Below are 72,089 nucleotides of genomic sequence, written 5' to 3'. Positions count from 1 at the left end.
AGTAACCTTAACATTCCAAATGACCTGAGCTCTGCCCAAGATGGGCAGCAGTTCTCCTTTTCTAGCCCTACAACGTTGAATAACCAAACGCCTATCCCTCTTAATCCCTCGCCAAGCTTGGTAGGGAATACTCCCACCATGATTCTGTCTAACCAGGACATTCAAACCATGGCTCTCCAGCTACAGACTACTGCTCACTGGTTGGGGCAGATAATGCAACAGAGGGGCCTTAGCACCCCAGTAAATACACTCCCAGTAGTGGAGGAACCTAGAACCAATGAGCCCCGACCTACCTCTGATCGCCTCCAAACTAACAGCCACGATGCCGGGGAAGAGGAAGAACCGGAGGCCCGAATCCATGGGAGAAGGGCAAGAGAGTTGATAGAAAATGAGGAGGCGGACAACTATTCTGCCGAAACAACCAGGGAAACGGGAACTGAAACAGAGGAGGAGGAATACAGCTTGGGCAAAGGGTCCAGCCCGGAAGACGAGAAAATGAACCAAAAGCTGAAAAGGTTGAAAGAGCAGCTCTTAGCCGAGCTAGGTAAGAAAGATCAGAGCCAAACCTCCTTGCCCACCTCTTCTCCTTTCTCAAAAATAGTGCAGCAGGAGACCGTTCCCAAGAAGTTTATGATGCCGGTAATGGCGGCCTATAATGAAGCTGGTAACCCGAGAGAGCATGTCATGAACTATAAGACCTTCATGGAGTTGCAAACCCTGTCAGATGCCTTAATGTGTAAGGTGTTCCCAACAACGCTCTCGGGACCAGCGCGGGCGTGGTTCAACAGCTTGGAGGTTAGAAGCATCAAAAGTTTTGGAGATCTTGCCACCCGCTTCATCAGCTGGTTCATAGCCGGGGTGCCAGCAGATAGGAAGACGAGCTATCTAGAAACAGTGAAACAGAAAGAAGGTGAATCACTCAGAGAGTATGTCGCCCGTTTTAATACGGAGGCCCTGCAGATTCCCGAACTAGATGAAGGAAGGGCGGTGGAGGCCATGCAAAAGGGAACAACCTCTGCCGAGTTCTTTGGTTCTTTGAGCAGGAAACCTCCGACCTCACTGGCTGAGTTGATGAAGAGGGCGGAGAAGTATATAAGGCAGGATGACGCCTTAGTGACGAGTAGATTTGCCAAAGGGATGGCAGGAAAAGAGAAAGCCCCGGAGGAAAGGAGGCCGGAGAGACACGAGAAGAAACATGGAAAGAGGCCTGAGCCGTACAAACAGACCTGGGAGAGAAGGGATCAAAGGCCTCCTCCACCTCCTCGGGCTCTTGAACCAAGAGTGCTCCCTCATTGGGTTCCCGAGAAACCAACCCCCCTCAACGCTTCCAGAGCCGAAGTACTCATGGCAGTCCAGGATAAGGAGTTCCTCCAGTGGCCCAAACCCATGAAGTCGGAAGCAGATCAAAGAAATCCTGACAAGTATTGTCAGTACCACCGGAGCCATGGGCACGATACGAACAACTGTTTGCAGTTAATCGCGGAGATTGAGAGGCTGATAAAAAGGGGGCACCTCAAAAATTTTGTGAAGAAACCAGAGGGACAGAGGCCTCACCCTGGTCCGACAACTCAGACGCCTAGGAGAATAGGAGCTGGACCAGTGAATGACGGGTCCAGTGGGACCATCCACATGATTGTTGGAGGAACGGGAGGACGGATGAGCCATCGAGGAAAGAAGAGAAACCGGGAAGGAGAGACCAGCAATAGTGAAGTCATGCAAATCGTTGACCACTCTCCCATGATCATCACTTTCTCCTCAGAAGATGCTCAGGGTATTCAGATGCCCCATGATGACGCGCTTGTCGTTGAAGCCGTCATTCATAATTATCGGGTAAAGAAGGTCTTAGTGGATGATGGGAGTAAAGTCAACTTGCTGTCATACCGAGTGTTTCAGCAGATGGGAATCCCAGAGGAACAGCTGGTTCGGGACCAGTCACCAATCAAGGGGATCGGAGGAGCACCGGTACTTGTAGAAGGAAAGGTGAAGCTGGCTCTTACCTTGGGCGAAGCACCCAGAGCTCGCACCCATCATGAGGTGTTTTTGGTGGTCAAACTCCCACTGAGCTACAATGCGATTTTGGGGAGACCGGCGTTGTTCGACTTTGAAGCTGTCACTAGTATCAGGTATTTGGCACTCAAGTTCCCAACGGAAGAAGGAGTGGGAATGGTCCGGGGCAGCCAGGAAGAAGCAAGGGCGGTATACTTGGCCACAGTGGTTGGCAAATCCTGTGTTAGTCAAAAAAGCCAATGGCAAATACAGAATGTGTATAGATTTTACCGACCTAAATAAGGCCTGCCCTAAAGATTGTTACCCCCTGCCTGATATTAATAAAATGGTCGACTCAACGGCCGGTTTTGATTATATGTCTTCTTTGGATGCTATGTCCGGTTATCATCAAATCCCAATGGAAAGGTTGGATGAGGAAAAGACCTCATTTATAACTGAAGATGGAACTTATTGTTATAGGGCTATGCCCTTTGGATTGAGAAATGCCGGGGCAACATATCAGAGGTTGATGAATAAAATCTTCAAACACCAGATCGGTAGAAACCTAGAAATGTATGTGGACGATATGGTGGTCAAAAGTTCCACTTTCCAACAACACATAGCAGATTTGAGGGAGATATTCGGGGTGTTAGATCAATACAGAATGAAGTTGAATCCAGCAAAATGTGCCTTCTTCATTAGGGGAGGAAAATTTTTGGGGTACATGGTGAGTGGTAAAGGCATTGAGCCTAACCCAGAGAAAGTGGAAGCCATACTAAATATGCCGGAACCGACCTGTGTAAGAGATGTTCAGAGACTAACCGGGAGAGTAGTAGCGCTTAACCGATTCATGTCGAGGTCGGCAGAAAAGTGCTTGCCATTCTTCAAAAAGTTGAGAAAAGTACCGAATTTCGAATGGACAGAAGATTGCCAAAAGGCCTTCATAGAGCTTAAGAAGTATCTTAGCTCACCTCACATGCTCAGCAGTCCCATAAAAGGAGAAGAACTTCTGATATATCTGGCGACCTCAGAACAAGCAGTCAGCGCAGTGCTAGTAAGGGTGGAAGAAGAAGAGCAGAAACCTGTTTTCTACGTTAGCAAGGTACTCAGAGACACTGAGGTCAGATATTCGAACATTGAAAAATTGGCTTACGCCTTATTACTAGCAGTCCGGAAATTCAGAGTTTATCTAGAAGGCCACCAAGGAGTCGTGATGACAGACCAACCCTTAAAGAAGATTCTACATAGGCCGGAAACTTCAGGGCGGATGTTGGCATGGTCTGTAGAAATTAGCCCTTACTGTCTAGAGTACTGACCTCGAACAGCCATAAAATCCCAAGCTCTGGCTGACTTCATAGCGGAGTGCGCATTCAATGAGGAAAAAGGAGGATCATCCTCAGAGATATCAAGAAAGGAGGAAGAGAGAGAGCCCCCCTCAAGAATTTAGCTGGAAGCTGTATGTAGACGGAGCATCAGGTGCTGAGGGTAGTGGCGCTGGGATAATGCTTAAAGGGCCAGAAGGTTTTAAAGTATGTTATGCCTTGCGTCTAGAATTTACGGCTTCTAAAAATATGGCCGAATATGAAGCCCTGGTAAATGGAATGTTGGTAGCTTCGGAGGTCGGGGTAACAGACCTCGAGGTGAATAGCGACTCTCAGTTGGTGATCAACCAGGTGACGGGAGTATATCAGGCTAGAGACCCCATCATGCAGAACTATCTTGATAAAGTAAAAACTATAGAAGCCGAGCTCACGGTTCGGGGAGTTATCGTCAGATTTCAAAGAATACCTCGGGATGAAAATGAGGAAGCAGACCTGCTTAGTCGATTGACCAAAGAGGAGTTAGAACAGCTTCCCGACGAAGTATATATACAGCATGTCCGCACACCTGCTTTTAAAAAGACAAACACGGTACTACAGGTAGAACAGAGCCCAACTTGGATGACCCCATACCTGAGATACTTGGAGGAGGGTGAGCTCCCCGAAGATAAAGATGAAGCCAGAAAGATAGCAGCTCATGCTGCCAACTACCAAGCAATAAGGGGAACCTTATACAGAAAAGGGAAGTCCAGCCCATGGCTCCGGTGTGTGAGTCCGGAAGAAGCTGCAAAGGTAATGGAGGAAATACATAGAGGCCTATGTGGGGCTCACGAGGGAGCAGGGACATTAGCCAACAAAATATTCAGGCAAGGGTACTACTGGCCCACTGTTAAAAAAGAAGCAGAAGAGTTTGTCCGGAGGTGCGACGTATGTCAGCGATTTGCTAATGCCATCAGAACCCCCGCCACTCCTCAAGCAAGCATATCCAGTCCATGGCCTTTCTCACAATGGGGAATCGACATCCTGGGACCTTTCCCCAAGACTACGGGGCAAAGGAAATTCGTGGTGGTAGCCGTGGAATACTTCTCGAAATGGCCAGAAGCAGAAGCAATAGCCACAATCACAGCTCGCAAGATGATAGATTTCGTATGGGGACATATCATCTGCAGATTCGGCATACCTAGAGTACTTATCTCAGACAACGGCAGACAATTTGACTGTAGCATTTTCAGATCCTTCACGACGAACATGGGCATATGGCATAAGTTCTCCTCCGTGGCTCATCCTCAGACTAATGGCCAAACAGAAGTCACTAATAGAGCTATCCTTCAAGGATTAAAGAAACGGCTGGATGGCGCAAAGGAGAATTGGGCAGAAGAACTCAATAGCATACTATGGGCACTCCGAACCACTCCCAGAGCACCCACTAAAGAAACACCGTTTGCACTTGCCTATGGTACAGAAGCCGTAGTCCCAGTTGAATTGCAGATCCCCACTCATCGAGTCCAATTCGTTAGTGAGAATACTAATGAGGATAAGTTAAGAAGCAACTTGGATGCTCTTGAGGAAGTCAGGGAAGAAGCCCAAGTCCGAACTGCCGCTTATCAACAACGAGCGGCGAGATATTACAACCAAAAGGTCAGAGAAAGAAGCTTAAAAGTGGGAGATCTGACCTTAAGAAACCTGGAAGCTACAGGAAAAAGAGCGGCCGCGGGCAAGTTAGCACCGACCTGGGAAGGTCCTTTCAAGGTGACAAAAGTGGTCAAGCCAGGGGTATACCGAATCGAAGATATGCAAGGAAACCCCGAGCCCCACGCTTGGAACATCCAGCACCTAAAGAGGTATTTCCCTTGAAATATTTGTAAAGAAAAACATTGTATTTTGACGAATATGAGTAAATAAAGTTGTCTACACAATATGATTGTCTTTATGAATAATATTCTTCCATGAAAAAGAAAGAACAGAGCTCAGAAAGATCCCTTGAAAAAACAAGACCTCAGTTAGGTCCAAAACCAGCTGAGATGACGAAGCGACAGTAAATGAGCCCGAATCTTGTGCAAAACCTCAAAGAGGTACAAAAAACTGCCGGCGGGCCCCGAGGTCACCCCGGAACGGCCGGTGAGGATCATAAAGATGCCTCCCGGAGCATGAAGACCGGGATCCCCTAGAACTCCCGGGAAAATCAAAACAAAAAACTGCCGGCGGGGCCCCGAGGTCACCCCGGAACGGCCGGTGAGAATCACAAAGATGCCTCCCGGAGCATGAAGACCGGGATCCCCTAGAACTCCCGGGTAAACAAAGAAGACCGGGATCCCCTAGAACTCCCGGGAAAATCAAAACAAAAAACTGCCGGCGGGGCCCCGAGGTCACCCCGGAACGGCCGGTGAGGATCACAAAGATGCCTCCCGGAGCATGAAGACCGGGATCCCCTAGAACTCCCGGGTAAATAAAGAAGACCGGGATCCCCTAGAACTCCCGGGAAAATCAAAACAAAAAACTGCCGGCGGGCCCCGAGGTCACCCCGGAACGGCCGGTGAGGATCATAAAGATGCCTCCCGGAGCATGAAGACCGGGATCCCCTAGAACTCCCGGGTAAACAAAGAAGACCGGGATCCCCTAGAACTCCTGGGAAAATCAAAACAAAAAACTGCCGGCGGGGCCCCGAGGTCACCCTGGAACGGCCGGTGAGGATCATAAAGATGCCTCCCGAAGCATGAAGACCGGGATCCCCTAGAACTCCCGGGAAAATCAAAACAAAAAACTGCCGGCAGGGCCCCAAGGTCACCCCGGAACAAAACAGTCAGGATCTCGTAAGATCTCCTGAAAACAAGAAATGGTCGGTGAAGGACTTAAGAGCTTCCCGAAATGAAAATTCTCCATATCATATGCAGGGACAACCTAACACACAGTTCCGACCTCACAAAAAGAGAGGAGCCCAGAGCTACCAAGGCAAAATCAGGTTCCGACCTCCTGAAGAGGTTCGGGGCACAATAGCCAAGAAGCGCCGACCTCGAAACAGACGCTAACGCTAAAAGTTTGGCTATCGGGCAAAATGCCGAGCTCCCAGCTCGGATAGACCTATATTAAGCTCAAGGTCGAGCTCCCAGCTCGGATAGACTTGCATCCTCAAAAGGCCAAGGTATGAAGGCCAAAACAAAAGGCCGGGCTCCCTCTTTCAAAAGGCTCATAAACAAAGAAACCTGTAAGAGGATAAATGAAGGAGAAAAGGACCATACTCCAAAATCAGTTTATCGGGAACAGACATCCAAATTCACAACCAAGAAGGAAAGGCTAAAAGCAAAAAAACAGACATGCTAGTCGCCATTAAAAGGTATGAGATTTGATCTCTCAGACTATTAGCTAAGAGCTGAGCATGCAACTCAAGAGCAATCCAGAGCTTATGAATAAGAATACATAGTGTACAAATATGAGAAAAAAGATATTAGAGTACTTTGAGGAAAAAGAAAACTGATATTTCATTACAAATAACTATTACAAATTATCCTTCTGACGAAGTGGAGGGATAAATAGTCCTTAAAGGACTTACATCAGTAAGAACACCCTCGCCTACATTATTTCCACTTGCAGTCACATCTGAAGGAAGCTCGGAATCCCTTGGACCAGAGCCCTCAACGTTTACAACAGGAGCTATCTCTGACTCAAGGTGGAGATCCTCCTTCTCAGAGTTAGGGTCATCCTTCCCTGACTCAAGGACTTCCACGTCCTCCCTCTCTAGCTCGGACTCTTCCGAAGAAGACTCAGCTGGCCGGCATATGTCCCTCCGACAATCTCCTCGGGGCATAGGAAAATCATCCTCCCCATACAACACTGGCTCGCCATCTGAGTCCGCTTCATACTTGCGAAGCTCGGCCAAAGGAGTATCAGGAGCGTGTCTGGCTTCTCTTAAACCGCGATTATAGCCGGTCACATACATACGGAAGGCTTTCTTAAGAATAGCCGCTTTCATTTCACTAGAAGCCTTAAATTCATCAAGATGTGCTTCACAGGCCTCAGCTACAAATTCCTTAAGCTCAGAAGAGTCCTTATAGTCCTGGAGGTGGGCCTCACAGGCCTGCTCGATCTTCCTTTTCAGCTCATCAGACTCCTGATATTCCGCTATGCATTGCTCACGCACCAGCTGAGATTTGTCTTCAAAATGCTTTACTACCTTAAGCAGGGCTGAACACTTACGCTCCAAGGTCCTGACTTCATGGTTGAGCTGCTGGTGGCGAAGGTTGAACTCTTCAGCCGATGAAGCCAGGTCTCTGATACGATCAGAGCTCGTACTCAACTCATGCTCAAGGACCTCCATCCGAGCTAGGGCCTTTTCCTTCTGAGCTTTCACTTCATTGAGATGAGCCTCAAGTCCTTCAAAATCAGCCTTTAAACCATCACATTGACGCTGGACCTCAGCTTTCTGGCTCACAGCCTCATTTCTCTCTTGAAGAGCCTGTGTCATAGAGGACAGTTGCTTCAAAACTTCTTCACAACGAACCTCCATCGCAGCTGCCCTCTCATCAGACACTTTGAGAACCTTACGAGTCCGAGACAACTCTGCTTCTAAAGACTCGGTATGCTTTGCTGTCTCAGCCGCCTTCTTATCAGCCTTTTTAAGGGCCTCTAGCGCAGAGTGCAAATTCACCTGGAGGGACTGGATTTGCTCCCGAGCAGCTACCAGATTACCCCTCGCATCACTGGTTGCAGACAGATTTTCCTCCAGACGCGCCTCTTGAATCCGGCGGTCTATGGACTCCTGGAGGGAGCGATCACGAGCATCCACCTCCATAAAGAGGCCTGTCACCTAAAAAGGCAGAATAACTGTCAAGAAAAGGAAACAAAGCAAACTGAAAAGCAGTGAAAAAAGTAATTTACCATCAGAAGCATTTCCCTGATCGTGGATCCGAGCTCCTCACGAGAGCGAGATCGGAAGGATGATTGCTCCTTGGTAGAACTGGCTAAGAGACCAGTCAGGGCAAGAAGACGAGGATCTGAAGCCTCTGTGATTCTGCCGAATATTCACTCCTTGAGAAATTCGGCGACAGCACTGGTCGGAGACTCGGAGGTAATGTCCGACGTGTTCAGAGCGTTGTCAGAAGAAGACAACGGAGGCTCGGCAACAACACTTTTCCCCTTCCCAATGGAAGGAAGGGCTGGAGAAGCTCCTGCGGCAGCCCTGGACTTCTTCCGAGTAGGAGATGGGGCAGATGTTCTAGGAGAGGCTGAGCGCTTGTCCCCGGTCTTTGATGGAATGCCCTCAGAACCCTCAGGTTCAGTCCTCACAGGGGCAGAGACATCCTGGGTAGAAACCTCTGGAATTGGGTCCTCTATAAGGACGATCTCCAGCCCTGTCCCAGAGGCCTCCTTGTCTTTAGTCACAGGGGACTTAGATTTTTCCCCTGACACCCCTCCAGGAGAACGGGCAATACCCTGCTCCACTTGTTCAGCACCTTGGGTCTGCTCCACAATAGCTAAGGAGGCTTCCCTCACGACCTCCGAGGAGGCTGGGGCAGACCTAGACCCTTCAGCAGGCCTAAGAGTTGAGCTCGACCCACCACGGCTAGATGGCTTGGTGCTGCGGGAGCTCGGCTTCGAAGCTCTAGAAGAAGCTTTGGCGGGAGGTCGGCTAACCTTCTTGAAGGAAGCAGCTTGAACCATCTCCGCAGCAATCTCAGTCACTGAACGCCCATCCCCAAATGCGTCAAAAATCGCATGCATATTGTCCCGAGATAGGACAAAGTTCTTGGGAAACTTGATGTCATCCATCTTTACCTCAGAAGCTACAAAAAACGCGAAAGTACAAAGAGTCAACATATCTTCTGATATTACGGGCAAAGAAGAAACAGAATAATTGGACAAGGCACTATACCCGTGTCCCGGATATCCCTAAGATTGGACACGAACATACACTTTTCGACGTCATACTTCTTCTCAACAGAAGTCAGTCGAAGCAGCCCCACCTGCTCAATAAGACTCAATTGGGGCAGCTCGTTGCAACCCGGAAAGATCTCCCCCCAACTCAGATCCACCTCCCACGTTCTGGCGGACCCTAATTTTAACTCCGCCACAAGGAAGTTCTCCACCCATCCCTTTATGGAGTCCTTATACCCCGTGAAAAGAGATAACCCCCTACGGGGGGAAAAGTAATAGAAGTTTTGAACCGCCTTAACCAGGCGGAAAAAAGTAACGAACAGACAGGCCGTGGGTGTAAAACCCCAACCCAGGCAGATAGACTCAAAACAGGACATGAACAAAATGGAGTTTGGGGATAACATCCGAGGAGTGACCCCGAAATATTCAAAGACCTCAATAAAGAAAGGGGTAAAAGGAAACGGTAGACCGAATTCTCTCTGCTTCAAGAAAAACACTATACGACGACCCTCTTGGGGATCCACCAAACCCGAAGGGGGAGGGTAAGGAAGGACTATCCTTTCATTTGGAAGAGGCGCTCGAATCAGATACAGAGGAGTATCTAAGAGCCTCCGGGAAATGTACTTAGTTATGTTGGAAGGAGTAATATGCGACTCAATGTCAACAACATCAGGAAGCTCTGAAAGGGCCATGGAAGAACAAGGAAGCGTACCTGAAAATGCAATAAGGTGAAAAAAGCAGAAGGAGTTGCAGGGAGACAGAGAGCAGAAAAGAGCTAGTTTCTTCAAAAGATAGAAGGAATTCGAAATGAAAGGCAATAATGAGATGAAACGTTGATCTGAACAGTTTTGTCTTGGAGCGGCGCGATCATTAATTACTCTCGAAGTTTACCCTCTCAACGGTTATCTAATAACCAGCGAGAAGGTAAAGGGGCAAAAGGATGATCGCTGGGCTTCTCCACATCCATCAAGGGCCAAGTCCACAATGACAGCCCATCTACATAAGCCCATTTGCCATCTACATAATACAAGCCCAACTCGTCAATCACAGTAACTCAACTTGCCAGATTCACCACTTCACCACTTCCACGGTAAATACCAAGGAAATAGAGGGGCAAGTCATGAAAAGACTCAAAAGTATAAACAGGTGGGAGCATGATAAAAGTTAGACCTGCTTCTCACTTAAAAAGTTATAAGATTTGATTCGATTGTTATTGAACAAATGCTACGAGATCGGAGGCAACAAGGGCACCTCGGAAACATACAGAGCTAAGGGCTCAGAGTTCAACTTATGAAATAACAGTAGAGCTCACAGGTCAGCATTCTAGCTCGGAAAAAGTAAACCGAAATAGAGCTCACAGGTCGGTTAGTCCAGTTCGGAAAACGTAACTTAAGAGCTTAGCTGACTAAAGAGATTCAAAGCTCAACCCATCGAGTAAAGACAGAGCTCACAGGTCTGTAAGTCCAGCTCGGAAAGAGTAACGCAAAAGCTCAGTTGGCTAAGTGGATCCGGAGTTCAGATCATTGATCAAAAGCAAAAGCTCACGAATACGGTCAGTTCAGCTAGGAAAAAACAAAATTTAGTTGGCTAAGGCTATGAAGAAAGCAGTATCAGTACTCCATCCACGACAAAGAAAAGAACAAGCTCAAGTATGAACGAAAAACAAGAATTTCATTAAAAGAAAAGTACATTACAGAATGGAAGACTATCCTTAAAGGATTTACATGTCCGGGCCTACAGAATGGAAGACTATCCTTAAAGGATTTACATGTCCAGATACTTCACCATCTTCGATTACATCGTCATCACCTACCTCACTACTCTAATCTTCAGCTCGGAGCAACTCTCGCAGCTCAGAATGTGAGTTTGGCAGAAAAGGCCAAGATCTGTCTCGCTATTATAGGGGAATTGAACAAGTTGATTCCCATAAGTATTTCTCACTGTTCCCCTATAATAGGTCGACAACCTGATTGCCCAGATGTGATTCACGATACATAAGGACAGGATATAATATCCGAGCTTGTCCGTATGTACCATGAAAACACGGGCTTTCTAGTTACGGCTCCAAGGAGATCGCTGAGCATACATTCGAAGGTATCGCCAGAAGCTTGACTGAGTGCAACAGATCTCAGCCTCGCATAATACTGGTACTTCACACCAAAGGGAACAATAAGTTGAGCATTTTCACCACTTCCATTTATATCAAAAGCAGATAACAGGGGCATCGGGGAAATTTCCTTGTCTCTCCCGAAGAAAGGTAAAATTAGAGCAAACCCCTCAACACCCCAGAACCTCTTCGGAATCCGGACAACAAGCAAAGGAGGAGGCCGGCCAGACGACCTGGGTGAAATAGTTCCAGCGACTTGCCGAATGGTCTCAACCGTCGACCTCCCTACCAAAAGGACCTCCAAAACAACGCTCAGACTCCTTAGAGGTAACCTCAAATTTTCAAAAATTTTGAGCTGACCCATTTTTATCTCAGGTACTGCAAAAAGTTTCAAAACAGAGACAAGTCAGAACAATTTTCTATCAAGATGATAAAGGCAAGATTAAAGCAAATCTATGGAGTAACAAAGCAATGCAAACTCAAGCTCACCTCCAGCCATTTGAAGAAGGCGTCAAATGGATCATTCGCAGATAAAACAGGACAATCTCGTCGGAAGAAGGAAGCAGACAGAAAACTGGAAACGGAAGAATCCCTTACTCTAACAGAGGGTCCAAGAATGAAGAAAAGCTGGCGTTGATATATACCCGGAAGTCTGAGGCCCTAGCACAAGATAGAGTTATATTAGACTCTAAGCTAGCAATGACAGATGTTCATGGGAAAGGAAAGAAAGGACATGTCCAGATAATGACGACAAGAAAGCAAAGGTAACAGAGGATACGGAGAATAGAGAAAAGCCAGAAAGGGGAAAAAGCAGATAAGATTCAAAAACTGCGCAACGACAGAAAGATGAAAGGATGTTATGAAGGCATCTGAACACGAACAGACGCGGTCATAATGGTTCTTGATATTCCCCCCCTCGGCAGTTGAAAGCAATAACTACCGAGAAGGTGAAGGGGCAATTGATGACCACTGGATTTCTTTACCCCGGTCCTGGGCCTTGACCACAGCCAAAGGCCCAACTCATTCATCCTTCAAGGCCGGGCTCGATCAAGCTTCCTCACTCAGGTCGGTCCAGCCCACGCGAAGCAGGTCCTCTCCTCTTGGGCCCAGTGTCCGGCCCAACTCTCGGCCCAGCCCAGTATCCAGAGCCCTACTCAGACAGCCTGGCAGATCCGCTCGAACGTACGCACGAGGAGAATCAGAGGCCGTTACGCATGGAGCAAGCGGCTGATACCCTCGTACACCCGAATCTGTATGTCAGAGACGCGTGTCCCAATCACGGAGAGGCCTTTACACGTCACCAGTAAGCAAAGCGAAATGGATAAAAGGGGAGCTCCCTCCCCAGGTAGCATAAGTTTTTTTAAGATTATTTTTCAATATCGAAACCCTTGTAAAACCCTATTCTATTGGATCTCAGATCATCATTTACTTATAACGAAATCTTGTGAAACATTTAGATTAATTCTGCATAATAGCACATCTTCATTGGTAGAATATCCTGCAGATCTTAAAGTCGTAGTTTACAAAGTGATTAAATATTGAAGGTATGGCTAACTTATGGTAAGTTGTAGATGTTGCATTCTAATATATATAAGTCAGATGGAATCTTAAATAATAATTAAACCAACAGTATCCTGATAGATTTCATCTTAAAATTGACCGTTGGATGGATTTAATCTCAATCTCCACCTTCGGATAGCATGCATCTCTATTCCCACATTTTTCAATAAAGTCAGATGAAATCTTCAACAATGATTAAACCAGCAGTATCCTGATAGATCTTAAAATTGACCATTGGATTGATTTCATCTCAATTTATACACCTTCGGATAGTATGCATCCCTATCCCCACATTTTTCAATAAAGTCAGATAGAATCTTTAATAATAATTACACCAACAGTATCCCGATAGATTTAATTTTAAAATTGATCATTGGATGGATTTCATCTCAATCTCCACCTTCGGATGGTATGCATACCTATCCCTACGTTTTTCAATAAAGTCAGAATCTTAAACAATAATTAAACCAATAGTATTATGATATATTTCATTTTAAAATCGACCATTGGATGGATTTAATCTCAATCTCTATCTTTGGATGGTATGCATTCCTATCCCAATATTTTTCAATAAAATCATATGAAATTTTAAACAATAATTAAACCAACAGTATCTTGATAGATTTCATGTTAAAATCGACCATTAGATGGATTTTATCTCAATCTCCACTTTCGGATAGTATGCATCTCTATCCCCACATTTTCCTATTAAATAATGTATTTTTCTAAGATATAAATATAACTCATATTTTCTAGTTCCTCTTAAATTCGAGTAAAAAAAATCTACAAATTATTACTTAAAATAGATTTCTATGTTGGAGGTACATCAAATAATGATGCTGAAAATTCATTATCATATTCTTTAGATATTGATAATTATATTTCAGATGATAATGAGTTTGAAGTGGAAGCACAAATAGTTAATCAACAAATTCTTAGAAATAAGATGGTTTTGCAGCAAATACAATATCAACACTGAGTTTCTAGAGGTGGCTCTATTCTAGACCATCTAGTAATCAATCGAGATCGTGAAGCGGATGATTGTAATTCATTTCTGGATTATTTTTCAGATAATTCATGCTTCAATGATGTAATATTTCGTCGATGATATAAAATATCTCGAAATTTATTTCTTCATATTATCGATACAATAAAAGCGCATGATACATACTTTGAACAACAAAGAGATGCAGTAGATAAAATTGGATTATCTACTCTTCAAAAAATCACAGTTGTGTTTCAAATGTTAGCGTATGGTTTGCCGACGGATGCTACTGACGAATATGTGAAAATTGAAGAGTCCACTGCAATTGAAAGTCTAAAGAGATTTTGTTGAGCTACCGTTGAGGTGTTTGGTGAGCAGTATTTAAGATTACCAATTGCTGAGGATGTTGCAAGGCTTCTTTATATTGGTGAGCAACGTGGCTTTCCAAGAATATTAGGTAGTCTCCATTGCATGCATTGGAAATGGAAAAATTGTCCTGCTGCATGGGCTAGCCAATATACAAGTCGTAGTGGATTGCCAATAATCATTTTAGAAACGATAGTTGATTATGACCTTTGGATATGATATGCATATTTTGGAATGTGCTCTAATAATGATATTAATGTTTTGGAGCCATCGCATTTATTTTCCTACCTTGCTAAAAGTATTGCTCCTCCAGTTCATTATGTTATTCAAGGAAAAGAATATAATACGGGTTATTATTTAGCTGATGGTATATATCCAAAGTGGTAAACTATTGTGCAAACTATTCGTGAACCACAAACAAGGAAGAACGCGTATTTTGCAATGAAACAAGAATCATATCGAAAAGATGTTGAACGTGCTTTTGGAGTGTTGCAGTCACGTTTTGCAATAGTTGCAGGGCCATCACGTTTTTTTAAAAAAGAAGTATTGCATGATATATTAACTACATATATTATCATGCATAATATGATAATCGAAGATAAACGTGACCTTAATGCACCTATTGAAGACAGTAGAGAATTTTCAGCTCCAATTGTTGAAATAATTGTCAATGAAACTATTCGATTTGAATAATTTTTAGCTTGACATAAAAAAATTAAGGATAAAAATGCCCATTTTGCACTTTGTAATGCATTAATAGAGCATTTGTGGGAGTAATATATGAATTCAAATGATCATCTAAATTAGTTTGTATTTTTTTATTGATAATTTAATATGTATGAGTCTATTTTATTTTTAATTTGCTAATTAATGTTTAATTAATGTTTAATTAATGTATGTTTATAATTAATATTTAATTAATGTATTTTTATAATTAATATTTAATTAATGCATTTTTATAATAAATGTATTTTTATTTATCTCTAATATAATTGAATATATGAATATCGAATGAAAATGTAAAATATATAAATATATGGGTTAAATATATAAAAACATATGAACTTTTTTAGTGAAAGGATAAATAAAGTTAAATTAAAACAAATAATATAATATTAAGGAGAGGGAAGAATATAAATAGAATATTATTTTTTATGTTAAAAATGATGCAGAAGGTTGAAGATGATATTGTGCTATTTTGATGTTTTACACTAAAATAGTGTAAAAAATGGTGCGTAGCGTTGGAAATGACCTTAGAAAAAAGATGGATATTTTTTGTCATTAACTCTATTTTTTATAAAAAAAAATAATTTAATATTTTAAATTTCTCTATCTAGATAATCATTAATATATATTATAGTTATTATATGATATAAGCATTTAAGTGAGAAAAATCTCACTAACAAGACTTCTTAATTTGGGTATGAGATGGAGAATTGGGGATGGTGTATCTATCAGGGTTTATAGAGACATGTGGTTATCCCAAAAAGAAAATTTTTATGTTCATAATTTAGCAATTCAACATTTAGAAAATTTTACCGTTAGTTGTCTCATTAATGAAAATGACTCTACTTGGAATATTAATCTTTTTTGTGAGACGTTGATCCCCACTGATGTTAACTAAGTTACCAGCAATCCTTTTGGACTCTTCCATAAACGAGATTATATGGTCTAGCACCCTAATTAAAATGGTAAGTAATAAATTAAATTTGGTTACCACTTAAATATTCAAAACAATCCTAACTTCTCTTTGAATATAGTTCTAGTTTGTTGGAAGAGATTGTGGAGATTGCATATCCCTTTTAAATTTAAAATTTTTTTTGGCACACTTTGAGAGGTTTTTTTTTATCTATTAGGAATAACTTGAGAAAGAAAGGTATAGAGGTGGCGACATAATGATATAATTGTAGGGAGAATGAGACTATTCTTCATATCTTTACTCAGTGTTCTTTTGCAAGGAATTATTAGTAATTTCTAGGCGTGGATTTCACCTATATACATAATTTTTTGTCTATGTCTGAGTACTTTACTCATTTTCTTGCATCAATAGATATTTCCGTTGTGGAGAAAATTTATGTTGTTTTGTAGAATATATGGAATAAAGGAAATGATAAGATATGGAAGGGTAGAGTTGCTTCTTTATAGAACACCATGCATTCAGGTCTAAAAGTGCTAACAGATAGAATGGTAGAGTTGTTTCTCTATAGGATACCGTGCATTCAGGTTTAAAAGTGCTAATAGATTAGCAACATGTGCGTATTACTTTTGAATATAATGTTGTTCTTAATCAACAGATTCGGTTCGACCTCTTTATAAAAAGAAAAAGTGATATCAGGATTTATGAGTTATCAAGAATAATTCTGGACAATTTTATTGTAGAGTGACTGATTTTAAAGAAAAAAATTCTTTCCATCCCCCGACCAGCTAAAGAGCATAGGTTTATAAATGTAGATGTTGAAATTGATGCTAAGGGTAGTAGATGTTTTCTGATTTTGGAAGATTTTTTTGGATTGTAGGGCTCTCATGTTCACGTTACGCCATATATTATATTCGTCTTGAGATTCGTCTTGAAATATAGTTTATTTCTCTCAATTGTATTTGTGATTTTTTTATTTTTGTTTTATGTGACGACTGATATTATAATTTAATTTTGATATAATATATATTTGAATTTAAAATAAAATCTCAATATATATGTATATTGAAATATTTAATTAAATTTTATATACATAATTATTTATATATAAATATATATATATATATATATATATATATATATATATATATATATAATTTATAGGAATGTTTATAATTATTTATTAATAATATTAATAAGTATAGAATAACTAATTTAATTATAATCTATATTTATGTAAATAAATGAAAATTAAATTAAAAAGTTTATGAATATTCAAGTTAAAATGATTTTAAAATTGCTATTTATTAAATAAATATCACTATAAATCAAATAAATTGTTAAATAAGTATAAATAAAATTATATTCTAAAATAAGGATCCTGAAGAAACTTTCGTACTAGAGTATAAATAGCAGAAAATTTTAATTATATTTAACATAATAATAAAATAAATTATATTAATAATGAATTTTTCTGTTATAATTTTAAAATCTAAACTATAAAAATAAATATCAAAATATATCATAAAAATTAAAATACACGTCAAAGAAAATATCAATCTCAGAAAACAAGAGAGAATCAAACGTAAACAAGAGCTAAAGATGACTTACTTCAAATTTAAACCAAGAGCTAAGAATGCAATTTGTCAATTTTAAATAATCAAAACTCTCTTTTTTCAAAATTAATAGATTAGCCGATTGTTTCAGAAATGTTTTTGAGGATATTAAATCTTAAACAATTTTCTAAACGATTTTCAAAATTCAAACTTTTGTTACTAATTTTAGATTTGAGTAAGTTTTATCCCAAATGAAATTAACTAACTACTTCCAAAGTAACTCAGCTAATTCATCAAAGAAACAAATATTTTCAAAAATAGCTAATTATTTTCAGCACTAAATCAAAATTGGGCAATTTCTTTCAAAAACTTGTATAAAAAGACTTGTATAAAAAGACAAATTCACTCATCTTTTCTTTTAAAAAGGTAGTTATTAGTACCTAAACATCTTACAAACAGTGTGAAATGAATGAGAAGTTATATGAACTTAAAAAGAAAATATGTATTTAGATGATGAACTTATACCGTAAAATAATAATGGTCTATATAAAATTTACATGTTTTATATTACAAATTTATATAAATCCGATTTAACTAATTCACTTCTATTTATCATGTTTAAATAAATAAAATAATAATAAAAAAATAAATAATTTTTATTTATATTTTTTACAACAATACATTATATCGTTTGTTTGAATTGAGTTGTTATAAATTACAAACTGTATAAGTATTCGGTCTCTAATTATATCTATACAAAATATTGATGAGTGCTGACTCTTTATATTTCTTAACTAAAGTCCCCCTTTAACAACATATGCTCTCATAATTTTAAGATTTTAGTATAATAATATTTAAATAGATTTAATGTATTGTTAAATAATATTTTTAATTTTTAAATTAGTTAATTAATTATATTTATTATCAACGCATTCAAAAATAATAGTTGAAAAGTTAAATTATATAAAATTTTATTGCATATAAATAAATAAATAAACCTCAAAGTGGATATACCTCAGGCCGACCTTCCAGGTGTTAGTTCCACTTCACAAGAAGTGTCTAAAGCAGATGATGCTAAGCCGTAAGGTAGGTACACATCAGACCGATCTACCGGGTGTTAGTCCCGCTTCATGTGAAGCTTCTAAGGTATTTGATGAACAAACCGCAAGGCGGGTATGGACCAGGCCAAAGATGTAACGACCCGAAAATCGGACCGCTACCGGCGCTAGGATCCAGATCGGCTTAAGGCCGCCGGGACCCGTAGCAAGTCTGACATATAACCTGTAAACCTGTATAATCCCATACATGATCCACAACATACATAAAAATTAAAACTTTTCTTTACATGAACATCAACCAAACTCAACCTGTGCATAAACATTAACATAACATTGATCCCTCTGTGGGATCTCATCAGTGCCCCCAAGGGGTGACATAACATACGTTGAGTTGGTTTACATAAACATCGTAAAAATCTCTAAGATCATGTGTTAAAGGGATAGCACAATCTATGGTCAAGCACACACTAACATCCATAAACCTCATTACATAACTATACTGTACTTTTACATTACAATTTGATCATGTCCATTGCTAGCTATTACATAAGCATGACTTCTTTACTCTATCCGGACTCCCGCACTATACTGTACCTGCAAGCCTGGGGGTAAAGGGAGAGGGGTGAGCTAAAAGCCCAGTGAGCTGAACTATAAAACATATTAACACTATGCTCTATGAAATGCATCATAACACAGACAATTCACATAAGGGTTGGGTGAACTTGTCACCAATTAGTCCAAGCTAACATTGTGCCAGGCCGTAGCATGGGGTCCTGGTCTTCCTGTCATAACATACATTACTTACCATTTCCCCAGGGCCTCCTCTGGGCTCCTGGTCTTCGAGTCCCATAACCGTGCCAGGCCGTAGAATGGGGTCCTGGTCTTTCCTTACGTAGTGCCAGGCCGTAGAATGGGGTCCTGGTCTTCCTGTCATGGACTAATTGGGTCATCCAACATTCACCCACATCAACAACAATAGATGCAATGCGGCATATTCATGAAGCTAATGCAATCATCCTATAGTATAATCATGATGCATGAAACATGATAAAACATTTAATTTAAAAGATTAAGTTTAGTTCCACTCACCTCTGGCTGACTCTGACAACACCGAAGCAGCTGAACTTACTGCTGGGGTCCTCGGTTCCTCGGGTCCGAACCTACACAGGTGGACTCAAATGAGGGACCAAACATACCTGAACATAACTATAAACTACTCCCCAAAAACCCCCTAAAACATCATGAACCAACCATGCAAAAACATGCAAAGAAGGCCTGGACAGGGCACTTTCGGCGGCAGGTTCGGCGGCCGAAAGTCCCTCCAGAGCCGAAAGTCAGGCAGGTTTGGCGGCACCTTCGGCGGCCGAAACTCCCAGACAGAGACGAAACTCATGCATGTTCGGCGGCACCTTCGGCGGCCGAAACTGCCAGACAGAGACGAAAGTCTCCTTTCGGGGGCAAGCTTCGGCAGCCGAAAGGCTGCCTCCCCAGCCATGTTCGGCGGCCGAAAGTTCCTTCGGCTGCCGAACCTGGTTTCTGCCAAAGGGCAGAAACTTGGCTCCCAATGCACATTTCGCCTCCAAACTTATCAAACATGCATCAAACCTATTCTACAACACACAAACGCAAGCATACATATTCCTAGGGGTCTCAAACCATCATAAACCTATCTACAACACATCAAGCAACTCACATTGTTCATGAACATACATTATACCCATAAACATAACCATAACCTAAACATGCATTCTAACCCATAGATCTTGCATAAAACTTATTCAAAACATAAAACGAGCTTAAGATCGGCTCTTACCTCTTGAAGATCGAGAGAGACGACCCAAAAACTCGAAGTTGGGAGAGATTTGGTTCTTGAACCTCCAAGCTCCAAAACTTTGCTCAAAAGCTTAAATCTTCAAAACCAAGTTAAAACAAGTGAAAATCTTGAAAGATTTAGAGGAAGAACATCAAAAATGGGTGAGGGACGGCGGAGAGCTCACCTTGGCCGAAAATGGGGAAAAGCTCGCCCGTTTTCGGCTAAGGGACCCTTTTATAGTGGCTGGCCAGACCACGTTCGGGGGCCGAATGTGCCTCCGCACGCATGCATGTTCGGCGGCCGAACCTGAGTTTTCCTCCAAAGTTATTTTCATGCAAAAACTCATTTTCTTTCATGCTTAAAACATAAAACACATTAAAACATTTTTATAAAACATGATTCTACCCTTCTAGAGGTCTCCGACATTCGAGATTCCACCGGACGGTAGGAATTCCGATACCGGAGTCTAGCCGGGTATTACAAAAGAGCATTGGTCCCATCTCACAAAGAGAATCATAGGCATGTGTCGTCGCTCTTACAATCACTCCCGGAAATTTAAAACTTTTGAAAGGAGAAAAATGACTAAAAGCTCATCAGGGTTGGTATGGGCTGTAAAAATGCACGTAAGCCCGTTAGGGCTGTAAAATGCTCATCAAGGTGAGAAAAGGCCAAAAATCTTGCAAGGACTAAAAAAATGCCCATAAAAGCTAGAAAATGCCCCGAAGCTCATAAGAGTTAGAAAAATGCCCCGGAAGCTGTAAAGACATTTGATGCCAAAAAGCTCGTCAAGGCTAGAGAAAGCCCGAAAGCTCGACAGAGTTAGAAAAATGCTCGGAAGCTCGCAAAGGCATTTGATACTAGAAAGCTCGTTAGGGCTAGAGAAAGCCCAAAAACTCGCAAGGGTTAGAAAATACTTGGAAGCTCGACAAAGCTGAAAAAAGCAAAGGAATTTGACAGGGCTGGAAAATGCTTAGAAGCTCATCAAGCTTAGAAAATGCCAAAAAGCTCGCAAGAGCTAGAAAAAATGCCTGTAAAGGCTAGAAAAGGCTAAAGAGCTCGTAAGGGCTAGAAAAATGTCCGGAAGCTTGGAAAGTCATTTGATACCAGAAAGCTCGTCAAGGCTAGAGAAAATCCGAAAGCTCGCAAGGGTTAGAAAAATGCCCAGAAGCTTGCAAAGGCATTTGATACAAGAAAGCTTATCAGGGCTAGAGAAAGCCTGGAAGCACACTAGGACTGGAAAATGCCTGAAAGCTCGACAAAAAAGGAAAAGGCCAAGGAGCTCATAAGGGCTGAAAAAATGTCTAGAAGCTTGACAAAGCTCAAAAAGGCCAAAAAACTTGTCAGAACTAAAAAAATAAATGAAAACCCATTAAGGTTGTAAAATGCCAAAAAGCATGTCAAGGCTGTAAAAAGCCAAGAAGCTCGTTAAGGCTAGAAAATATCTAAAAACTTGTCAAGACATTATTATATCGCTCGAGTCAATTTTGCCAAAGACAAGATATTTAACTTGACTAGTCGACAGGGCAAGCAGGAAGAAAGTAAGGACATTATGCGCTCAGTTCGGACAAAGAAGCTACATGATCCAGATCATGAAGACAACTATCATATTCGAATATAAAGAATCAAAGACCAGCAGGGAACTCTCAACTCGCTCAAAGTGGGTAATGAGTTGTCACCATAAGATTGGGTCACGTGTCAAGAATCTAATAAACTAATATGTAGTCCCACCTGTAGAAAGGAAGGTCCGGATGACTATGGTGTCCGGATCCAAAGACAAAAGGAGACCTAGGTCAGCCTCATGTTGGTCTCAAGTGGACAAGACTCACCCTCATAACTTCAGGACGAAATTCCATACAGAAGTTACCGTTAGCAGCTACAATATAATAGATCCCCTTCACGCCTTCGATCACGGGATTCTCGATCAATTAGTTGGTGAATGATTCACAGAAATAAAAGTACGCTATTCTCCCACATAAATACTTTTAAGTTTTTCATTCACTATATTCTCCGATTTATTGACTTGAGTATCGGAGTAATTTATGTGAGTACCTACTACCTCACTTTCTGTGTCTTGCAGGTTTAGCCAATCACAGTAAAACTCTATTTCGATAATGTGATCAGTTTATTTTTCACAATATCAATTTTATTATTAAAAAATAATGTTATTTTATATTAGAACTTATTTGTGAGTTAACAAATTATTTATAACATATTATATCAATATAATTATTTTTAATATATTAAAGGTGAAACATATAATTGCTCAAATATATGGATTTATTCGATAATATAACGTTAGAATTAATTAAAATATTAATATTTAGAGTTTAAATTAATAAATTATAAAAATCATTTCTTTTAATTGTTAGTTAGCATTTATTAAAACAGTTATTTATTATTAAAATAATTAATATTATTAACGAGTCTGTATATATTAAATATTAAATACTTTTATATATTAATTTATCCATAAATAATAATAATAACAATGAGATTTTTCTTAAGAAAAGCTATCAGAAATTAATAAGAAAAAGAAAAAAAATAAAAAATTTCTCGTCCACATATATATTATATATATATAAAAGGATGGATAGTGATTGCACCACATATGCAGGTGTCCACGTAGCCTCACTGGATTAGTGGACACTGCCAAAAGGACGCACCCGCCAGCCATTCACTTATTTTAAATTAATAAATAAATATATTACTTTTGTTTTTCATTTAAATTCCACCAAATTCAAACTTTTTTTTCCCAAACTCAAACTTAAATAAACCATCAAAGTGAAGCCCGTTTCAAGAATTTAAAAAGAAAATTATTATTTCTAAAATTATGCATAAATTTAATTTATTTTAAATAAAAAATTACAATTAGAGAAATCAAAAAATTTTTATTTTAAATAAAAAAATATTAAAAAATAAACTTATTTAAATTCATTTAAAATTTTTAATTATAAACAAGGGCGTAAATATATATATTATTATAAACATATATAAGCGTTTACAACCATTCTTATAACAAATATTATCTAAAAATTACATTATTAAAATTCTTTTCTAAAATATAATTCTTTTTTCTCATTGGCTCACATACTTAAATACATTTTTTTAAAAGGGTATTATATGTGACTAAAATGATATTTATATCACAAATATTTACTTTTTAGTGCATCTCAAAATTTTCTCAAATTTAAATTAATATAATACTCTTAATATTTTATACTATTTTTATCTCATAATTTTTATTTATTTTATTTTTTATTTATATTTAAAAAATATTTTTTATTAACTTTCTAATTATATTTATTTTTAAAATATTAAATTTGAATCAGACTTAATACACTCAAAAAATTAGCTCAAAGAGAAGAATTGACTCATATAAAAAGCATATTATCTCTTTCCTGAATTCAACAAAAAAATATTAAATTTTATTAAATAATAAGAGATATTTTTATTAAATAATAAGAGATATTTTGAGAAAATTTTTAAAAATAAAATTAAATAGAATTATAATAATTAATTTATATTTTATTATAATATAAAAAATAGATAATAATTTTTTAAAAAAAATATAAACAAAAATTATAAAATTGAGAAAGTATTGGATTCACAGGCTTAACATGGTGTTAAATGCACCTGAATAAATCTGAGAAGTCTCAGATTCTATTTATCGTTAAATACTTAATTTAATTTAAATTTAATTACAAAATTATATTAAAATGAAAAAAAATTATTAGTATATCTAACCAATTTATACTTATTTTTTTTATTTTTTAGAAAAATTGAGTTAAAATCTCTTAAATTAAAATCGAACTAAAATATATTAGTCATATAATACTTTAGATGCTAATTGTATATGTATCTTTTAATTCAAAAAAAGTATAGTCTCATTAAAAATTGTGTATAATATGTTTTTAATATTATTATTGTTTTATTTTTAGAAAAAATTAAAATGTTTATTATTTTAATTGAATGGAAGAATTTTGTAATTGTATGTGTAAAGATGAATATTTAAATTGAAATTAAAATAAAAAATTGCACTAAAATTTCTTAGACTTTGTTTATTTTATAAAAAAATTTTTAGAAAAATATATTTTTTTAATATTTAAAATATTTAAGTAAAATTAGCAATCAAATTTAATTCAGAAATACTGAAATTAATTTCAGAATAATAATTTTTATAATAAGAATAAATAATCTATAATTCATATCATTTTATAATATAGTAATTTATATAAAAATACAAATGGCGATATATGCGAACTATTAAAAAATACAAAATAAAAAAATAATTAATGAGAAAATCATTTTGCTATTAATTTAATCAAATATTTATAATTTTTCTTTAAAGTAAAATATTTACCAATTGAATATTACTAATAAAATTTCCGTGATAGATTCGATAATATAAAATAGAACATAAGGAAGGATACCGTGGGAAGCTTCAGGATTATGAAGCATAGAGAGGCCCACTAAATAGGTCTAAATGATTACTAAAGGCCGTAGATGAAGGTGAAAACAATAAGGATGGGCCCCTAAGTCTCGTATTTTGGGTTACAGTGGGCCCATATAGCCAATGCATCAACCATCGTTAATCATAACAAGTTGCTCATAATTGCTTGGCTTCCATGGCATGGCAAAAGGGCAGTCAAACCAAGGACCCCCTCCTTTTCTAGGGTTACTGTTGCAGAGAAAGAGATCGATGATGCTAATTAGGGAATGTTAAATTGATATGATTTGAATGCAACTTTACAAAATGATCCCTCCTAGTTTTGATTTTTATGTCGAGTAGTCCTCCTAGAACTGTTATAGTCATGGATATAAAGTGAGATTTTTTAATACTTTATTGATAAATTATTGATTTTAAATTGAAGTGGTAGGCTAAGAGTTTTCAATAATTTTTCGAAAATAGAAGTGGTGGATATGCATTATCAATGCATTTTTGGAGCTAGCTAGGAATTATAGGAATGAGATTGTTGATAGGATTAGGAAGCCAAGAATTAGCAGTTGAGAGGGGCAAAGGGCAGGTATACAGGACTTTTTCTTTTTCAATGAAATTTGTCTCCCTCGTGGACTAGGGTATATACACTATCTCAAATATAGCTACTTAACCATGCAATTTTTTGTCAGATTTTTAGTTTGACTTATAAAGCTAATTAACTATTTTAAATGAAGATTTTAGCTTGCATTAGATAAATTAAATAGTTTAATAATAATAATAATAATAATTGATATTATACAATAATTATCTAAAAAGACTATGTATTGACATTTAAAAAAAAGACTATAGATAAAAATCTAATCAAATGATACTCGGTTTCACTGAAAAAAAAAAAAAGAGCTGTACACTTCAAGTCAGTTCAGTTTGTGAGGACTCGCCGACCACAGGGCGAGACTGCATAGAAAGTTACTATTAATGGCTACAATCCAGTAAATTTTCGTTACGCATGTAATCACAATATTGGGAATCAATTAATCTGTAAGATTGCTTATCAACAAGCCGACCACATTATTATCGAATTTTTAAGAAATATTATAATTACTTTCATTTTTTTATAGTGTAAAAATATATAATTTTCTTATACAACTATTATTGAGTTCAAAATATTCTAATACTCTCATTTTTCTCTTCAATTTACTGAGTTGAGTGTTAAAATAGTGCTGTAGACGCCAACCATTTTTTTTTTTCTCTAACCAATAACAATATAACTCTATTTCGATAGATCAATCACATGCTCTATTTTTTTATTACATTAAGAATAATAATAATAATAACAACACAATTAAATGATAAAAAAATTGATAAAATAACGCTATTATATTCAATATTAAGGCCATCGCCAACCTTATACACCATTGTTTATACTATTTTGGTATTTTGTATCAAAATAATGCAATATTATCTCAAACCTTTTACACCATTTTTAACACTAACAAAAATATTCTATTTATATTCTTCTCTCTTTAATATTATATTATTTATTTTACTTTAATTTTATTTATATATTTCACTCAAAAAATTCATATAATCTTATATATTCACTATAAATATTTATATATTTTATATTTTCATCCAATATTTAAATATTTAATTATTTTGTAAATATATTATAAATAAATTAATTTATTATAAATATTATTTATAATTGTGAATATATTAATTTAAATTAAATTTCAATAATTATAAAAATATAAAATAAATTTAAAATATAATAAATTATGAGAGTGAAAAAAAAATAAACTTAATTGAAAATATATATAAATTTTGAATTATATTATAAATTTTTAAAAATAAAAAAAATATAAATTTTGAATTATATTATAAACTAAAAAAAAATGGCGTCACACTGTAGCGCAGCGCTAAAATCTCGTTGAATTTTGGCGCTACATTGGACGGCCATCCCCAACGCTAAAATGGAATTTGGCGGATCGTTTGAGATGGCCTAATAATATTAATGCAATAATTTGATAATAATTTAAAATTATGATAAATAAAATTTAATCTATTATTATGTTTAATAATATATTTTTAGTAAGAATTTATTTTATGTTTAATAAAATTATAATTTTAATAATAATTTTATTTATTATAAAAATATAAATAAATTACTGTTTTATACTACAACAGTAAAAAAATCATGATCTTCAAATTATTATTATTTATTTATAACTGAAATTTAAAAATATATATATATAATAATAATTTGTGATTGTTATGTTAAATTTGTTATATAGCAATGTAATAATAGATTTATAAATAAATTGATGCATATAAAATAGCAGAAATTAATTTTATAGCTAAGGAGTAGTCCAATAAGGACAAGGGGAAGTAAAAGCCAAAAAGGAGTCAAAGATAGAAGATCTTAGGGTGTCTCTTATGCATGCACAGTAATGGGTCTGATCTGAACTCTGAGTAAAGCCTCAATTTTGGAAATCTCTCTGTTTCTGCCCAAAACTTCAGATCTCAATATAACTTCAACTCAATCCTCTCAACTTTTTTATCCCCTCTATATTTGTTTTGCAAAAAATATATATAGTAAATGATTTCAAAGAAAATATTTCTTTTTCTTTATTAGTTGTAATGTTAAAAAAAAGTATTAATAAGATTTTTAAAATTAAAAAATTAAAGAGAATGTTATTTTCTTTTAAAATGGCTCAACTTTTTTTAATTAAATTTTTTATTAGTCAATTTTTCTAAATATTTTAAATACTAATAATTTTAAATATATATATATATAAATTGGGGAGGCAAAATTTTGAGACTTTCCAAAATACCCTTAAATCTTTTACTTTTTTACAAAAAATTGATAATATTTTTATTATTTAAATTAATTTTAAGAGTTAATTAAAGATATTTTTAAATATATAAAATTATTAATATTTAAAACTTTAAATTGATTGATTTGTATTTGAATAGAAAGTTTATTATATTTTTTATTAAAATTTAATAAATAAATATTAAAATCTCATAATCTTATGCATGTCATAAAAAAAATTAAATTGTGTTAAATTTATTTTTAATTTTTCTATTTAAATCTACATTTGAATACATAGTTATACTATAATATAATCATAAAATTGTATTATATAATAAAGTTAATATAAAATAATATAAATAAAATTTAAATATTTGCAACAAGTATAAAATTAAATGTGAAGGCGTATTATTTATTAATAAATAATGATATATGTAATTTCAATTTCTTATAATAATTATCATTATCACATCATTTAAATTAATCTTAAAAATGAGTTAAATAGATTTTCAAATATATAGAATTATTAATATTTAAAAACCTTAATCCATTGGTTTGTTTTTAAATTCAAAATCTATTATATTTTTTTATTAAAATTTAACAAATAAATATCTATATTAGAATCTCATAGCTTTACACACGTTGTAAAAATTATTAAATTGTGTTAAATTTATTTTTAATTTTTCTATTTAAATCTATATTTTAATGTATAGATTAGTGAAATTATTTAACATTATGTTATAATATGATTATAAAATTATATTATAAAATAAATATTTAAAATGTGAAAAATAATTTAATTTTTTCTTTAATAAAAAATCCATTGAACCGGCGGAGTACTCGTTAAACCGTTTGAACCAGCGCGAATTTTGTAATTTGGGTGAGTCTAATTTCATTTCCTTTTCAATCATTAAAACGACACCGTTTAACATATTTTCTTAATTTTTATACTCTATCTCTTCTCTCTCACAACACAAGAGCCTTTCACACATCGACAATCTATCTCTCACGCAAAGCTGCCACTAAATCAAGAAGCACTAAATCAAGAAGCAATTAACACTTTAAGCTCTTCTCACCCTTAATATAAAAAATATTTTTTAATTTAATTAAATTATTTTCTCTGAGTAATTTTTTCATAAAAAAAATTATTTTAATCAAACAAGACTTAAATCCGATTTATATATTTTGTTGTCAGGTAGCAAATAGATGTTTTCTTGCAGTTTCAAACTTAAGTTGACAGCAAAGTGAAATGTCAGATTTGGACAAATTTGGAGAGGAAATGAGGCCAAAGAGAGCAAGTCCAAGTAGAATAATAGTCACAAGCAAACAAACATAGTCTAAAAGTAGACTAAGGCGAGCTTGAAGATGTAGAAAAAATCTCAATCAGCATTGGATTTGATAGAATTAAAAAAATTCAAATAAAGAGCCAAGAGATTGCAGTGGAGGATAATCTTTTGGTTCACGAGACCCTAGCTGAACGACCAATGACTTGTCTATAAATTCTATCTACGAAATAAACATACAACTACACGATCTCTACTCTATCCCCTAAAATAGCCGCACTCCACTATTAGCTAGGGTGCAAAACAGGCCATTCTAGCTACTCTATACGCCTCTCTTCCCAATTCATGCGTGACTTTTATGATGTGCCATTAACATTCACCGCTTTTATTTATCACTTTTGAAAAGTCAATTTGTTTAAAATTATCAGTCATTTACAGAAAATTAATAATTTTTATAACAACTGTCATTTTTTATTTTTTTAAAATTATTTATTAAAAATAACATTCTTTAAATTCAAAATTTTTAAATTAAATTAAATCGAATAAATTAAAAATTAAAAATTTAATATTTATAAAAATTAAATTGATATTAAATAAAAATTAAATTAAATTAAATCAATAATTCATACTACAATTGATAAAAAGGAGGATAAATTTTTTTAAAACTTAACATTTTTTTGTCATTTTATATAAAATTAAAATTCATAATATTAAAAATTTATATTATTATTATAATATATATTTTAAATTTTATCCATAATTTAAGTATACTAATTTATATTAATTCAATTCTGAATTAATCCACCACCTAATTTTTTTTTAAATCTACTCTAAGTATTATTAGAATTTTTAAAAATATATGATTAACAATATAATTGAAAGTAGAAAAAAAAATTAAAAATATAGTTAATAAAATCATTATAATTGCATTATATATTAATTTAATGATGAATTAAATTTTATCTTTATAATATATTTTTTTAAAATAGTTTTTTTTATAAAAATATTTTTAACTATATCGTTAATTATGCATTTTTTAATTAAAAAAATAAAGTGGATTTTAAAAAAATAAGTTAGGAGTTGGATTAATTTAGAATTGAATCAATATAAATTAATATATCCAAATTATTGATAAAATTAAAATAAATATAATAATAATATTAAATATTTTAATTATTATAAATTTTAATTTTAATAAAATAATAAAAAAAATTCGAGTTTTATTATAAAAGTAATGATTGATACATTTGAACAATTTTTAAAATTTAAAGTTTAATTAATAATTAAATAGTGAAATTTCAAAATTTTGAAAATAATATATTTTTTTATTAACTCTATATTTATTATATTAATTAATTTAATAAAAATCTCCATATAAATAATTGATTTAATGATTATACATTTATTCACATACGAAAATCAAGTTTATATTAAATGCATTTTTAAATATATATTTAAAGAAATAAATTTTCTAGTTTCAAAAGGAAAAAATAAATAATTTTTCTACCCAAATCAAGAAAGACTAAAATTGTTGTTTGGATTTACGGGAATCAGCACATGTTATAAATTGCTAGTAATTTTCAACCGACAAAGAAATAATTGCAGAGTTATAGAGTTACTAATTTCTTGTATAACATTAATTACTCAGTTAATCAATCAATGACTTAATTAATTTAATTAATGAAAACAACTAGCAGCAAGTAATAACCCTCCCATAATTAAATGGCCAATTAATTAAAAAGCTCAATATTTATGTTTATTTATATTTTAATTAAATTCTTTTAATTTTAGTTTAATTTACCCAACATATACATTTTGATAAAAATGTAAATGAATAGGATAACCGTGAAAATTAAATTATTCAAATCTGAACTTGATTTATATTAGTTTGTTTCAAATTTGATAAAAATTAATCTAGTATATCTCAAACCCAATTATTATTATCGGAATAAATCCAAATTCGTTTAATTTTTATATATTTTAATTAATAATTTATATAAAAATTTAATATTTTTTAAAAGATATTTAAATTTTAAATTTTTAAATGAAAATATATATATAAAATTTATAAATAATATTATAAAATATATTTTTTATATTAAATTAATTATTTATATAAACGGGTTATAATAGTAGATATTCTATACATAAAATTTGAATACAAGTATTATTTTTTTAAATTTAAATTTATTTTAAATTTAATTATAACTATACAAACTCATTTTATTAGAGTTTGATCGGATCGGATATCCTATGTAAACCTCAGTACTAAATTAATTAGTGTCGTTAAATCAAGGGACCATTCACATATGATGAGTGATTTGTGATTCTTTTTGTAAAACAATTTTGTGATAGTACCTCATATATAGGTGATTGTAGTTAAAGGTAAATACGGGCTAATAGGATTATATTTAATAAATTAATTTTTATTTTTTTATTTTTTTAAAATATAATATATTTTACCATTGCATCTCACACTTATTATATATTAATGTAAAAATCAACAAAAGAAGGCCCACAAATAAAAACAAAACTAGTGCATGCAAAGTTATAAGACCAAATCAAAGCACATATTCCGTGAGAAAACAATGTCAAAGGTTTTATTGGTCCCTTGACTTACCTCATAGCCAAGGCCATCAAAGATTTTTTTGAAAAAAAAAAACCCAACTGGCACCATCTTCTTCACAGCTGAGAAGCTCACACACACAAACACAAATTCAATTACTTCATACACATACACATATTAGCATCTCTGCAAATCCATCAGCTTCTCACTTCAATTCCCAAAGCCTAGGCCTTACCTACAACCTTACAACCCAACCGGCTGTCGTTTTGTTCTCATTTTACCTTTTTACCCTTCCTTTCCTTCAATGGCGTAACCTATCCCTTCCCACTCTGGTCTCTGTCATTCCCGAGACACAACCATTAGCCAACAAATCTCCACTGCCATTATAAACCAAATCAAATCAAAAGACATTAAACTGTTTCAGGGTCATCTTTGTCTTTCTGCCTTCTCCTCGTTTTTTAACCAAAGATAGGAGTGAGACAGAATCAAAATCGAATTAAAATTTAAATATTTATAAAAATTAAATTAAATTGAAAAAATTAATTTAAATTGTATTGACTCAATTGAATTTTTTAAATAAACTTTTTATTTTTTATATTAAATATTTTATGATTCAATTAAAATATGTTAATTTCAATTAAGATTTAATATATAATTTTGATAATTATTAAAAAAATTAAATCAAATTAAATTATTAATTTTTAAAAAATTAAAATTGAACTGATTTGAAAAAATTTAAAATCAAATTAAATTTATGAATTGATTCGATTCAATACAATTGATTATTTCAGTTTACCAAAGAAGATGAAACCAAAGCTGAAGCCTCCTTTAGCCGCTGCTCACCATGTTTTCAGAGATGCTCTGCACCAAAAACAATACGCATGTCAAACTCAAAACCTCTCTCTCTCTGCCTCAACTCTAGATTTTGACTCTCCATATCTACCCCTATAAAGGGAGATAGAGTAAAAGCCATGCAAAAGGTATTCCAAAGGCCTAAAGCATTCATCTTCTTCCCTCTTTCTTTAGAGACTCTCTTCTATAAAACCCTTATTGCTTTTTGAAACTCCATATAGAAAAAAAGATATATGCAGACAGAAAATATCGACATGGGTGGTGGTCCTGGTGGAGGTCAAGTGAACTCACGATGGAATCCCACAAAGGAACAGATAAATTTGCTTGAAAGCTTGTACAAGCAAGGTATAAGAACACCATCTGCTGATCAGATACAGCAAATAACGGCTAGACTCAAAGATTTTGGTCATATTGAAGGGAAGAATGTGTTTTATTGGTTTCAAAATCACAAGGCAAGACAAAGGCAGAAACAGAAACAAGAGAGCTTGGCTTATTTCAATCGCTATCTTTACAAGCCTCAGCAGCAGCAGCAGCTTGTGTTTCCACGTCCTTCCACAAATGGCGGTTTGTTTTCTGATCTGTTAATTTTTAATCATATGGAATACTTTTTATATTGATTCTCTGAAGTTCTGGATAAATAAATACATATAAATATTTTTGTTTATGGGTTTCGTTGTTTGTTTATTTTCCACCTATTGCTTTCATTCCTAGCTGTCTCTTCATGCAAATGGACTCGATATCTGTGAGAATAAAAGATTAAAGATTAGGAAACTGTTCTCTAAGTGTTGGTTATCCAGAGAGATTTAGATATAAAAAAATAACAGATTCGTTTTGTCACCTTTCTGTTAGATTCTTCCTCCACCTTATAGATCCTTTATTATTGCTTAATATTTTTCTTTTCTTTTCTTTTCTTTTCTTTTCTTCCGTGCAGTTGTTTGTGGATCATACTACATTCCACAGAGCGATGTAGGGTTTTATCCACAGTATTCGACGGTGCTACTCCCCGCCGGTAGCTTCAAGAGGAAGCCGAGGAGTGAAAAGGCTGACAAAGCAAGAGCCTATGTTTCTACTGATAGAAAACAGCAGGAGGCTATGAATGGCAATTGCAATGAAACTTATCAAGAGACATTGCCTCTCTTTCCTTTGCACCCAACAGGCATTTTACAAGGAAGAGAAGAGAGTTTTTGTTCTCATGGTTCAATTATTTCTGCTGAGGATTCCATTGCCATTGCTGCTCCTTCAAGCTTCTCTGAGAATAATACTGTTGGCATTGAACTGTGTTCTAGTGATAAACCCTTCTTTGATTTCTTCTCTGGACAAGATGCCCTTGAGAGTGATTAATTGAGCGTTCTCTAAGTTCTTTTGAAATGGTAGTGATTTCTGAAATGAATTATGTATTAGCCTTTGATTAAAAACCTAAGTTTATAATTTTATCCAAATCTTTATGTTAGAAATCCGATTAATATCATTTTTTTTTTCTTATGATACAAGTAAATAATTTAATAATAAATAAATAGAAAGACTTAAATTTGAAATTTTTTTATTGCTTCCTACACGTTTGAAAGTAGAGGAATAGCAATCTGGCTAGCTGCCGTTGTTTTCCATTTATTTTTAATTTTCATTAATCAGCTAAGCTACATGCACCATATTCAATAAAGGAACTAGGCCACATCTTAGATTAGACATTCCTCTACAGAAACAAAATAATTCAGATCCTATTTATGATTAAAATAGATTTAAACTTAGAATGGAAAAGTGTCATTAATTTGTGGGGATAAGTGCTCTGTCATTCAAGTTAACAGGTAAATTATTTGTGCATAAATACAGTGTACGAGGGAATTAGATCTCTGTCCCATGCATAACGGTTCCTAATTCTCTTCAGGTATAAGGGCCCTAATTCTCTTGCATGCGTATGGTTTCACAAATCGAATGGGCTGAACTCCTTCTGGGTTTTGAGCTGGGCCAAAAGATAAGGGTAAAGCTAGGCCCAAAGGGAATCTGTTCATTGGGCCGAATGAGCTGGGCCGGTCTGATTGGAGAATCTGACTGGAGTCCGATTTTTGAGCTGAATGGGCCTGACCTGTCAGTGTAGGGGATGTGTGAGCTTTCGGATGATGAGCCATTACCGCGGGTGGAGAAACCCAGCGGTTATCATAGTCTCTGAATTTCAATAAAATTAATTAATTAGACTTTATAATTTTATAGTGAACTAAAATGTCTTTTATACAATTATTTAGTTTTTCTATTAAAAATTTTGTTAATAAAAAAAAAGTTAATGGCCAAATGAAAGAGAACAATTGTAAATTTCAAAAATAACCCACAGTATAACTCCATACTTTATACAGTGAATTGGCTTGATTTTATACAAAAAGACAAATCGGTTCATCAAATGAACAACAAAATTCAGAAATATCAAATATCAGTATAAACGATAATGCTAGAAAATAGAATACGAGTTTGATTCACAAACTCTTACAAACATTAAATGTAAAAATAATTCATAGTCAGATCTCATTTAAATAATAATCCATTTATACAAACTCCTCATAAATAAAAAAAACTATAAATCTATTCTACATCCATACAATCGGACGAAAAAATCTCTTTACTTTATATATTTATTTGCATTTAGTGATCTGCTCTTTTATTTATTTTTATTCTTGCCCATACATCTCATTGTCATTTTCTCTACACCAATCTCTTTTTTTTCTTGATAAAAAATTATCTTTACTCTTTAACTTTATATTTTGAAGGAGCCGACAATGATGATAAAGAAGAAAACGATGACGAATTAGAGTTGTGTTAGGTCACTAAAGGGGACAACAAAAGAAGAAGATCGGTTAGCGAATGAAAATTTAAGAAGAAGTAGAGTCATGAAGAAGTAAAAGGGTGAAAATTTAAGAGGAAATAGAGTCGTGAAGAAGTAAAAGGGTGAGAGAAATGAGAGGCGACGAAGAAGATTAGATTTCTTTATTATTATATATATATATAATACTGACTTGATTTATTTTAATTTGATTCGAATTATTTAATTTTTTTATTCAATAAGAATGCTGCTCAGCTATAGTTAATTTTCTAAATTAAAAAGGCTATTTAAAATTTTTTATTTAAAATTAATAGAATCTGTTATTAATTATTAATGGAAACATCATATCATTGAATTTTAAAATAATGAGAAATATTTTAATTAATTCTACGCATTATAAGGATTAATTAATTAATTTCAATAAAATTCAGAGACTTTCTATTTATGTTTTAAAAAAATTATGGGACGAAGTAAGAGAGTATAAATACTCACTCAGTCTCATAATTTTTTATCTATTTTACTTTTTTTCACCTCTATTAAAAAATGTAAAAATATCTTATTTTAAATATATTAAATTTTTTATTAAATATTAAAAGATATTTTAAAAAATTTTTAAAAAATAAGACAAAGTTTGACTTATATATTATTATAATTTTAAAAAATGAATAATAATTTTAAAACAATTAAAAATAAATAAATAAAAATTATGAAATGAATGAAATATTCTGTAGTAGTTTCTAAATGTGACGGTTTCTTTAGTTCAAATCTTCATTCACAAATTATTTTGTAAAATTATTAGAGTAATAATAAATTTACTTGCATCTAAGTCGTGGATCATGTGGACCATTATATAAAAAAAATTAAATAAAATTTATTAAATCGGATTTATAAAAATTTTTTTTAGAATAATATTTTAATTTAGAGCTATCTTCCTATATCCATCAGTGCCCTCTCTTTCTTTCTCCTTTTAATTACAAGTTATTCTAAAATTATAGAATATTAAGTTTAATGCAATGCTATCCAAAAGAAAGTTATACTCATGATATAAACCCTAAATGAAGAAAAAAAAATCAAATTTCAATTAAATGTTACAATAACTATAAATTTCTTTCAAAAATTATGAAGGCAGTATTCGGTTCAAATCGAAAAATCGATTGAACCGAACCGATTTAAAAATTTAGTTTGGTTTTTTATATATTTCGGTTCGGTTCGGTTTTGAATTTTAAAAATTTTAGTTATTTCGATTCGGTTTGATTTTGATCAGAAAAAAACCAAAAAAATCGAACTGAACCGATTAGTAATAATAATATATTTTTTCACTTAAATCATATTAAAATTAAAATATTTTAATTAAATTTTAAAATATTAAAAATAAAGTGTAAAAAATAAAAAAATTATTAAAAATCGAAACCGATCAAATCGAACCGAATCAGACCGATTTAGTTCGATTCGATTTCTGACCAAAATCAGTTCGGTTTGATTTTTATAAACACTAAAATTTTGATTTTTAGTTTATTCGATTCGGTTCGATTTTAAACCAAACCGACCGAATGCTCACCCCTACTTATAGCTAGCAAAGAAGAGATAAAATCTGAATATATAAATAAAATGCATAGGATTTGTAATCTATCTCATAAATGAAAAAAATAAAATAAAACTTTAATTAAATTTAACTATAAATTATGAAGCCTTGAATTTTGATTCTAATACCTTGCACGTAAGAGATTCATTCTGAATATATAAATTAAATGCGGTGGATTTAGAAAGAATTTTCAAAAAAAAAAAAAGGAAACAAGGGGTTGGGTTGGAAGAGGCCCAGTAGGGTAAGGAATTGAGCGGTTGAGCCTTCATATCGATTGGGCCCGAAAGCCCTTTCAGAAACATAATCTTGTCCCATGACGACTACTGTTCAATCTAGAAATGAAAACACGTAGAGTACTGCAAAAATCACCCAACTTAACTTTAAAACCGATTAATATTATTAATATTATTATAAAATATACAATTTATATTAAATTAATTATTTATATAATAAATATTCAATATATAAAATTTAAATACGATCCAAATAAATATTAATTTTTGAATTGAATTATAATTATTTAAATTTATCTTATTAAATAATAATTAAAATTGAGAATTGAGAGAATAAAACTTGAAATTTCTCATATTAAATAATAGCTATTAATTATTTTAATAGTAATAATTTATTTTTAGCAATGGTTAGTAAAAATTAATACTATGTTTAGGATACATTCTTAAAGAAAAAATTTAAATTCTATTGATAAAATTTAATCTATTTATCTTTATAAAATGATTCTTTTATTTAGAATAAATTTTACAATAATAGATTCAATAGAATTTTTTTATTTTAAATAAATCAATAATAAATTTAAATTGATTTATGTTTTTATATTCTTCTTATTTCTACACTAAACATTAATATTTATTCTTATAAATAATAGTTATTTTTATCACATTCAAAATATTTTTAAAAACTATTATTAATATTTTTCACAATATGTAAAATTTTAACTTGATCTATTAAAAAACATAAATTAGGATGGACTCTCTTTTTTCAAATATTAACATAATAATATAGCAAAATTTCTTAATATCAATTATAAATGCATAAAATATTAATAATTAATATTAAATTAAATTAAATTCCAAAAAAAGAAAATAGTTATTAATTAAAAAATCACAAGTAAATTTGAAGTTAAAATATAAAAAAAATAAAGAAAATGAAGGAAATGAAGTTTTCAATAGCTAATTAAATAATTTTGATATAAATGGATTTAAGTAAAATTATTTCTTGTAACTTTTAATAATTTTAACAAGATTTAATTTTAATTTAAAATTAATTCTCATAAGAATTTAATTTCATTTGAATTAATTTTTTTAAGAAAAAAAAATTTAATTCATTTGAACTTTTTCAAAACTATCGATAAAATTAGAAGGTTTTGATTTATACACATATTTAAAATAACATAATTTAAGATTATAATTTCTCTAATTTTTGATTTATACACATATTTAAAATAATATAATTTAAAATTAAAATTTATTTTTCAATTTATAAAATTAAATTAATAATAAATACATTTAAATAAATTTAAAATGTTTCACGTTTTCTCCTGCCCTTTATAACTTTGGCAAAAAAATGTTTCAGATTTGTTTTTTTTTTCTTTTAATTTTTTATGAAAATAATGAAACTAAATTAAGAAAAATATAATACAAAAAAGTCAGACGGTGTGCTACAATCTAATTGAGCACACTCTCCTTAAAATAAATTTAAAATTTGAATAAAATTTTTTAATATTTTAAAATATTGCTCGATTATTGTAAAACTGAAAAGTTTAGATTAATTTACAAATGGACATAAAATTGTGAATTTTTCAGCCTGGTAATTATAACCGAACGGGCTCTTTTCCATGTACCACCTCGTAAATTGAGGTCATCAGGGTGCGCAGTATTCAGTTTAAATCGAAAAAATTGATCGAATTGAATTGATTTAAAATTTTGGTTTGATTTTTTATATATTTCGATTCAGTTCGATTTTTAATTTTAAAAATTTCGGTTATTTCGGTTTAGTTCGATTTTGATAAAAAAAATCGAAAAAACCGAATCGAACCGATTAATAATAATAATATATTTTTTCAATAATATAGAGAAATTAAATCATATAAAAATTAAAATATTTTAATTAAATTTTAAAATATAAAAAATAAAGTGTAAAAAATAAAAAATTATTAAAAATCGAAACCGATTAAACCGAACCGAATCAGACCGATTCGATTCGGTTTCTGATCAAAATCGGTTCGGTTCGGTTTTCATAAACACTAAAATTTTAATTTTCGGTTTATTCAATTCGGTTCGGTTCAAAATCGAACCGACCGAATGCTCACCCCTAAATTTCAGGCCCTTTTGAACTGAGACAATTATCTCCATTTTTTCCCCTTGGGTCTTCTCTGGTTCTCCCCTCTCTCTCCGATGTAGCCTAGTTATTATTATGGGAAAGATGGGTGTTTGTGATATAAAAAAAATTTTTAATTAAGTTTTTAATTTTAAAAAATATATTAATATATTTTTAATATTTTAAAAGTTTATTAATTAATATTTTTATTAATTTTAATCATTAATTATTGTAAAAAAATTTAAAATATTTTTAATAAAAATTAATTAATAGATTTTTTTTATAAAAATTAAAATATTAATAAATAATTATTTTTTTAAAATATAAAAATTAAATAATAAAATATGTAAAAATTAATTAGTAAATTTTTTAAAATTTTAAAATATTTTAATAAATTTTTAAAATTAATAAATTAATTAATAATTTTTTTAATATAGAAATTAAATAGTAAATTTATTATTATTATTATTATTATTATTATTATTATTATTATTATTTTAATGGAGGATCTAGCTAGTTATTGTACGAGCCCTGATTAGGGGTGAGCATTCGATCGGTTCGGTTTAAAACTGAATCAAATCGAACCGAATAAATCGAAGACCGAAATTTCAGTATTTATGAAAATCGAACCGAACTGATTTTGGTCAGAAACCGAACCGAATCGAACCGGTCTGATTCGGTTCGATTCGGTTCGGTTTGATCGGTTTCGATTTTTAATAATTTTTTTATTTTTTACACTTTATTTTTAATATTTTAAAATTTAATTAAAATATTTTAATTTTAATATAATTTAATTTCTCTGTATTATTGAAAAAATATATTATTATTACTAATCGGTTCGATTCGGTTTTTTCGATTTTTTTCTAATCAAAACCAAATCGAATCGAAATAACCAAAATTTCTAAAATTAAAAATCAAACCGAAGTGAAATATATTAAAAACCAAACTAAAATTTTAAATCAATTCGATTCAGTGGGTTTTTTCGGTTTGAACCGAATACTCTCACCTCGAGCCCTAGTAGAATCTCCACTAACAGCAGAGCATTTCACTAATCTTTGTTTTTTTTGTCAGAAACATTTCACTAATCTTATTTTAAATTCACGCAAATGACCACAAAAAATCCTCAGCCTATCGACGTGGATCTCAACCATTCGCTAATAACCGCACCAAAAATTAAATGATAAATAAAGCGCGCTCTGCCCTTTTGGTGGTTAATTTGCCCCGTCACATAATCCCATGTATAAATTAAAAAAAGGGATAATTCTCTATTCTTTGCTCCCCTGCTAAACGTCTCATCTCCACCACTCCCTCTATCGCTCATGAAACTTTAGCCTTCCCTCTCTCGTCGTAGTCTCTATCTTCCATGGCGAAAACCTTAATTTCTTCTCCGCCGTTCATCGGCGCACCACTCTCCTCGCTCTCTCGCCATGGCCTTCACACGCTTCCTAACCGGAGATTCATGTCCACTCGAGTCAAGTTCAGTCTACACGAGATTCCTCCAATTGTTCAGTTAGACTCCTCCTCGATTGATTTCACTTCTATTGTTACTAGAGCTGAAAGCCTCCTCTATACACTTGCTGATGCGGCTGTTGCAGCGGATTCGGCCTCTGGTGGTGCTGCCTCCAGCTCAACTGATGCTGCTGTGCAGAAGAATGGAGGTTGGTTCGGGTTTATCTCCGAATCCATGGAATTCGTCCTTAAGGTAATTTTGCTTAGGTTACTTTGTGAATTGTATGATTACAGTGCGATTTTATTTTATTTAATATTTTTTTGAAGGATAATGAATGTTTTACGAAACAGAATTGATATTTCGACTCTAATTTTGTTTTTCGTTTTGTGTTCAGGTGTTGAAGGATGGGCTTTCTGCTGTGCATGTACCTTATGCTTATGGTTTTGCAATTATTTTGCTCACTGTTGTTGTGAAAGTTGCTACTTTACCTTTAACCAAGCAGCAAGTGAGTTTCATATCTATTTTCTTTACAAAGAAAAAAGTTTCATTTGCTTGTTAAATTATATTTGGAAAAATATATGTTTGTTCTTACCCACTGTCTAGAATGCTGCTGGTGGATTAACATACTCTTTTGCTATGTAGGTGGAATCTACATTGGCTATGCAAAACCTTCAACCTAAGATAAAAGCCATTCAACAAAGATATGCAGGGAATCAGGTGCGGTACATTTGCATTTGTATTGATTTTTTTATAGAATTTAGAGGTTGGGCTTGAGCTCACGCCTTTTTTTTTTGATATTTTGATTCTTCATTGATTAATTGGGTTATGTTTATCTCTCTCTAGGAGAGAATACAACTTGAGACATCACGTCTCTATAGGCAAGCAGGGGTTAATCCATTAGCAGGTAACTAAATGGTTTCCTGAAGTTATCTTTGTTTTCCATATTTGAAATTTGATTAATTAAATTTTGTTGCAGATTGATCAAGAACTTATATACATTGGTATCTAAAGTTTGTCCCCTTGCTTTTAACTCCCTGTAAATTATTCTTCATATAAAAGGCAGTTGGTTTTGAAATAGTGGTTAAATGAATAAATGACAAAGTGTTTATTCTTTTTATATCAATCTTGTTCATTAGATTACATTAACATCATCGTTATTATGCTTTTACTTTTTGCTGTACTGGCATTTAGTATTTGTTTTTCTTCATTCTTATCTCAGGAGATCTTGCTTCTGTCATTTTCTTTATTTCTTAATTTATTTTTATACTACAGTTATCTTATCCCATATGGCATGTCAAATCTACTAAGTTATACAATATTTCTATCTTCAGTTTTGTCAATATTTAGAATTGTGCATTGGGCTTAATGGTGGAAATGCTTAATAACATTTCACTCCAGGTTGTTTTCCAACTTTGGCTACGATACCAGTCTGGATTGGTCTATATCAAGCTCTTTCAAATGTTGCAAATGAGGTAATGAAGAGGTTGATTCATCATCATCTTTTGTTGATGGTGATTAGTGTATCCATATCAGTCTATATGTTAACACGAGTTATTGTTGATCATTGCCAACTTCCTTTTACTTTTCCAAAGGGGCTGTTGACAGAAGGTTTTTTTTGGATTCCGTCATTGGGTGGGCCAACTACAATTGCAGCTCGACAAAGTGGATCTGGCATTTCATGGCTTTTTCCATTTGTGGTAATTAAACTCTATATTTCCTAGGTCATGAAGTTAAATTGTCTTCTACTTTTATCTACATTAACATTGCAATTCTTCCTAGATCTAGATAAAAAGCTTGACATGATTGCAAGTCTGTGTAACTCAACTGCTTTAAATGAAGCACATGTCTATGAAATTTAGATAGATATTGTTTTGTGGTATATTCAGTGTAGATTCACTTGTGGTTTGTTTCAACTGTGCTTGTCTTCAAAGTCATCATAATTAAGTTGGTGGTTTTTAGTTCTACTTTATTGTTTTTTCAAAGATATTTTTGGAGGATAGTTGCTTAGTCTTGGTTATAACCTTTGAAGCCTGAAACTCATCCATTGGATATGTCTTACATGGCACGATAATTTCGCGAAGCAGGACAACAGAATCAGGTGGGGCAAAGAGCACAACAACGAGTTGAGCTTGCTTGGTTGAAGAAATGGATCAGTGACTTGACTGTCATATTTTCAATGATAAAGTAACATAAGGAGTTTCTGATGGAGGTAATAGGATGGTTGGTGGTTAGAGAAGCTCCAGGGAGGTCTTTGGGTTGTGGTTTAGGTTGCTAATTGACCTGGATGAATCTTGGCCTTCGGGCAATGTCTGGAGGGCAGATGGGTACCAATCGCATTGCATGGTGCTGTGCGGTCTATTTGAGGTGGTGTTGTGGTGTTTTGAAGCCCAAACAATGGTGGTGGTGAATGGGAGGTGATAATGCTGTTTTCTTCTTTGGTTGCAAGGCTCTTTTCTTTTCAAACTCGGAAGAAACTTTCACAAGCAGAAAGGGTTTGATTGTTCACAGGCAAGATCAAATAGGCTCTGTAACAAATTGATTTAGACCAGGAAAAACAAAAGTGACCAAGAGAAATAAGTTCTCTAGAAAACTAATTCTCAAGCTTTATTAATTATCAATTATAAAAATATCATAATAAAAATCTGATAATAGAACCTAAATAACTAGTTATTATTGAAACTAATTAGGGATACAAATCAAAACAAACTTCTTAAATAATTAAATACTGCTTCCCAAATAATAATGATGATGATAATAATAATAATAATAATAATAATAATAATAATAATAATAATAATAATAATAATAATAATAATAGAAACTATTAGAAATACTACTAATATTTCTTGAATAATAGAAATCCGAACTTCTCAATTGTACATGTAATGTTATTTTAAATTATATCCACTGATACTACTTCAATACCTTTCCTTGTTTTCTTTTCTTTTTTTCTTTTTTTTTTTTTTCTTTCGCCACATTTTTTCTTTTGATTGTCAAAAGTATATTGTGGTTGATGAATGTAACCTTGGCAGCTGAAAGAAGTGAGGAAAATGGTTTTGAAAGGATTGGAAAATCAAGGTTACCCTTTGGTTTGGCCTATCATTTGGACAACTTCTAGTGCCTTTTTATTTTGGCTGCAGTGATCTCTTAATTCATTTCAATTGTGGTATATATGCTTACCCACCAAATAGCAAATAGATGGATCTTGTTAAAGCTGTAGTTTGCTATTAGGTAGGTCCTGCATGGTTATATTTCTTTCATAAGCTCTGGATCAGATTTGGTGATCCAATATATGTCAATGATGCAGGATGGCCATCCACCATTGGGCTGGCATGACACTGCAGCTTACCTGGTTTTGCCTGTGCTCCTTGTTGTTTCCCAATACGTGTCGATGGAGATCATGAAACCTCCCCAGGTAGAAAATTGATGATAGCTCTCTTGCGTTTTTTTTTTCCTGAATTTTATTATTCCAATGCGATGTGAAACCTTGAATTCTTCCCCTTTTTCTGAGACAGACAGATGATCCAGCTCAAAAGAACACTCTTCTTGTTTTCAAGTTTCTTCCTCTCATGATCGGTTACTTTTCCTTGTCTGTGCCATCAGGATTATCAATTTACTGGTTGGTTTCTCATCAACCATATCACTGACATCAATTGAATTTATATGAGTGTCATATCTGCAAGTTTAATTGATATCAAGTGGACTTATATTTCTGGCAGTACTTCTTTTGTTGTGGTATTATTAACAGAAATTAGAAAATTCTTATGTTTGCCTTTCTATTATTTGTATTTATGCTTTCAGTTCATGTACCTGAAAAATTATACATAATCTTGATCGCGGAAACAATCGTTGATGCGTTGGCATTGCTTTACTATTTTCATTCCTTTGGGCATGTATTGTCATCTTTTATAATATCTATCATTAATCTAAATTTCCTGCATGATCTATTTTGTACATTTCTGTGGTTTTGCATATGTCGTATGTTGGTTTTTCCCCTTACTAAAGCAATACCTTCACATTTGCTTGAATTGAAACTTGTGCTGGCATTTCAAATATTCAAGCAGTCACAATGCTTGGTGTTAGACATATTTTATCCTTGTTTAGCCTTTTCTCTTGGACCTATAAACAGGCATGTGTAGCGCTCTTCTTTTGTTGATTAATTCAAAAACTTTTGTTGTGTGATTTTTAGGTTCACAAACAATGTCCTCAGCACAGCCCAACAGGTATGGTTACGCAAATTAGGTGGTGCAAAGCCTGTAGTTAATGAAAATGCAAGTGGAATCATCACTGCAGGACGTGCAAAACGATCAGCTTCACAGCCAGCACAGGCCGGTGATAGGTCAGTGTTCTGTTTACGTGATTTGTTTTTGTTTCAGCTACTTCAGAATTGTGTAGGAAACAAGGATTGTGGTTGACAGGTTCAGGAAGCTGAAGGACGAAGAGAAGAGGAAAAAGTTGAGCAAGGCAATAGCAGATGAAGAGATGCAGACTCTGGATTTTGCATCTGGTTCTGATGAGGACTCGGATGAAGAGACGAAGGACAAGGTAAATCCTAAATCTAGTTCTTCAGGCTGGGGAACCACCTATAACATGTCATTATTTCTATAATTGTGAAGTTCAACCTCCTTGAACTTGCCATTACTTCCTGATCATGCTAAACAAAATACTCCATCCTACAAAGATAGACTTCTATTTTCACATGGATTAAGAAAATATAGTTAAAGCATAAATTTTGTTTAGTCTTTTCTTAGTATGTCCTCTATTCATATTGTTTCATTAAAAATTAAATAACTCATGTTACTAAATTGTTCTTGAAACCAATAAATGTTACGCTTTCAATGCATATTAAATAGGGGCATATTAGAAAGCTAGTAAATAACCCATTATTTTAAAAAGGAAAATGGCTTATAATTTTGGATGGGTGAAAAAGAAAAGTAAGTCTATCTTTGTGGGACAAAGGGAGTACTACTTTCATGTTAAGACTCTTAATGCTGGTTTACTATATTAAATAAGAGGTTCTCATGGAACCATATATTTGAAGATTTAAAATTTCTTATGCAATGCTCTTTTTGTTGCTATAAATAACTGTGGTAGTGTTGACCAACATAAAAGGTTCCTAATTAGGAGGATTCAGATATTTGGGATTCTAATTACGCATGATTATAAGGCTTGATTATATGGATTTTATTTTTATTGTAAATATTCCTAATTTAAGTTGATTCTTTGCGTATAAAATACTCAAACCTTGTAAAGATCAAAGTAATTGGAATAGAATAAAAAATTTCTCTCAAAATTCTTTGGGTAGTCTTCCTTTTCATCCACCCACTGTCTAAGATTCTGCGAATTAATACAACGTATGAGAAGCAGATAGTGGACAGGATAGCTATGCCCTTGCTGTTTTAATTTTCTGGCAGCACGTTGTGGGTTCCACACTCCACAATTGGACTGTGATTGACCTTACTATGAAATCAAAGAGTGGAGAAGTACAGAACTGAGCTATATGATGGTGTAAATAAAAGTACTTTTGCAAGCACGTTGAGCTGTGGAACATTATTCATGTGCAACTCTTTGCTTCCATAAAGTGAATCCCTCAGTTTCAAAATCCATGATGAACCTCAATAACAATGGATGAAAGGGATTTTCCTTTTTCTTTTCTCACTAGAACTGAAGACAAATTGGAATAAGTGGAGAGACTTATGTAATAAGAGAATCTAATATAATAGTGTTGAAGCTTCATATAATCAAAGTTTGAAGAGTCAAAACAATCATAAACAAGTTCAATATGGTAGGAAAGATGTCCATGAATTGAGGGATCTGGTAGGTTTTTTGTTGAAGACAGTAACACTGTCAAGGTCTAAATAGACCCTATCTTAATTGTATGATGAGCAACTGCAACTTTTATTATTATTAGAAATTGTGTTGAACTCTAGTTTATAACTAGTGAAATCTCTGACAGGGTGAGGAAGTTTTAGAAGGAGCATATGCTTCTAGTGCAAGCAAACAGGTTCCAGATATTTCTAGACCAAAGAGAAGCAAACGGTCAAAAAGAAAGCGTGCTGTATAAAACAACTATACTGATTTGATGATTGTAGCTTTCGGTGAGTCCTGTATATCTCTAGAAAATGTATTTTTGTTATATAGTGCCATTTTTATGTTGGCTAATTCAATTAAAGATGAATTGGAAATCATGGAGATCATGCCTGATTATAAACCCTTAATTCCACATGGCATGTGAAGCATTTGCTTTTCTGTCATGTCAGTGTTGATAGTTAATGGCAGCATTAGTTTCTCTGAAACATTAACTTGAAAGCATTATCATCGATATTGATAAAAGAGCTGGTCTAGTCATTCCAGTAATGTTTGCAATCACTATATCTTCTAGTGCTGAAATTCTCATTTAGCAGGTACTAGTTTTTTTGCTTGTCTCCTAAACTCTATTTTTTCATCTTGACATGTTTTTTTACTGATATCTTATGCTTTTTCCTATGAAAAATCCAATATTGCTTGGTTTGGTTGTCAAAATTCACATCAAAGAGCATACTGCTACTTTAAGAAAAATCATTTGGAAAAGGAAAATTAATTGAATTATTGCACAATTATGCTTGATTTCTATTTCATTTAGAATAAACTTTTAGTAATAAAGAATTTAATTATTTAATTCCAAACATAAGAATTGGCAAAAATTTTTTAATTGAATTGAATTCTGATAAGTCTCCAAACAGACTCTGGATAATTTGCTGAAAATGGAGAAAGGTATTGCTTAAGTGTTTCACTTTTCCTTCCCAGACATTTTATGAGAACCATCTTCTATTGAAATTACTTGTATCTGGAAAGATGCCTATTTCCACTAACAGGACATAAGCGAATGAATTCAACCAACAGAAATCTCAAAAGATATATATGATTTGGTGTGGCTTTTTGGCTGGAGAAGGGGCTTAATTCCAGTTAAGAAAGGGAAAGGGGTGGGGGGGCATCAATAATATGCTAAACAATATTGATCTTAAATTTAGGCATCTTAAGATAAGTTCCACCTTTGTACAAGCATACAACTTCAGGGATCAAGATTGTTGAACCTAAATTAATACATTTTCTGATCTACTTTAGGGGAGTACTAGGAATCTCTTAGCTACTAGCTGAAGAAGTGCATCCATTGATTCATTGCTTAGTTGGTGGATTTTGATTCCCTACTGGATTGGTCCCAGATGGAGTTTTGTGAACTTTCTTCTTCCCAACCTTTACTTATTGAATAGGTGCAAACATAGTTATCGAATAAATAATCTGTAATAAGAGTATTAGAAATGTAATATGGATTTTGAGATATTGAATTCCTTACCCAGGATGGCCAGATGTTTGCCTTTGTAATCTTGATCTTAGTTGTGCAGGCTTGAATTTAAAATGACCTATAGTAGCAAAAGAAAGATAGAATTCACTGTCAGAACTTGTGGGGATACTAGGGAGATTCTGTACAGTTATGCATACCTTTTTTTCCCATGTTAGAGTGTGCATGGCATATTATACACTCGTGAACTTCGGTTATTGCACTGTTGGTTAGTTTATGAATAGGAGAATTGCACCCTATTTACCTGTAGAAACAATAATAGAAAAGGTAGAAGAGACTTGGCTTGCCTGATTCAATAGCTTGAACCTTGATATGGTTGGGAAAATGGTGCAGAGAAGCCACAAGCAGCAGCCATGATAGGAGAAGATGGATGAGAATCTGCCTACTCATTATGGGCATGAGATGATTCATGTTAAGTGAACAGAAAAAAAAATCTCTATAATGGTGGGCTTACACAAGTTTCAAGCATATCTTTATGTGATACTTGTCTGATAATCATAGCAAAACTTGAATATAATATGAGAATTGCATGTTAAAGGTGCTTGAGAATCCTATGCCCGATTTGGTAAGATTATTGAATCCGGTTTTCTCCTCATTGTGAGTTGACTTCTTCCCTCTTATCATTACTTGGTTATCATTGCATCCATGATAAAGTCCTGAAGTACGTGCTGTTATTTTGTTTTTGAGTGCATGAGCCATCCCCTTTGGCTTTAGGTATTGGGACTTGCCAATACTTGTTGGACATTGAATTGCTTACGTGACAAAGTATGGTCAAAGGGAATTAATACACTGCGTACTTCAAATTGCTTGCTACTTCTATATATGCCTGAAATTTGCTTTTCTTTTTTGAGATGACTACTAGAAATAACCCATATATGAAATTCTGTTAAATTTTACTAATTGACTTGGATTATTTTGACCACATTCATCGCATGAGTTTATTTCGTCGGTCATTAGGTTTGTTTCTTTTATGTTTTTCAATTTTAATTTGCTTTAGTAATAACATTTAACTTTAGTTTTATTATTGAAAGCTATTCTGTCGTGTAATAACAAATTTAATTTTCCAAAAATTAACTGACTTGTTTCTATCTTGTGATGTCTTAATCGATAGTGTATATAGTTCCAGAATATGAAAAATTTTTAAAAGTTAAAAATACCACAAAGTAGAAGATATAATTGAATCTAAGGTAATCTACTCTTCCATCCTAAGCAGTCTATTGTTGAAGCAAAAGAAGGAACTAAATGATTTTCGGCTTTGCTTGCATATGCCTTGTTTTTCTTTTCTGCAATAAAATGCTTTTGTTAGACTTTTGTGTCCTTTTTGGGCGAGGACAAATTTATGATTAAAAAAGGTCAAAACCTAATATAAGCTTTTAGTGCTCAATAAATAAAAGAACTCAATCCGTGCACAAACTCTAAAAACTCAACAATGACCAAGACTTGATCCGATGACCCGATAGCTTCTCAGTAGAAGTAGCTCTCTCCCTTAAGATTTTCGACCATCCACTGAACAGGAAGCCACCATATTCTCTTTCTACTTTCTCTTTTACCGTAGTTAAAAACTATAGAAAGACAAACTGAAACTCCAGGAGTAAAGAGAAGAGATCAAAGAGAAAAATTACAGCCACCACAAAATTAAAAACAATGCTACCAAATCAAAATATGGTATGAAAAAATATGGAAAAAAAAGGACAAGCATTCTCTAGGTCGAAGCTGAAAATTAAAAACAAAGCTACCAAATCAAAGCATAGTATGAAAAAATATGGAGAAAAAAAAAAAGACAACCATCCTCTAGGTCAAAAGCTTCTACAAATCTAAGATTCACAGCTTAAAGGAGGAGAAAGTTTGCTCTTTGACCACTCATAGCACCGATCTTTGTGTTATTTCTCTTTCTTTGTGCATAGGATATTTGCATAATTAATGCATTGTTTGATCGAGTAAATTAACTCAAAAACTTTAATTTTTCTTAATATATTTATTTTTTTTTATTTTTATTTTTTTTAACATTTTGATCTAACTTCTCATGAATTTCAAATAAGCTATTTCCATCGTTTCAAAGGAAATAACTTATTTTTATGCGAGTAAGTTACTTTTTACTTTCTAAAAAATAGGAGATTTGAATTAAATAAGACCTGTAATTATTTGAAGGAAACCAGCGAGTAAGATTTAGATTAAAAACAAGATTCGACACTCATGATCAAGTAGCACCTGTCTAAATATGGCCCATCGTCCTATGTATATTTGGGTCTCTTGGGAACTGATTGATATGAGCTAAAAGTCCATTAAAATATATTCATCTCTGATTGATATGAGCTAAAAGTCCATTAAACTACACTCATCCAAAATAACCAACAACAAAAACTTAATCACAACTCCAATCTGGAATGGCAACAAACTGGGTCGGGAGTGAGAACCTCGGCTGTTTATCATCCTGGTCTTGGTTCGCTAAGGATCGATGAAGGATTGATTTCTCACGAGGATTTTCTTTTTCTCTGTATTTTTTTTGTTTTTAGTTATTATTAGATTATAGAAACTGATTTATTACAAGTTAAAATATAAAAGTTGTAAATATAATTTATGAGTGGTGAAAAACGGCAGGTTCAAATCTGCAAGGCAAACGGAGTCTAGAAGAGCACAATCCTCTATTGATACTCCAATGGCTAAGTAATCTATTGTAATGGTATAGAATGTAAATTTAGAGAAAATGTTCTTCATGAATGCAAGAGAATATTATATATTACAACCTCCACCCCATAATATTCATTATTTAAACTGTATATACTTAAATCAATAAAATTAACTAATAGCTTTAATTAAAAAAAATTATAATAATTTATTTAAAATACCTTTCATATGATTATATTTTTTTCATATATTAAATGATTTAAAAATTAATAAAGATATATATGAAAAATAAAAATTAATATTATCTTATAAATCTCAACATATCGTTTGAGATAAAAAAAAAAAAAAAATCTAAAATGACAGTTATTATGGAACAAAAGGGGAGGTGTTAACTTTGTTTTCCTTTTTTGTGTGCAATTCTAACCAATCACAAGAAGTCAAATATCTAACTAGAACGGATTCATCCTATATTTAAAGGCTTTAGGAAGTAGCTTATTATTTTATATGATAACCATTGGTTGAGTCCTGACCATTAACAACGAAGTTAGTAGAATATTAAATATGGCCAATGGTCACTTAAAGCTTTGAGATCTTAAAGTACGGACAGTATAGATAATAACCAATCACATATCAAATTTATCCTTTTTTTTTTTTTTGCTGAAAGATAAATTTATTAGATAAAAGGCTCAAAGCCTAGCGCAAAAGGGAAGTCCAGAATAATGCAACATCAAAATTATTGTCCATAATAAAAAAGACAACGAACTGAAGCCTAATGGAAACCTAGACACTATCAGTAATCCAGAAGCCTCAAGGATCCGAAACTCAGGACCTGACTGCAAAACATATCACAGCATCACAGCACCATCTCTTCTAGTGGGAAAACCGCTGGTTGCTTCAGATGCCCAATTGCCACTAAGGCTTGAGAACCCCCAACAATAGCCAAAAAGGCTTATTAAACGCACTGAAACTCAGGGGAAGGCAAAGTGCAAATTGGAGCCTAGATTGGGGTTACCAAACCACACATGCACAGAGAAAAAACTGCCGAAGACAGCTGACAATGAACCCGATCTTATAGAAAGGAAAAGTTGGTCTTCCACAATCAATCCGAGTGACCCAACGTCAGAACCAATAAAACTATCCGGTCAAAAGACACCGACGAGAGGGAAAGGAGGGCTTTGCTACACCAACGTGTTTCAGTCGTGGAAGAACAAATATGAAGGAATCCAAAACAGCAACCAAACAAAACCGACAGGACACAAGAAGAAAGCTCCTTTGCTAAAGCTTAGTTCACCGGAGAACAAGAGAAATAAACCCAAAAAAACTATTTACAACCACACCTAAAAAAAAAAAGAGCAAACCCACTGTATAGAAAGGGCAGGGGGCGACCAGTATTTCTGGCAAAACCAGAGGCCTACAGCCTTGACAAAAAACTCTCGTTTCTGAGAGAGGGAGAGTATTGATTTTCAACTTATTGACTTGCACGTTTTGACTTGGTCTCATATAATATCTCATCTGACGAGGGATTCTGGGTGGTGGATCTTCAATTCGAAATATCCAACTTGGACGATGGCTCATTTGTAAATATTTTAGAATTCGTAACCGGATTATTCAATTGAATAATTGGACGTGTTAATTTTTTTTTTAAAAAATTTACTATATGAACATAATATTTTAATATTTTATTACTTTTTATATAAGTTAAGTTTGTTTATAATTTTTTATCTTACTATTTTATAAAAATTTAAATATTATTAACAAAAAAAAAAGCTACTGACAAAATAATTTAAAGGTCTGTAAAAATTATATTTATATCTTAAATTTTATTTCTTAGACAATAAAATAAAATTTTAAAATTATTCACGAGTTTAGCTAATAAATTAAATTGAATTTAAAAATTAATAGTAAATTTTAATATTATCCTTAGATTTATCTCATTAATAAAATAAGCTTTTAAAATAAATAATTTTATTTTAATCAATGAAAAAAGAGATAGATTACAAATAATAGGAGAAAGGGATATATTAATGAGGAAGATGCTAATTTAGTCAATTGGAAGTTTTCTCTATCATTGAACAATTAAAATTAGTCAAAAGAGACATTTAATTTTGATGAAACAAAATTGAGGGACTAAAAATTCAATTTTCAAAACTAAAGGACTATTTCATTCATTGCTAGTGGTAAAACTCAGAGATAGAAATAGAATTGTAAATTTCCCTATTTCATTGGCACCACAACCAGACTCTTCCCCCTTTCCTATCCTTGACGGCAAGAAAGATTAGATCAAAACCCTAATTGTTACTCTCATGTTCTCCCCCGGTACTAGCATTCATTCATGATTCAGCGAGTCGCTTTCTCTCATTGGCAAACGTGATTTTCCAAAAATCATGGCCCTCTTTGCTTCTGGATCTAATTTCCGACCTTGTCGTCGCCTCTCACAATAGCTAACGTCTCCATTAATGGTGTTCTGGGTGCGACAAACTCAAGAAGTCAGCTAATGCAACTTCAGGTTGATTTCAACACCAAAACCATTTCGATCTCCTCCTTGTCGTTGGGGTAACATCCGTAGAAGTCCAGTCACTAAGGTCAGAAGCATCCTCCTTAGTTGAGTTCAACTATGTAATATTCTTTCTTTTGGAAGCTCTTTTACAAATTCAAAAGTTGAATTAATCGATGGTTGTTACAGCTATCAGAATTTTTGAAATGGAAGATCTGGTGATTTGCTTTAATTTCTTCTTCTTTTCTTTTGAAGTCACTTTCTTTGCTCCATTTCTTACTGATTTGCTCGAATTTGTTCTTTCTATCAACAATTAAACAGAATTTCAACACTTCTTGGTAATTTCAGTTTTTTAGTTGAATTATTCCTAACCAAACAAATTGTTATAATTAATAATCATCCTTGCAGAGAGAGGAATTAATTTAAAATGATCTTAGACCACATCAGCTGCTCCACATCAACAATTAATCGGAGATCTCATCAGAAATGGATGAGAAGAACTTTAAATAAAAGTTGTTAACTATCAATATTGAATTTGAATAGTAATTTAAAACTTGTAAATATAAGCTTGTGTTTTTATTCACAGCACCCTATAATAAAATTACGAAATTATCTTAATTTTGCTGTTGTTTTCCTTCCACAGTAAATAGCAAAATCATTTTTAAAAAAAAAATTATATATATATGAAAAAATTTACCGATTCATCTCAGAATTTTAAAAAATTATATTAAAATATCTTTATTAATATTATTTTTTTATTAAATATTTTACTATTTAATTTATATAATTTTAAAAAATTTATTAATTAATCTATTAAATTTTAAAAAAATTTATTAATTATAAAAGATATTTTAAATTTGTTTATAATATTTAACTATTAAAATTAACAAAAATTAATTAATAAAATTTTAAAATATTAAAATTATTTTAATATATTTTTTAAAATTAAAAGATTAATTAATAATTTTTTATTTTTTATTTAATCCCCAGGGAGATTGCTTGGATTCATTGAAACAGATAATCCCTGACCGGTCTCATGGACACTTTCTCTTTCTAGGAACAGATAAGGAAAGGTAAAATTACGTGAGCCGTTCCTATGCAGAAATTTATACTCTGTCTTTCCATCAGGAGGACCACCTAGCAACTGTCACTGAAATCAAAACGGTCAACTGAAAAGGGCCAGTAGAATCTTCAACACCTTTGGCCAACATTCAAATCGGAAGAATCTTAGGTGTCAATTCTCAATTGGACCGCGCGGAAAATCTGAACAAAACGGTTGTAGGGAATCACAACTATACCATGTGCTTCCCTCCCCTTGAGCACACAACAACGTATGATGAGCTCACTAGAGAAACAGAGCAAGAGTCCACATTCAGAAACTCTTTCCGCCATCTATCTATCTATAAATGCCCACGAAGTGTTCGCTTTGGTTTCTATCTTTGTTCGTTTCTTCTTCTTGAACGTTCTTTCTCTCTGTGAAGCTCTTCAAAAATGGCGTCTCAAGCCAGCCTCCTCCTTCAAAAACAGCTTAAAGGTTTTTGCCATTGGGTTCTTTTTTTCTTTTTCTTTTTCTGTTAGTGGTTCTGTTTGTTTCGTTTCTTGATGGATTTTGGGTCGGCGTTTAATTTAATTGATTGGGTTTTTGGTTTGTGCAGATCTTTGTAAAAACCCAGTTGAAGGGTTCTCTGCTGGGTTGGTTGATGAGAATAATATCTTTGAATGGAACGTTACCATTATTGGACCCCCTGATACGCTTTAGTACGTGTTGTTTTCTGCAATTTGATTAGCTTAAAGCTCTCTTCTTTTCTTTTCTTTTCTTTTTGATGATTATTGATTTTATTTAAGGGCTGCTTGATCTTGATAGTAACTTGGGTGAATTTTTTTTTATTAGATAGGATTAGGGAAGGGCTGAAGTTATTGCTTTTATTAGAGGATTGGAAATTTGATTAATTGCGTTGGAGTTTTATTTAGAATGGTTGGTTTTAATGTGATGATTGAAGAACTGAGTTTGATATTATCATAATCTTTTTCTACTTGTGGCTTTTCCTGAGAAACTGTAGGAATATAAATTATTTGACAAGTTTGAGTTCTAAATTTTTTCATTTGTCAATGTAGTTGTCTAAACTTTCAAGCCGAATGATTGATTGACTTGAAGAGTTCATTGATAACTTGTTCTTTTGACTCCTTTGTATTGGTTTAACTTGTAAACTGCATTCTATCAAGAGTTAGTTTCTTTCTGTTTGGTTTTGAGAATTTATTTCAAGATTTATCGACTTGCAAGTCTTTGGATATTGTTCTGTTCTAGTATTTGATTTTTCATTGCTCTTTGAGCTAGCTTGTTGAAAAGTGTGATCAACTAGAACATTTCCTTGCTAATCTTTGATGGCAGTGAAGGAGGATGTTTTCATGCCGTTATGAGCTTTCCACCCGATTATCCAAACAGCCCTCCAACAGTGAAGTTTACCTCATCGATATGGCATCCTAACGGTGGGTCGACTTTGTAGGTATTATAGATTTTTTTTCTGTGCTGTTCTTCTTCCAATGGTTATGATTTCATTTATTTGTTGCTTATTGCAGTTCATCCTAATGGCTTCGTTTGCATATCAATCCTTCATCCACCGGGTGATGATCCAAATGGCTATGAGCTTGCTAGCGAGCGCTGGATGCCTGTCCATACAGTATGTCGTAATTGCTTTCATTTTCAAACTTGCAGATTGAATGCTAATATTTTGACTAATGAGCATAGTTATCAAATAGAGATTCATCTCATGAAATGAAATTATATTGCAAAATTTGTTACAAATTCTTAAAACCAGTTAAAACATGAAATATGAATAATAATATAATTATATAGTCCAACATGACTATGGTAATAAAATAAAGGGATGATTACAGAGAAAAGAAATACCTTTGGTTCTGGTTCATCATTTGAGAAAAACACAAAAATGTTTATATTTGTATGTAAATCATATTTGTTAAGCATGATAAATCTTTTCATTTCTGGGCAGGTTGAAAGCATAGTGTTGAGTATAATATCAATGCTTTCCAGTCCAAATGATGAATCTCCTGCAAATGTTGAAGCTGCAGTAAGTGATGATGAGATATTATTTCACCTTATATTTTGGCAATGTAACTCTGTTCAGTAGAGTTTTTAATTTTTTTTTGTTATTTTGTTTGCATGTAAATCCTTCATATAAAATTATGTATCAAATTAGCTTGATGCCAATTGTTTTTGTTATTTGTCATCATGAGTAAGAAGCCAATTTGTTTGATAATTTGGTCAGAAAAATTTACTTTCTTCCATTGAGGTGTCCTTGCAGTCAAAAAGAAAAAAATGAAAGGAAGAATGAAAGGAAGAATGAAAGAAAGAGAAGCTTTGTTCACCTATTTTTGTTGATAACTTATAGTTGCATCTCTTATGCAGAAGGAATGGAGAGAAAATAGAGAGGAGTTCAAGAGAAAAGTTAGCGGCTGCGTGAGAAAATCACAAGAAATGTGATGATCCCTCATTGCTCTTGTATACCAAGGAATGGCTTATAGTAGAACACATTTGAAATTCCCACAAAATCTCTTCATCTGTCTGTCCTTTGAATGGTCATTCTTATAACTCCAGATCAAAACTGTACTATAAAACATTTTGGTTAGTCTTCTTGTGGATCCATATTTCATGTTGCTAGCTAGGTGAGTGATTATCACTCACTCATAAGAAGATTTTGGGCTCAGTCAAAGTGCTTCTTTTTTACACATCTCTACTCCCCAGAGGTTTATGCTTTTTAATTGCTTCATATCTTATGTAGGATGGTCTAGCATAAAATGGCCCACTAATTGTGATTGACTAGTCTGGATTGATGGAAAAACCTTATCAAGATTGGCTTGACATGGATTCCCAATATAAAATGATAGTGAGTAATATTTAATAATTAAATTAGTTTATAATATAATAAAAATTATACACGTGCATAAAAAATAATTATATTTTAAAATTTATTTTTAATTATTACATCCAATATATTTATATTTATTTAATTAATATAATAAATTAATAATCTAATCTATGTCCGCTAGTATCAGAAATTTATATTTAATAATATATAATATTTATTCAATTCAATAATTTTTTTTTAATTTAAACCGAATATCACTTAATTTAATAATAAATTTTTTTTTTCATTAATCTTCCTTTCATCCTCACAGGTGTTAAGAATAAGAGTTAATCTCTTGAATACTATTATTCGACTTCAATTTTTATTTTAAATCAGTAAATACATACTTTCTGTTACTTGTTATAGTATGCTGATAGATTAGTATGAATAAAGAAAGAAAAAAACTCTCCACTACATCTCTCTTAATTTTAAATTTTTTATTTAATTAATATTTACCCTAATAATAAAATATCAACACCAATCATTATTTATAGTTTTTATTATTAAATATAAACTTTAATTCTTTAAATAGTATTAAATATTTTAAAAATTAATTTTTTTACTTTTTAAATATTATATTAATTAAGTCGAAAAATTCATGAAATTTTAAATATTTATATAAATAATTTTAATTTTAGTTTTATTTTGCTAAATATTATTTTAATATCATTGATTATTATAAATTTTTTTTACTCAAATATTTTATTAACTAATTAATAACAAACATACCTACTGAGAAGTTTTTTTTTATATATATTTAATGAAATTTCATTTAATATTCATATTAAATAAATAAATAATAAAATGATAAAAATGAACTTGATGACATGTGCGTCTAGTACGTCAATATGCACGGCGGTGACGATGCTTCTGTCGTCGTGGGCATCGGCTATGATGATCAAGAGCACAATCATTTGTCATGGTTGAATGGGGAGGTGCCCTTGATTAGGACATATTCATCCTCCCTCGAATTTTACAAACAATAAAATATGTAATAAATATTAAAATCAATAATTATATTTAATAAAATATAATTAAATTATAATATTTATAGTAAGATTTTTAAAAATTATGGATTGTTACATTTAATATTTAATTTATAAAAAATAAATGGATAACGAGTGTAAATATTTGAAATTATTATATTTTAATTAAAATGGTGAAATTAGAATAGATTTGAGGAGAGAGAATTTTTTTTTTTTTAAAATACCCTATATATAAACTTTACATTGAGAGATATTTAAAATGGAAATTGAAGTTGAGTCATGATATTTAAAAAGCACAAAAAATTTTAAGATTATGAATTATAGAGATGGGTATGGTTTGATTCGAATCGTGAATCGAATTAAAATCAAATTAGTTAAATTTAGAATTGAATTGATTAATTGATTTTAATTTTTAAATTAAACTAATTAAAATTGAACTGAAATCATTCAGTTTAAATTAAAATTAAAATTAAACTGAAATTGTTGAATTTAAATTAGTGATTTGATTTAATTTATTATTTCTAAAATGAATCATTTCTAAATCGTGCTTAAATGATGCTTAAATTATCAACTAATTAAATTCAAAATTTATTTTTAATTTATAAAAAATATTATTTTTATTTAAAATATAATATTATTTTATTTTTTATTCTATAATGAATAGATTTAGTAGGATTTACTTATTTAATAAAATATATATTTAATAACATTTAAGATTTATATTTATTTTTTTACATAATATTTAAATTTTTTATTTTTAAATTTTATTTAAATTTAAATTAAATTAACCATTTATAATTTAGATTTAATTGAAATCAAAACTAAAAGTATAACTGCTTTAATTGAAACGGTTAAAAACTGAAACCGTTTAAATCAGATTAATTTTGATTTAGTTCAAAAAATAAATTAAACCAGCCCGGAACGAGATGTCTAATGAATGAATAGGTGAACATATAATATAGTTAGGTGGCAGCTGGCATCATTTTCTCATTAATGATTTTTTATCCTTAATTTATATAAATATATAATTATTTAACTTGATAAATGAATTATACACAACTTTCAAAAATTTTGTCTATGGTCTTTTTTAACTTCATACTATCGTCTTTTTCTTTTCATTAAATTTAACTTTTTCTTTTCCCTTCTGATGTAAAACGATTTACGTCAATTAATTATCGATAAAAAAAAAATGTTGTTATCTCTATTAAGAGTTCCAAAAATATTCTGATCGTCACTTATGATTTTTCTATATGGTGGAGATGTTTCTCACATACAATTCAATCAATTTTCAGAATATACAGATCTCTTTAATGGATTTATGAGGCAATCTTCGGACAGTTATTGCATTGAAGGATTTCCTTTCTTCTGTTTTTTTTTTTTCCCTGTTCTCGTTGTCTTCGTCATGTCTTCCAACACAACATCCCCTTCTCATCCTGCCGAGTCTTCCACCCAACCTGCTGTTTCCAATTCTTCTCTCCATCCATCTTTTGGAGTTTCTAATATTAAAAATTATGTCAATGAAGCTCTCAATTTCACCAACTACCTTCTCTGGCGTTCTCTCATTATTCCTGTTTTACAGGGTTATGATGTGTATGATCATGTTGATGGTTCCGTTCCTGCACCACCATGTGTATTAACAAATTCTAATGGTGAATCTAAACCAAATCCAGATTTCTTATTATGGAAACAAATTGACCGTCTCGTTTTATCTTGGATTCAGGCTACTCTTAGTCCTGATATATTGCGTAGTCTCATCAAACCAAATGTTGTTCTTACTGCTCAGCAAGCCTGGGAAGCTATCGAAACTCTGTTTCATGATCAAGCTCATGCAAAACTTCTTCAACTTAAAGCAGACTTTTACAGCACTGTTAAGGATAATTCTACCATTGATGAATATCTTCAGAAATTAAAAACTGTTTATGATTCACTCTGTTCTATTGGTCATGCTATTACTGAGGATGACTTAGTTATGCAGATTCTGGATGGTTTGCCTGTTGAATATGAAAATGTTGTCATCAATTTGACGGGAAAGAAACCTCTTCCTTCTTTTGCGGAGACACGTACTTCTTTATATCTTCAGGAGTTGCGATTGCAAAGTCGCGCAAAGAAACAATCTCAGCCAGTTCCAAATCCGGCAAATTCGCAGACAGCGTTAGTTTCTACTGAACGCAATTCTTCTTCCAATCAACGAGGCCGTGGAGGTCGAGGTCGTGGTGGCCGTAATTCTGGTTACTATAATAACAATGGTGGTGATTCCTATGGCAGAGGGGGTCGTGGTGGTCGTTCTGGACGAGGAGGACGTGGATATTATTACAATCAATCATCTTCTATGTATCATCCTGGATCCAATTTTTCAGGTTCATACAATGGTGTGCTTGGTCCTCGACCCACTGGTTTTTCTTCACAATATGCTGGTTTTCCACCTCAATCTGCTGGTTTTTCTCAACCCACACAGTGTCAGATTTGTTTAGAATATACCCATATCGCAAGAGATTGCCCACATTTTACTCGTTCTGGACAATTCTCGGGTGATCGTTCCTTTGCTGCGGTTCAATTTCCTGAACCTGTGCATTCTGCGTGGCTACCAGATACAGGTGCTACTTCCCACATGACACCTAATCCAGGTATACTGTCTTCGTGTCTTCCAACTCCCGTTTCTAATACTGTTGTGTTTGGTAATGGACATTCTCTTCCTGTCACTCATATTGGTTCAAATTCTTTTCCATTACCTAGTCGTGATTTACTTTTAAAAGATGTTCTTGTCGTCCCTTCTTTAACTCATAATTTAATTTCTGTTAAGAAATTTGCTCGTGATAATTCCTGTTCAGTTGAGTTTGATCCCAATGGTTTTTGTGTGAAGGATCTCAAGACGCGGACTCCACTTCTCAGTTGCAGTAGTCCAGGGGACCTTTATGAGTTCTCTCCTTCTTCATTTTCGTCTTCTTTGTCTGGTGGTTCTACGAGTCTGATTGCTTCGGCAAATTCATTCGAGTTGTGGCATCGTCGTTTAGGACACCCTAATTCTTCCATTTTGTCAAAGTTATTTCGAACATCTAGTTTTAATAAAGTGTCTTGTACTGCTTGTCGATTGGGCAAGCATACTAAGTTGTCGTTTTCTCATTCTCATGTAAGAGCTTCGGCTCCTTTTGCATTAATTCATTCTGACGTTTGGTCTTCTCCTGTTTCATCTTTTAGTGGCTATCGATATTATGTGGTGTTTATGGATGATTACTCTCGATATGTGTGGTTATATCCTTTAAAACGAAAGAGTGAGGTTTATAATTATTTTGTTTCATTTGTGGCTTTTGTGAAAACCCAATTTGGTGTTTTGATTAAGTGTTTGCAGTGTGATGGAGGTGGCGAATACATTAGCAATCATTTTCAACAGTTTGCTTCTAATAATGGTATCCGTGTGCAATTTTCTTGTCCATATACGCCACAGCAAAATGGCGCGGCTGAACGATTACATCGCACATTAATAAATATGGTCAGAACTTTGCTTACTCAATCCAATTTATCTTTGCAATTTTGGGTGGAGGCTGTGCATATGGCGGTACATTTACATAATATTTTGCCTAGTGAGACATTCCAATTTAAATCTCCTTATGAACAATTACTGGGTAAACCGCCTTCTTATACTCATTTACGAGTTTTTGGCTGTTCTTGTTTTCCTAACATAACAGCAACAGTGTCTCATAAGTTGGAAAATCGCTCAATTCATTGTATTTTCCTTGGGTATCCTGATACTTACAAGGGCTTTCGTTGTTATAATCCGAAAACTGGCAAAGTGATTATTTCTAGACATGTGCTGTTTGATGAACATCAATTTCCCTTTTTACAGTTCCAGCAACATGTTTCTGCACAACCAGCAGCTTCTGTGCAACGTGGCTTCCATCTTCCTTCATTTCCACGGCAAGTACCATTGTTACAAAGTTGTTCGAGTAATAATAGAGCTCAGAATCAGCAAGCTGTTACCGTACAGGACTGCCGTTCTCCTGTTCATTCAGAACCAACGGATACTGGAAATCAGTCATCTGCGGCTCATTTCGATACCACCAGTCCTGCTGTTGCGGATTCTACACCTATTGTTCCTAATGAAACAAATAATGCCTTGACTCTTTTTCCTGCAGATTTGGCAATTACAGGTACCTCAACTCAGACTTTGCATCCCATGCAAACTCGTCTCAAAGATGGGATTCGAAAACCAAAGAAAATTTTCTCCTTGACTGCTCATGGTGATCAGAATCAGATTTTGCCCGAACCTAAAACCTATACAGAAGCTCAAAGCCATCATGAATGGAGGAAGGCGATGTCTACTGAATATGACGCATTATTGCGCAATCAGACATGGAAGTTGGTCCCTAAGCCATCCAATGTTAATATTATAGGTTCGAAGTGGGTGTATAAAGTGAAACTTCGATCCGATGGAACTCTCGAACGGTACAAAGCCCGTTTGGTTGCACAAGGATATGCTCAGAAGCCTGGATTGGATTATGATGAAACTTACAGTCCGGTTGTCAAACCAACAACAATTCGGACTGTACTTTCTCTTGCTGTTTCGAGACAATGGCCGGTGCATCAACTAGACGTCAAGAATGCTTTTTTGCATGGGGTTTTGAAAGAAAATGTCTATATGAAACAGCCACGGGGATTTATACATCCTGATTTTCCAGAATATGTATGTCAGCTTCAAAAGGCTCTTTATGGATTGAAGCAGGCGCCGCGGGCGTGGTTTGAGCGTTTTACGAATTTTTTGAAAATGATTGGTTTCAAAGGAAGTCGTGCGGATTCCTCGATGTTTGTGCTGCGTGAGGGACACCACATGGCTGTGTTATTACTTTATGTGGATGATATAGTATTGACAGCATCGTCCCAAACTTTGATGAGTCGGCTATTACAGGTTCTTAAATCGGAATTTGCTATGTCTGATTTAGGAAGTTTGCACTATTTTCTTGGTATATCCGTAAAGCAAAATTTGGATGGGTTGTTTTTGCATCAATATAAATATGCAACGGATTTATTAAAGAGAGCAGGAATGGAGATGGCTAAACCTGTGTCAACACCAACTCTTAATGAGTCCTTGTCTTTGTCATCAGATAGTGCTTTACTCAGTGATCCACAACTATACAGAAGCCTTGTTGGCGCTTTACAGTACTTGACTTTTACTCGGCCGGACATTGCTTTTGCTGTTAACCAGGTGTGTCAATTCATGCATAATCCAAGAGAGAAACATATGCTTGCGGTAAAGCGAATTTTACGATATGTCAAGGGGACTGTACATTATGGTTTGCAATTTTATAAGGGTGGTTCGCAGACTTTAACAGCTTATTCTGATGCCGATTGGGCAGGTTGCCATGATACTCGCCGGTCCACTACAGGTTTTTGTCTCTATTTTGGTAAAAATCTGATTTCTTGGTCTGCCAAGAAACAGCCGACTGTTTCACGATCAAGCGCGGAAGCAGAATATAGAGCAGTCGCTAGTACGGTGGCTGAACTGACTTGGATTACTAGTTTATTGCGTGAGCTTGGAATACAGCTTGAAGAGCCACCTGTGGTGTTTTGTGACAACATTAGTACTACATATATGTCAGCTAATCCCATTCAACATGCACGAACTAAGCATATTGAATTGGACATTCATTTTGTACGCGAAAAAGTCATCTCTGGACACCTACAAGTTCATCATATTGCAAGTACTGATCAAACAGCTGATGTGTTTACTAAAGGACTTTCTGGGACACGTTTTCGTTTACTAAGAGACAATCTATGTGTTATGCCACACATTGTTTGAGGGGGGATATTAGATAACAATACAGCTGTGATTAGTTATTGTAGATAAGTCTCTTCTGTAACTGAATAGCTTAGAGTCTTATCCTTTGTATTCTATAAATACTTATAATTATAGAAGTAATAGACATCGAGACTAATATTCTATAACCATTTACACTAGTTACAAACCGGACATTTTATTTTTTATGAAAACAAAATCTCTTAATTTTCGTATGGAATTTTTTCGTAATTTTTTATATTTTGATAATTGCTTATCAGTTAATAGATAAAGATTAGGAGGAGACTTTTGATTAATATGGAAGAGTCATGGGTCTGTTTCTATGATTGTCTTTTTTTTAAATTTTATTGATTCGGTTGTTTCGGAAGATAATTTTCAATGAAAGTTTACTAGTTATTATGGATTTCCGGAATCGCAACGACGACGTTAATCTTGGAACCTTATTTGAACTTTATTTCGTAGCTTCCGTGACTTTGTTTGGGAGACTTTAATGATTCTTGCTCGAGAGATGAGAAAGAAAGATGAGTATTTTTACCAAATTATCTTATGCATGCAGGGTTTAGATAGATATTTGAGAAGTATTTTTGCCAAATTATCTTATGTAGAAGTTTGATTTTGAATGATTGTAAATCTTTATTAGACTTTAGAACTGATATTTTTGTTAAATGAGTTCGTCGTAATACTACTCTAACTGCTAATATTTTGGTCAGAAAATCTATCAGGCATAATCGTCTCTCTGTTTGGAATGATATCCCTTTCTGTTTGGGATGATATCCTCTCTGTTTGATGAAATTTTGTATTTGATGAAATTTTATTAATACAATCACTAATTTTGCTTTAAAAAAAATAAATAATTATATTTTATAAAATTAAAGGTTTTAATAAATATAATTTTTAGAATTTAAAAGTTAAATAATCAATTTTTTTTATAAAAATTAAATATTAAAAATTAATGGTGAAAATATTATGGCATATACTAACTAAATTTTTTTTATTTAAAATTAAGATCAAATTATGTATTTAGTATTAATCAATAAATAAAGATAGAGAGATATATGAAGAAACAAAATTTGAACTTATAAATATTTTATTTATTAAAATTTACTTATTTAATAAGTTTGTACGTGGACTTATAAATATATATTTAACTAAAATGATTGAATTTTAAACTTATTACTTTTTTTTTAAATAGTAAACTTATTATTTTTAACTTAAAATTTATTAAAATTGTAAATTAATCAAATTATTAGTGAATTCGGTTAAACTTGTAAATAAAGCAAATGATGTTAAACTTTACGGTAGACTTAAATCAAACTTAATTTTTTATTGTCGACGTCAAGATCTATAATAACCTTTTAGAAAAAAAATTTTAAAACGAATAATTTTTAAAAGTGTGACGAGAGTTACAGACCTGTTATAAAATTTGAAATAAAAATTTTACTGTTTAAATTTAATTTTACATTTTAATTATTTTTTAAAATATTTTTATAATTTTACATATTAAAAATTTTTTATTATAAATAATTTTTTCTTAAATATTTAAAATTTATTTTATAACTTTTAAAAAATTTTAATAAATTTTTTTACTTTTTAATCTATCATTTTTCTTATATCATATTAGTCAAATAATAAAATTTCGTTATTAATCAAGTATTTTATAATTTGGCTCAATTAAAATTCGAAACATATTAACTCATTTTTTAAATAAATTAAATTTAAACTTATTATATTCTACTGAATTTAAACTCCAATTCAATAAAATTTTAGTTAAACTAAACTTAAACTAACCCGGTTTAACTATTCATGTAGTATCCTTAGAAAGACTTACCATAAGTAATATCACAAAGTCTTTCTTTTATAGATATCTTTAGAATACTTTCTTCGTCGCTTTCCGCCTTTCACCATTGCTTTTTGGAATTTATAATACGTCTCCTTGGATCACAGATGGATCCTTATTGTGGCTTTTATAATTCTTTTTTCAGCATCTGCCTGTCTTATGTTCTCTTTCGTTTGCTCTTTTTAGCCATGAAAAAAAAAATAAAAATAAAAAAAAGAAAAAGAAAAAGAATGATTAATTTTTAACCACATGACTGCGACTGATTATCTTGATCAGGGAAAATTTTCTTTGCTGAATTTGCTTTGCTGCGCTGTTGTTTGACAAAATGCGTAGCTGGGGCAACGTTGCGAAAACATTCAATCCTCCACAGTTTCAGCGTTCATTTCTTCTCTTCACTCTCAACGCTTAGAAAACGCGCTGAGAAAGAAAATAATTTTGGCTGTCATGGTCTTTATGGCCATATGTTCTTCCTCTAATTCTTCCTCTTCATCTTCGTCTTCTTTCTTTATCCTTCACTTCACTCACGCCATCGCCACAGCGCGTGCTCCCTCGTCAGAAAACTAATCCATAGCTGAACTCACCGGATCTCTCATAATTTACGGCATTTATCCTTACCGACGACGAGTCTACAGGTAAGGACAAAAGTCAATGAAGTCAACTCCTTTTTTTTTCCTTGGCTATATAACCAAAGTTTAGAATTTCCTTGAACTGAACTAATTTATTTTAAATTTTCACTAATATTTGTCCTCAAATCCATTATTGTTTGCGGCGTTTAAGTTATGGATTATATTATTTTTTATTTTTTTAAAATACTTTCCAAGATAAATGTACATATTCGATTAGTTAAAGCCGTGCAATGATGTATTTTAGAAGGATTTTGTAATAATTGTCTATATTCTTTTTTTTTTTAAGTAGGTGTAGTCATTTAGGAGCATCATGAAATTAAAGCATAGTTGCCAAACAGAAGATCAAGAGCATGTACTATAATTAATGATGAGATTATTATTCATGTATGTGTTTGTATCTGGAAGGTGAATAACTAACGCACAGTTATCTTATGTTTTCAATAGAGACTGCAGTGCTATTTTGTCATACTAATATATATATGAAGCATTGTTTTAATATTTTGTGAAAATTAGAGCTTGTGATATTGTTGCTGATGGAGTCATACACATATTATACTAATGATATAACTTGCAATTTTTAATGGGTATTGTTGAGGTACTATTATTATATTTGGATCAAGCTATTGTTGGTTGAGCTTGTTTTTTTTTATCTAACCTTCGATGTTGATATTTATTTTCAATGAACCTTGCTCTAACCTTTTTGTCTATAACCTTTTTTTCTGAAGGAATAAATAAAGGATCAGAGGAGAAGTGGAAGTTTCATTTGTGAGGCCATGTAAGTTCATTCTCAGTTTATTAGGAAATTGGGAATGGAATGCAATTCTTGAAACATAATTATCTCTTTTTTACTCGCTGGTAATTTTTATGATAGTTATATTCGAAAAACTTTATGTTATGTTAAAATAAAGAAAAAATTATCATTTAGTTTCATAGAAAAATTTATTAGTTGATTACTTAATTTTGAAAAATAAATTAAAATTTTTTGACGTTTTAAAAAATTTATTAATTAGTGTTTTCGTTAATTTTAATCATTAAATATTTTAATATTTAATTTCTATAGTTTTGAAAAACTCATTAATTAGTCCTTTATATTTTTAAAAAATTTTATTAATTAGTCTTCCTACTCAGGGATATTTTAATTTTTTTTAATATTTAATTGCTAAAAAATCAATAAAAAATTAATTAATAGATTTTTTAAATATACATTTTAATTATTTTTAAAATAAATAATTTTTCATAATAAGTTTCCTTAAAATAAATTACACTTATCGACAACTGATGGGTCCTAGGGGAAAAGACATTGTTAGGAGGGGTGGGTATGAGGAATTATAGTATTTTATGAACCCTGAAACGAACATGAAGATATACTTGGCAAAAGATAACATATACCTTTTTAAGTATAATTTTTAAGTTTATCAATTCTTTACTAGCTGAAAACATGGCAAGAGGAAGGAGATTATGGTGAAGGAAAAAAAGAGAGAGAGAAGGGAGGCAAGATTTTAAGTTTTAGTCTCTGGGACTTGGGAGAGAGCACAGAGTAAGAAATGAGAATGTGCATGTTGCCTTGACAAAATTCTCTTTCCGAAACTGGATGGAATGAGCTTACCGTGCATCTTCGACACTCTGCCTTTTCGTGCCCTGTTTCTTTTTTTTTTTTCCTTTTTCTTTTTTTTTCTTTTTCCTCTCCTTTCTTGAATATGCTATATTCAACCATGTATATTTGGCTTCTGTTCTTGTTTCATGCTATTATAAAAGTTGGATCCTGATAGAATATTTCAAAAAAAAAAAAAAATTCAATACAACCAATGTAAATTTACTATAACAAAGTTCCCGTCTTCTTGCTTATCTATTTCTTCTCATTATTTAAATTCATAATATGCCTGCAATTGACTTGCTATCTTTTCACATAAGCTGGACATGTATAATATGGCTTTGAAGGAAGCTCATGTTAGTTCTTTATTTGCAAATGTTGATGTGATCACTTCAATTATATGGCTATCACCGAGCTATAATTGGTTTTGTCTTTCCCCTTTGTCTCACGTTAACAAGCAATTCCTGTGAAATGATTGCTTCACAATCAAAATAGAGCATTCTCAATCATATTTGCTCTGCTATTTTGGAGTGTGATGATCTGAAATCCAGAAAATAGGGTTTTATAAGGGTTTTGTGAACTTAGAAAAAATTTAGCCATAGAGGAGAGTGTTTCCTCCTTTTATCCTCTTTCTTCTCTCTCACGCGAGATGGCCTTTCCGCTATAGGACCACCTACCCCTTGGTGCAGGTTCCTACGTGGCGGATAACCCCAGGACCTTCTCTGTGTCAGACAATCATTTAATTCCCTTCGGCACGCGAGTGGACAGGGCTGCGAAATGACTGGACCCGCAGTCTTTCTTCTTATGACCGGGTTATGACTGGGTTTGAAGGAAAAAGACCGGAACCTAGGAAAGGGCCGGCTTTAAGGCTGAAATGGGCTGGGCTGGTCTGATTGAGCGACTTAAATAGGAGTTCCACCAGGAGGATGAACGGGTTGGGCCTGGCTTACTCGGGGGCTTAGAAACCTCATGATTGTGGCTGCTACTATCGGCCCGGTCTCGTAATGGGATGGAGAAATCTAGCGGTTATCAGAGTGAATGTGGTGCATCTATATCTTCATTAATTTTCTTGTTTTCTTCCCCACCACTTGATATGGGATTTTACTAATAGTAACAATAATGCTGGTATGTTGTGCAGTGTAGGCTGCACAGTAGCTAATATCTATTTCATAACCCTCATTATAATGACAAAAATTTCACCGTATCAATGGATGCAAAAACTTGAACAAAATCCCTTCCAACCTCCACAACCTTAATTAAAAGTATAAAAGTAGTAGCGAGCTGAATTTTATTTTATAAGAATTCAAAAGTTATTTGAGTGGGTTGAAAGTTGAGCGTTTACAATAGAAATCATTTATGATTTACTTTTCCACCAATGTGGGACAACCACTAATCTTAAAGGTTATGAAGTATAAAATGAATTTTAGTTTGATCCTTGAGATTTCTTGAATTTATAAGATGTTGTATTAAATTTAACTTTGCAGACTAGATTTCTTATGTCACATTTGTTTCCATGTAGGGTATAGCTTAAGCAATGAGGAGCAAAGATCCATTTTGGGAGCATGTGGATGTTGTAGAGAATAAGCGATCTCGTTGTCGACACTGTGGAGAGGTTTTTGCTCCTCGAAACATTCATAGGATAAAACTACACTTGGCTGGAGTTGCACGTGGCATTAAAAAGTGTACAGGAGTTCCTGCTGAAGTACGAGAGGAAGCTCTTAAAGCAGTTAGCAAGAGGAAAGATGAAACTCCTAGTTACTCTGTTGTTCTCCAGGGTAAGAATTCGTTACCATCTAACGTTCAATATTCTTCACCAGAAATAAGCCAAAAGAATGACAATGTGATGCTATTAAGAAACAATAATGATAGCAAGGTGATCAACCAGAAGCTAGCAAAATTTTTTCTTCTTAACAACATCCCATTTGATGTTGTGGAAACATCATCTTTTATTGACTTTGTGAAGAGTGTGTCTCGATGTGATCATGGCTATAAGTTACCAAGTCATTTGGAGCTTCAAACAGAGTTCGTTTCTGAAATTGAGATGCAAGTCGAGAAATATGTGAAGGATGTGAAGAAATCATTGGAAAAAACTGGTTGCACTATAATGGTTGAAAATTGTTGCAACTTCATCAACATCCTTGTATATTCTCCAGAAGGGGCGATATTTGAAGCTTCATATGAAGTTTCAGTGTTGGAGACTATGGATTTTGGCATAAGAGAGATTGTTGCTTCCATAATTGAAAAAACTGGGGTTGATTATGTTGTCCAAGTCATCACCAACGATAGTCAAATTTTGCATTCAGTTGGAGAAATGCTTGAGGTTAACTATCCAAGAATTTACCTGATTCGCTGTGTAGCTCAAGAGATTCATTTTCTTCTGAAGGACATGTTCGATGAGATTCCTTGGATAGGACAGATAATTGATCATGCAGAATTGATCCTCAAACATATGTACCACAATGACGTTGTTTTATCATTGATGAGACAATACACGAAAGACAAGGAATTGAAACATCCTTCTATGTCCAAGCTTGCCTCCAAATATCAAATGCTTCACTCTATCTTTGATAATAAGAATGAATTGCAACAACTCATTGCATCTGAGGAATGGTACAAGCTGGATTCTAACAGGAATGAGACAGCTGCGAAGGTTACCGATATTATTCAAAGTGAAAACTTCTGGAGTGAAGGACGTGATGTATTAGATGTTCTAGAGCCAATAGTTCAAGTCCTTCGATTAGTGGAAGATGATAAATCAACTTCAGGATACCTATATGAAGAATTGAAAAGGGCAAGGGAAGCAATTGAAGGGTACCGTGATGGCAATCCAGCAAAGTATCAAAGGATATTGGAGTTATTGGAGGAGAGGCAAGGTATGATTATTCACCCGATACATGCTGCTGCATCTTTTCTGAATCCTACTTACATGTTTCTTAAAGATTCTGAATACTGGGACATCAATATGTACAATGGCATGAACCTATTGTCGGAGAAATTGGTTGCAAGTGGGGAAGAAACAGCAAATTTTACTCGTGAACTTCAGCTTTATCGAAAGCGATCCAAGGAGTTCACCAATGAAATGTCATACGAAATCATGAACTCATATCATCCTCGTAAGTTTACTGATTGGTGTTCTCCTCTTTTTCTTTGTTATCCAATTAATAATTTGTGTAAATAGACGTTTGGTTTGTGATTATATTTGTTAGGTGAATGGTGGGAGCATCATCAGCCACGCCTTCCAGTACTGAGCAAGTGTGCAATAAGAATTCTAAGCCAACCATGCAAATGTTCATGTAACATAAAACCTAGTGTATCTGAAGTTGCACGAAGGAAGCTGATGAATAGTACATCTAAATCACTAAATCACATGTTTGTGACAGTCAATTCAATTTTCATGGAAAAGTTTAGGAGTATGGAGAAGCAAAATCGCATGCCCTTGATTGATCTTGAAACTTGTACTGAATTGCCTGATTATGCTGTTGATAAACAAGACTGGGAGAATGATCAAATGGATGTTGATGCAAAGAATGAAACAGACCTTTTATGTTTTGGTGACAAGGTTAGTTCACTCATGGTTTGCACTCACCTTTTGCTGTATATATATTGTATTTTCTACTAATCTGAGCCTCGTAAAATCAATAGACATTACTTCAGCAGCTTGAAGCGAGTGATTGGGATATCAACACCACGGCAACACTTTCTCAAATGCTTTGTAATTATGGGGAATGTGCAAAGGTAAAGTATCAGGATTTGAACTTTGACCTCCTGCATTGAAAAGGCATGGTTTTGAGCTACTAGTCCAATGTCTTAACTCCTGCATTTCTCATCATTTTATTGGAACAGGATCATTCTCATCCTTGGTAGGAGATTTACTTCCTAGCACAGTAGATTTAGCGACTAATACCCAAGAGACCAACGACACTATAGGAAAAAATATCAGCACGAGTCGCATTTTTAATGTTCTCTAGTAGAATTTGATGATTTTTCTGAATGACTGTGTTGAAAATAAAATAAATTATTCAATACGTCTAATGCACTTAATTTTCTTTTAAGTATTGTTGTATGTTGTATGTTTAAAACTTATTAATAATTGAATTATATGATATGTAATTTTTTAATATTCCTTAACTGCAATGATAGCTTTCACATTTAAATTTTAATCATTAGCTTTTCAAAGATATTTATTGAATTGGATAATATTTATATAGTGGATCTATATGAATTCATAATGTAAATATATAGTGGAATTCATATAAATTCCATATATTTATACTATGAATTTATATAAACCCCATATATAGTAACTAACACCAAAGGAAGAAATATGACTCTACCAAGGTTATGCAGCTAAAATAATCATGAAGAGTCTCATTTTTAATTTACAATGAAGAATTTTATGATTTTCCTGAAATTATTTTCGAAAATGAGAGAAATTATTTCGGGCCTATTCCCTTATAAAAAGTTGCAGTAGTTTTCAAGAAAGTTTTCTAAAGAAATCGA

At 33.0% G+C, this 72,089-nt stretch overlaps 4 protein-coding genes across 8 annotated transcripts; all 4 read left to right on the top strand.

Moving 5' to 3' along the window:
- Positions 1-32,219: 32,219 nt before the first annotated feature.
- LOC110614026 (WUSCHEL-related homeobox 2) lies at positions 32,220-33,647 on the top strand. Its single transcript, XM_021755475.2, has 2 exons — positions 32,220-32,772; positions 33,140-33,647. Exons 1-2 carry the CDS (start codon positions 32,442-32,444, stop codon positions 33,547-33,549), a joined length of 741 nt encoding a protein of 246 aa, XP_021611167.1. The 5' UTR covers positions 32,220-32,441; the 3' UTR covers positions 33,550-33,647.
- Positions 33,648-40,191: 6,544 nt separating this feature from the next.
- Positions 40,192-48,314, top strand: LOC110613605 (inner membrane protein PPF-1, chloroplastic). Of its 4 annotated transcripts, none has more exons than XM_021754825.2 (12): positions 40,192-40,632; positions 40,775-40,885; positions 41,023-41,097; positions 41,224-41,284; positions 41,779-41,852; positions 41,973-42,077; positions 43,688-43,795; positions 43,896-43,999; positions 44,570-44,719; positions 44,799-44,925; positions 46,337-46,478; positions 48,053-48,314. In XM_021754825.2, the coding sequence occupies exons 1-11, from the start codon at positions 40,294-40,296 to the stop codon at positions 46,442-46,444; spliced, it is 1,362 nt and encodes a 453-aa protein (XP_021610517.1). In that variant the 5' UTR covers positions 40,192-40,293; the 3' UTR covers positions 46,445-46,478; positions 48,053-48,314. The 4 variants fall into 4 exon arrangements, with proteins under 4 accessions (XP_021610517.1, XP_021610519.1, XP_021610518.1 ...); XM_021754827.2 differs by lacking the exon at positions 48,053-48,314 and adding an exon at positions 47,485-47,725; XM_021754826.2 differs by lacking the exon at positions 48,053-48,314 and adding an exon at positions 46,641-46,676.
- Positions 48,315-52,537: 4,223 nt separating this feature from the next.
- On the top strand, positions 52,538-56,701 carry LOC110613239 (ubiquitin-conjugating enzyme E2 13). Of its 2 annotated transcripts, XM_043955788.1 has the most exons (7): positions 52,538-52,926; positions 53,829-54,372; positions 54,494-54,596; positions 55,233-55,325; positions 55,416-55,516; positions 55,847-55,924; positions 56,263-56,701. In XM_043955788.1, the coding sequence occupies exons 2-7, from the start codon at positions 54,172-54,174 to the stop codon at positions 56,335-56,337; spliced, it is 651 nt and encodes a 216-aa protein (XP_043811723.1). In that variant the 5' UTR covers positions 52,538-52,926; positions 53,829-54,171; the 3' UTR covers positions 56,338-56,701. The 2 variants fall into 2 exon arrangements, with proteins under 2 accessions (XP_043811723.1, XP_021609968.1); XM_021754276.2 differs by lacking the exon at positions 52,538-52,926 and having other exon boundaries at positions 54,181-54,372; positions 55,228-55,325; positions 56,263-56,690.
- Positions 56,702-65,510: 8,809 nt separating this feature from the next.
- On the top strand, positions 65,511-71,612 carry LOC110614035. The gene is made up of 6 exons (XM_021755485.2): positions 65,511-66,004; positions 66,724-66,773; positions 69,109-70,702; positions 70,796-71,148; positions 71,232-71,324; positions 71,433-71,612. Exons 3-6 carry the CDS (start codon positions 69,124-69,126, stop codon positions 71,451-71,453), a joined length of 2,046 nt encoding a protein of 681 aa, XP_021611177.1. The 5' UTR covers positions 65,511-66,004; positions 66,724-66,773; positions 69,109-69,123; the 3' UTR covers positions 71,454-71,612.
- Positions 71,613-72,089: the final 477 nt, after the last annotated feature.

The sequence above is a fragment of the Manihot esculenta genome, chromosome 4 (genome assembly GCF_001659605.2).
Source record: "Manihot esculenta cultivar AM560-2 chromosome 4, M.esculenta_v8, whole genome shotgun sequence".
NCBI classification, from domain to species: domain Eukaryota; kingdom Viridiplantae; phylum Streptophyta; class Magnoliopsida; order Malpighiales; family Euphorbiaceae; genus Manihot; species Manihot esculenta.
Note: the sequence above shows the minus strand (reverse complement) of the source record. Positions and strands in the feature narration are given on the sequence as shown.

Bases quoted from the DNA above. Each gene is read 5' to 3' on its own strand.
- LOC110614026 (XM_021755475.2), top strand. From the start codon at position 32,442: ATGCAGACAGAAAATATCGACATGGGTGGTGGTCCTGGTGGAGGTCAA. The intron at 32,773-33,139 runs GTTTGTTTTCTG...TCTTCCGTGCAG, and splicing joins ACGTCCTTCCACAAATGGCG to TTGTTTGTGGATCATACTAC.
- LOC110613605 (XM_021754825.2), top strand. From the start codon at position 40,294: ATGGCGAAAACCTTAATTTCTTCTCCGCCGTTCATCGGCGCACCACTC. The intron at 41,285-41,778 runs GTAACTAAATGG...ATTTCACTCCAG, and splicing joins AGGGGTTAATCCATTAGCAG to GTTGTTTTCCAACTTTGGCT. The intron at 42,078-43,687 runs GTAATTAAACTC...TCAATGATGCAG, and splicing joins CATGGCTTTTTCCATTTGTG to GATGGCCATCCACCATTGGG.
- LOC110614035 (XM_021755485.2), top strand. From the start codon at position 69,124: ATGAGGAGCAAAGATCCATTTTGGGAGCATGTGGATGTTGTAGAGAAT. The intron at 70,703-70,795 runs GTAAGTTTACTG...TATATTTGTTAG, and splicing joins CATGAACTCATATCATCCTC to GTGAATGGTGGGAGCATCAT. The intron at 71,325-71,432 runs GTAAAGTATCAG...TTATTGGAACAG, and splicing joins ATTATGGGGAATGTGCAAAG to GATCATTCTCATCCTTGGTA.
- LOC110613239 (XM_043955788.1), top strand. From the start codon at position 54,172: ATGATGAGCTCACTAGAGAAACAGAGCAAGAGTCCACATTCAGAAACT. The intron at 54,597-55,232 runs GTACGTGTTGTT...ATGGCAGTGAAG, and splicing joins GGACCCCCTGATACGCTTTA to GAGGATGTTTTCATGCCGTT. The intron at 55,517-55,846 runs GTATGTCGTAAT...ATTTCTGGGCAG, and splicing joins GCTGGATGCCTGTCCATACA to GTTGAAAGCATAGTGTTGAG.